Source organism: Oncorhynchus gorbuscha, linkage group LG20, assembly GCF_021184085.1.
Source record: "Oncorhynchus gorbuscha isolate QuinsamMale2020 ecotype Even-year linkage group LG20, OgorEven_v1.0, whole genome shotgun sequence".
In the NCBI taxonomy this organism is placed as follows: domain Eukaryota; kingdom Metazoa; phylum Chordata; class Actinopteri; order Salmoniformes; family Salmonidae; genus Oncorhynchus; species Oncorhynchus gorbuscha.
Genome location: NC_060192.1, coordinates 44,571,192 through 44,643,280, shown reverse-complemented (window position 1 = coordinate 44,643,280; position 72,089 = coordinate 44,571,192). Strand labels below are relative to the sequence as shown.

Below are 72,089 nucleotides of genomic sequence, written 5' to 3'. Positions count from 1 at the left end.
AATAGTTTAATAGTTTAAACAGGCGGGAGACTCCAACAGCGCAGGAGAGGAGAAAAGCGCTGGCTGCGCTAAACAGGCGAGGCGCACTGGAGGCCTGGTGCGTGGTGCTGGAACTGGTGGTACTGGCGCGAGGACACGCACAGGAAGCCTGGTGCGGGGAGCTGCTACCGGAGGACTGGTGTGTAGAAGTGGCTCTGGATAGACCGGACCGTGCAGGCGCACTGGAGCTCTTGAGCACCGAGCCTGCCCGAGCATACCTGGCTCGATGCCCACTCTAGCCCGGCCAATAGGAAGGGCTGGTATGTGCCGCAGCTGGCTCTGCACCCGCACTGGAAACACCGTGCGCTCCATAGCATAACACGGTGCCTGCCCGGTCTCTCTAGCCCAACGGTGAGCACAGGGAGTATGCGCAGGTCTCCTACCTGGCATAACTATTCTCCCTTCTAGCCCCCCCCAATAATTTTTTTGGGGTGACTTTCCGGTTTCCAACCGTGTCGCCGTGCTGCCTCCTCATACCTGCGCCTCTCCGCTTTGGCTGCTTCTATTTCCTCCTTGGGACGGCCATATTCTCCCGGCTGCGCCCAGGGTCCTTTTCCGTCTAATTCCTCCTCCCATGTCCAAATCTCCAAATGATGCAGCCTCTCCCACTGCAACTGCTCTTCATGATTAACAGGGAGAGTAGGCTCAGGTCTGACTCCTGACTCAGCCACTCTCTCTCTGCGCTTTTACAGCCTATCTGGTGACTACAACACTAAGACAGGAACAAACACCCACAAAATACAACGCGAAAGTCAGGCTGTCTAAATACGGTTCTCAATCAGAGACAACGATAAGCAGCTGACTCCAATTGAGAATCGCCTCAGGCAGCCAAGCCTAACTAGACACACCCCTAATCATACACAATCCCAATTACTACAAACCCCAATACGAAACACAACATATAAACCCATGTCACACCCTGGCTTACCCAAACATATACCAAAAACACAAAATATAATGACCAAGGCGTGACAGACAGTACATCTAGCTGGTCTGCCATATTATAATAGAGACAGTAGATCTAGCTGGTCTGTCATAATTTAATAGAGACATAGAGACAGTAGATCTAGCTGGTCTGTAATAATATAATAGAGACAGTAAATCTAGCTGGTCTCTCATAATTTAATAGAGACAGTAGATCGTGCTGGTCTCATAATATAATAGAGAAAGTAGATCTAGCTGGTCTGTCATAATACAATAGAGACAGTAGTTCTAGCTGGTCTGTCATAATATAATAGAGACAGTAGATCGTGCTGGTCTCATAATATAATAGAGAAAGTAGATCTCGCTGGTCGGTCATAACATAATAGAGACAGTAGTTTGAACTGGTCTGACATAATATAGTAGAGACGGTAGATATAACTGTTCTGTCATAATATAATAGAGACAGTAGATCTAGCTGGTCTGTCATAACATAATAGAGACAGTAGTTTGAACTGGTCTGACATAATATAGTAGAGACGGTAGATATAACTGTTCTGTCATAATATAATAGAGACAGTAGATCTAGCTGGTCTGTCATAACATAATAGAGACAGTAGTTTGAACTGGTCTGACATAATATAGTAGAGACGGTAGATATAACTGTTCTGTCATAATATAATAGAGACAGTAGATCTAGCTGGTCTGTCATAACATAATAGAGACAGTAGTTTGAACTGGTCTGACATAATATAGTAGAGACGGTAGATATAACTGTTCTGTCATAATATAATAAAGACAGTAGATCAAGCTGGTCTCATCATATAATAGAGACAGCAGATCTAACTGGTCTGTCATAATATAATAGAGACAGTAGATCTAGCTGGTCTGATATAATACAATAGAGACAGTAGATCTAGCTGTTCTGTCATAATATACTAAAGGCAGTAGATCTAGCTGGTCTGTCATAATATAATAGAGACAGTAGAACTAGCTGGTCTGTCATAATATAATAGAGACAGTAGATCGAGCTGGTCTGTCATAATATAATAGAGACAGTACATCTAGCTGGTCTGCCATATTATAATAGAGACAGTAGATCTAGCTGGTCTGTCAGAATTTAATAGAGACATAGAGACAGTAGATCTAGCTGGTCTGTAATAATATAATAGAGACAGTAAATCTAGCTGGTCTCTCATAATTTAATAGAGACAGTAGATGGTGCTGGTTTCATAATATAATAGAGATAGTAGATTTAGCTAGTCTGTCATAATATAATAGAGACAGTAGGTCTAGCTGGTCTGACATAATATAATAGAGACAGTAGATTTAGCTGGTCTGTCATAATATAATAGAGACAGCAGGTCTCGCTGGTCTGTCATAATATAATAGAGACAGTAGATCTAGTTGGTCTGTCATAATTTAATAGAGATAGTAGATATAGCTGGTCTGCCATAATACCATAGAGAAAGTAGATCTAGCTGGTCTGTCATAACATAATAGAGACAGTAAATCTTGCTGGTCTGTCATAATATAATAGAGACAGTAGATCTAGCTGGTCTGTCATAATATAATAGAGACAGCAGATCTAGCTGGTCTGTCATAATATAATAGAGACAGTATATCTAGCTGGTCTGTCATATTATAATAGAGACAGTATATCTAGGTGGTCTGTCATGATACAATAGAGACAGTAGTTCTAGCTGGGCTGTCATAATATAATAGAGTCAGCAGATCTACCTGGTCTGTCATAATACAGTCTAGACAGTATATCTAGCTGGTCTGTCATAATATAATAGAGCCAGTAGATCTAGCTGGTCTGTCATAATACAGTATAGACAGTATATCTAGCTGGTCTGTCATAATATAATAGAGACATATCTAGCAGGTTTGTCATAATATAATAGACATATCAGATCTAGCTGGTCTGTCATAATATAATAGAGACATATCTAGCAGGTCTGTCATAATATAATAGAGACAGTATATCTAGCTGGTCTGTCATAATATAATAGAGAGAGAGCAGATCTATCTGGTCTGTCATAATATAATAGAGAGAGCAGATCTAGCTGGTCTGTCATAGTATAATAGAGACATTATATCTAGCTGGTCTGTCATAATATAATAGAGACATAGAGACAGTAGATCTAGCTGGTCTGTTATAATATAATAGAGAGAGCAGATCTAGCTGCTCTGTCATAATATAATAGAGACAGTGATCTAGCTGGTCTGTCATAATATAATAGAGACAGTAGATATAGCTGGTCTATCATAATATAATAGAGACAGTTGATATAGCTGGTCTGTCATAGTATAATAGAGACAGTAGATCTAGCTGGTCTGTCATAATATAATAGAGACAGTAGATCTAGCTGGTCTGTCATAATATAATAGAGACAGCAGATCAAGCTGGTCTGTTATAATATAATAGAGACAGTAGATCTAGCTGGTCTGTCATAATATAATAGAGACATAGAGACAGTAGATCTAGCTGTTCTGTCGTAATATAATAGACAGTAGATCTAGCTGGTCTTTCATAACATAATAGAGACAGCAGGTCTAGCTTGTCTGTCATAATATAATAGAGACAGTAGATCTAGCTGGTCTGTCATAATATAATAGAGACAGTAGACCTAGCTCGTCTGTCACAATATAATAGAGACATAGAGACAGTAGATCTAGCTGTTCTGTCGTAATATAATAGAGACAGTAGATCTAGCTGGTCTGTCATAATATAATAGAGACAGCAGATCAAGCTGGTCTGTTATAATATAATAGAGACAGTCGATCTAGCTGGTCTGTCAAATTATAAGAGACAACAGATCTAGCTGGTCTGTCATAATATAATAGAGACAGTAGATCTAGCTGGTCTGTCATAATATAATAGAGACAGTAGATATAGCTGGTCTATCATAATATAATAGAGACAGTTGATATAGCTGGTCTGTCATAGTATAATAGAGACAGCAGGTCTAGCTTGTCTGTCATAATATAATAGAGAGAGCAGATCTAGCTGGTCTGTCATAATATAATAGAGACAGCAGATCAAGCTGGTCTGTTATAATATAATAGAGACAGTAGATCTAGCTGGTCTGTCAAATTATAAGAGACAACAGATCTAACTGGTCTGTCATAATATAATAGAGACAGCAGATCAACCTGGTCTGTCATAATATAATAGAGACAGCAGATCAAGCTGGTCTGTTATAATATAATAGAGACAACAGATCTAGCTGGTCTGTCATAATATAATAGAGACAGTAGATCTAGTTGGTCTGTCACAATATAATAGAGACATAGAGACAATAGATCTAGCTGTTCTGTCGTAATATAATAGAGGCAGTAGATCTTGCTGGTCTGTCATAACATAATAGAGACAGCAGGTCTAGCTTGTCTGTCATAATATAATAGACAGAGTAGATCTAGCTGGTCTGTCATAATATAATAGAGACAGTAGATCTAGCTGGTCTGTCATAATATAATAGAGACATAGAGACAGTAGATCTAGCTGTTCTGTCGTAATATAATAGAGACAGTAGACCTAGCTCGTCTGTCACAATATAATAGAGACATAGAGACAGTAATATAATAGAGACATAGATCTAGCTGTTCTGTCGTAATATAATAGAGACAGTAGATCTAGCTGGTCTGTCATAATATAATAGAGACAGCAGATCAAGCTGGTCTGTTATAATATAATAGAGACAGTAGATCTAGCTGGTCTGTCAAATTATAAGAGACAACAGATCTAGCTGGTCTGTCATAATATAATAGAGACAGTAGATCTAGCTGGTCTGTCATAATATAATAGAGACAGTAGATCTAGCTCGTCTGTCACAATATAATAGAGACATAGAGACAGTAGATCTAGCTGTTCTGTCGTAATATAATAGAGACAGTAGATCTAGCTGGTCTGTCATAATATAATAGAGACAGCAGATCAAGCTGGTCTGTTATAATATAATAGAGACAGTAGATCTAGCTGGTCTGTCAAATTATAAGAGACAGATCAGATCTAGCTGGTCTGTCATAATATAATAGAGACAGATCTAGATCTAGCTGGTCTGTCATAATATAATAGAGACAGTAGATCTAGCTGGTCTGTCACAATATAATAGAGACATAGAGACAGTAGATCTAGCTGGTCTGTCATAATATAATAGAGACAGCAGGTCTAGCTTGTCTGTCATAATATAATAGACAGAGTAGATCTAGCTGGTCTGTCATAATATAATAGAGACATTAGATCTAGCTGGTCTGTCATAATATAATAGAGACAGATCTAGCTGGTCTGTCATAATATAATAGAGAGTAGATCTAGCTGGTCTGTCATAATATAATAGAGACAGTAGATCTAGCTGGTCTGTCATAATATAATAGAGAATAGAGACAGTAGATCTAGCTGGTCTGTCTGTAATATAATAGAGACAGTAGATCTAGCTGTCTGTCTGTCATAATATAATAGAGACAGCAGATCAAGCTGGTCTGTTATAATATAATAGAGACAGTCGATCTAGCTGGTCTGTCAAATTATAAGAGACAACAGATCTAGCTGGTCTGTCATAATATAATAGAGACAGTAGATCTAGCTGGTCTGTCATAATATAATAGAGACAGTAGATCTAGCTCGTCTGTCACAATATAATAGAGACATAGAGACAGTAGATCTAGCTGGTCTGTCATAATATAATAGAGACAGTAGATCTAGCTGGTCTGTCATAATATAATAGAGACAGCAGTAGATCTAGCTGGTCTGTCATAATATAATAGAGACAGCAGATAATAGACTGGTCTAGCTGGTCTGTCATAATATAATAGAGACAGCAGATCAAGCTGGATAATAGCTGGTAGCTGTCAAAGCTGGTCTGTCATAATATAATAGAGACAACAGATCTAGCTGGTCTGTCATAATATAATAGAGACAGTAGATCTAGCTGGTCTGTCATAATATAATAGAGACAGTAGATCTAGCTGGTCTGTCATAATATAATAGAGACAGCAGCTGGTCTGTCATAATATAATAGAGACAGATCAAGCTGGTCTGTTATAATATAATAGAGACAGTAGATCTAGCTGGTCTGTCAAATTATAAGAGACAACAGATCTAGCTGGTCTGTCATAATATAATAGAGACAGTAGAGCTGGTCTGTCTAGCAGATCTAGCTGGTCTGTCATAATATAATAGAGACAGTAGATCTAGCTGGTCTGTCACAATATAATAGAGAGCTGGTCATAGAGACAGTAGATCTAGCTGGTCTGTCATAATATAATAGAGACAGCAGATCTAGCTGTCTGTCATAATATAATAGAGACAGTAGATCTAGCTGGTCTGTCATAATATAATAGATCTAGCTGGTCTGTCATAATATAATAGAGACAGTAGATCTAGCTGGTCTGTCATAATATAATAGATAGCTGGTCTGTTATAATATAATAGAGACAGTAGATCTAGCTGGTCTGTCAAATTATAATAGAGACAGCAGATCTAGCTGGTCTGTCATAATATAATAGAGACAGTAGATCTAGCTGGTCTGTCATAATATAATAGAGACAGTAGATCTAGCTGGTCTGTCTGTCATAATATAATAGAGACAGTAGATCTAGCTGGTCTGTCTAATATAATAGAGACAGTAGATCTAGCTGGTCTGTCATAATATAATAGAGACAGCAGATCTAGCTGGTCTGTCATAATATAATAGAGACAGCAGATCTAGCTGGTCTGTCATAATATAATAGAGACAGTAGATCTAGCTGGTCTGTCATAATATAATAGAGACAGACAGATCTAGCTGGTCTGTCATAATATAATAGAGATCAGCTGGTCTGTTATAATATAATAGAGACAGTAGATCTAGCTGGTCTGTCATAATACAGATCTAGCTGGTCTGTCATAATATAATAGAGACAGTAGATCTAGCTGGTCTGTCATAATATAATAGAGACAGTAGATCTAGCTGGTCTGTCATAATATAATAGAGACAGTAGATAGCTGGTCTAGGTCTAGCTTGTCTGTCATAATATAATAGAGAGAGCAGATCTAGCTGGTCTGTCATAATATAATAGAGACAGCAGATCAAGCTGGTCTGTTATAATATAATAGAGACAGTAGATCTAGCTGGTCTGTCAAATATAATAGTAGAGACAAATTATAAGAGACATAATATAATAGGAACAGATCTAGCTGGTCTGTCATAATATAATAGAGACAGCAGATCAAGCTGGTCTGTTATAATATAATAGAGACAGTAGATCTAGCTGGTCTGTCAAATTATAAGAGACAGATCTAGCTGGTCTGTCATAATATAATAGAGACACAGATCTAGCTGGTCTGTCATAATATAATAGAGACAGTAGATCTAGCTGGTCTGTCATAATATAATAGAGACAGTAGATCTAGCTGGTCTGTCACAGATATAATAGAGATATAATAGAGACAGTAGATCTAGCTGGTCTGTCATAATATAATAGAGACAGCAGATCTGTCTGTCATAATATAATAGAGACAGTAGATCTAGCTGGTCTGTCATAATATAATAGAGACAGCAGATCTAGCTGGTCTGTCATAATATAATAGAGACAGTAGATCTAGCTGGTCTGTCATAATATAATAGAGACAGTAGATCTAGCTGGTCTGTCATAATATAATAGAGACAGTAGATCTAGCTGGTCTGTCATAATATAACAGTAGATCTAGCTGGTCTGTCTGTCATAATATAATAGAGACAGTAGATCTAGCTGGTCTGTCATAATATAATAGAGACAGCAGATAGAGACAGCAGATACAAGCTGGTCTGTCATAATATAATAGAGACAGTAGATCTAGCTGGTCTGTCAAATAATAATAGAGACAGTAGATCTAGCTGGTCTGTCATAATATAATAGAGACAGTAGATCTAGCTGGTCTGTCATAATATAATAGAGACAGTAGAGACAGATCTAGCTGGTCTGTCATAATATAATAGACATAGAGACAGTAGATCTAGCTGTTCTGTCGTAATATAATAGAGACAGTAGATCTAGCTGGTCTGTCATAATATAATAGAGACAGCAGATCAAGCTGGTCTGTCATAATATAATAGACAGAGTAGATCTAGCTGGTCTGTCATAATATAATAGAGACAGCAGATCAAGCTGGTCTGTTATAATATAATAGAGACAGTAGATCTAGCTGGTATGTCAAATTATAATAGAGACAACAGATCTAGCTGGTCTGTCATAATATAATAGAGACAGTAGATCTAGCTGGTCTGTCATAATATAATAGAGACAGTAGATCTAGCTCGTCTGTCACAATATAATAGAGACATAGAGACAGTAGATCTAGCTGGTCTGTCATAATATAATAGAGACAGTAGATCTAGCTCGTCTGTCACAATATAATAGAGACATAGAGACAGTAGATCTAGCTGTTCTGTCGTAATATAATAGAGACAGTAGATCTAGCTGGTCTGTCATAATATAATAGAGACAGCAGATCAAGCTGGTCTGTTATAATATAATAGAGACAGTCGATCTAGCTGGTCTGTCAAATTATAAGAGACAACAGATCTAGCTGTTCTGTCGTAATATAATAGAGACAGTAGATCTTGCTGGTCTGTCATAACATAATAGAGACAGCAGGTCTAGCTTGTCTGTCATAATATAATAGACAGAGTAGATCTAGCTGGTCTGTCATAATATAATAGAGACAGCAGATCAAGCTGGTCTGTTATAATATAATAGAGACAGTAGATCTAGCTGGTATGTCAAATTATAATAGAGACAACAGATCTAGCTGGTCTGTCATAATATAATAGAGACAGTAGATCTAGCTGGTCTGTCATAATATAATAGAGACAGTAGATCTAGCTCGTCTGTCACAATATAATAGAGACATAGAGACAGTAGATCTAGCTGGTCTGTCATAATATAATAGAGACAGTAGACCTAGCTCGTCTGTCACAATATAATAGAGACATAGAGACAGTAGATCTAGCTGTTCTGTCGTAATATAATAGAGACAGTAGATCTAGCTGGTCTGTCATAATATAATAGAGACAGCAGATCTAGCTGGTCTGTCATAATATAATAGAGACAGTAGATCTAGCTGGTCTGTCATAATATAATAGAGACAGCAGATCTAGCTGGTCTGTCATAATATAATAGAGACAGTAGATCTAGCTGGTCTGTCATAATATAATAGAGACAGTAGATCTAGCTGGTCTGTCATAATATAATAGAGACAGCAGATCTAGCTGGTCTGTCATAATATAATAGAGACAGCAGATCTAGCTGGTCTGTCATAATATAATAGAGACAGTAGATCTAGCTGGTCTGTCATAATATAATAGAGACAGTAGATCTAGCTGGTCTGTCATAATATAATAGAGACAGTAGATCTAGCTGGTCTGTCATAATATAATAGAGACAGCAGATCAACCTGGTCTGTCATAATATAATAGAGACAGTATATCTAGCTGGTCTGTCATATTATAATAGAATATCTAGGTGGTCTGTCATGATCTAGACAGTAGTTCTAGCTGGGCTGGTCAGCAGATCAGCTGGTCTGTCATATATAATAGAGACAGTAGTTCTAGCTGGGCTGTCATAATATAATAGAGTCAGCAGATCTACCTAATATAATAGAGACAGTCTAGACATATATATCTAGCTGGTCTGTCATAATATAATAGAGCCAGTAGATCTAGCTGGTCTGTCATAATATAATAGAGACAGTATATCTAGCTGGTCTGTCATAATATAATAGAGACAGTATAGAGCAGATCTAGCTGGTCTGTCATAATATAATAGAGACATATCTAGCTGGTTTGTCATAATATAATAGAGAGAGCAGATCTAGCTGGTCTGTCATAATATAATAGAGACATAGATCTAGCTGGTCTGTCATAATATAATAGAGACAGTATATCTAGCTGGTCTGTGATAATATAATAGAGAGAGAGCAGATCTATCTGGTCTGTCATAATATAATAGAGAGAGCAGATCTAGCTGGTCTGTCATAGTATAATAGAGACATTATATCTAGCTGGTCTGTCATAATATAATAGAGACATAGAGACAGTAGATCTAGCTGTCATAATATAATCTGTCATAATATAATAGAGACAGCTGGTCTGTCATAATATAATAGAGACAGATCTAGCTGGTCTGTCATAATATAATAGAGACAGTAGATATAGCTGGTCTATCATAATATAATAGAGACAGTTGATATAGCTGGTCTGTCATAGTATAATAGAGACAGTAGATCTAGCTGGTCTGTCATAATATAATAGAGACAGTAGATCTAGCTGGTCTGTCATAATATAATAGAGACATATCTAGCTTGGTCTGTCTAGATCTAGCTGGTCTGTCATAATATAATAGAGAGAGCAGATCTAGCTGGTCTGTCATAGAGACATATAGCTGGTCTGTCATAATATAGAGACAGTAGATCTAGCTGGTCTGTCATAATATAATAGATCAGCAGATCTACCTGGTCTGTCATAATACAGTCAAATTATAAGAGACAGTATATCTAGCTGGTCTGTCATAATATAATAGAGACAGTAGATCTAGCTGGTCTGTCATAATATAATAGAGACAGTAGATCTAGCTGGTCTGTCATAATATAATAGAGACAGTAGATCTAGCTGGTCTGTCATAATATAATAGAGACATAGATCTAGCTGGTCTGTCATAATATAATAGAGAGAGCAGATCTAGCTGGTCTGTCATAATCATCTAGCTGGTCTGTCATAATATAATAGAGACAGTAGATCTAGCTGGTCTGTCATAATATAATAGAGAGAGACAGTAGATCTAGCTGGTCTGTCATAATATAATAGAGACAGTAGATCTAGCTGGTCTGTCATAATATAATAGAGACAGCAGATCTAGCTGGTCTGTCATAATATAATAGAGAGTAGATCTAGCTGGTCTGTCATAATATAATAGAGACAGTAGAGATATAGCTGGTCTGTCATAATATAATAGAGACAGTGATCTAGCTGGTCTGTCATAATATAATAGAGACAGTAGATCTAGCTGGTCTGTCATAATATATAATAGAGACAGTAGATCTAGCTGGTCTGTCATAATATAATAGAGACAGTAGATCTAGCTGGTCTGTCTAGAGACAGCAGGTCTAGCTTGTCTGTCATAATATAATAGAGAGAGCAGATCTAGCTGGTCTGTCATAATATAATAGAGACAGCAGATCAAGCTGGTCTGTTATAATATAATAGAGACAGTAGATCTAGCTGGTCTGTCAAATTATAAGAGACAACAGATCTAGCTGGTCTGTCATAATATAATAGCTGGTCTGTTATAATATAATAGAGACAGTAGATCTAGCTGGTCTGTCATAATATAATAGAGACAGTAGATCTAGCTGGTCTGTCATAATATAATAGAGACAGTAGATCTAGCTGGTCTGTCATAATATAATAGATCTAGCTGGTCTGTCATAATATAATAGAGACAGTAGACATAGAGACAGTAGATCTATAATAGACATAGAGACAGTAGATCTAGCTGTTCTGTCGTAATATAATAGAGACATCAGATCTAGCTGGTCTGTCATAATATAATAGAGACAGTAGATCTAGCTGGTCTGTCATAATATAATAGAGACATCAGGTCTAGCTTGTCTGTCATAATATAATAGACAGAGTAGATCTAGCTGGTCTGTCATAATATAATAGAGACAGCAGATCAAGCTGGTCTGTTATAATATAATAGAGACAGTAGATCTAGCTGGTCTGTCATAATATAATAGAGACAGTAGATAGCTGTTCTGAGACAGTAGATCTAGCTGGTCTTTCATAATATAATGAGACAGTAGATCAGGTCTCTTGTCTGGTCATAATATAATAGAGACAGTAGATCTAGCTGGTCTGTCATAATATAATAGAGACAGTAGATCTAGCTGGTCTGTCATAATATAATAGATCTAGCTGGTCTGTCATAATATAATAGAGACAGTAGATCTAGCTGGTCTGTCACAATATAATAGAGACATAGAGACAGTAGATCTAGCTGATCTGCTGGTCTGTCATAATATAATAGAGACAGTAGATCTAGCTGGTCTGTCATAATATAATAGAGACAGCAGATCTAGCTGGTCTGTTATAATATAATAGAGACAGTCGATCTAGCTGGTCTGTCAAATTATAAGAGACAACAGATCTAGCTGTTCTGTCGTAATATAATAGAGACAGTAGATCTAGCTGGTCTGTCATAACATAATAGAGACAGCAGGTCTAGCTTGTCTGTCATAATATAATAGACAGAGTAGATCTAGCTGGTCTGTCATAATATAATAGAGACAGCAGATCAAGCTGGTCTGTTATAATATAATAGAGACAGTAGATCTAGCTGGTATGTCAAATTATAATAGAGACAACAGATCTAGCTGGTCTGTCATAATATAATAGAGACAGTAGATCTAGCTGGTCTGTCATAATATAATAGAGACAGTAGATCTAGCTGGTCTGTCATAATATAATAGAGACAGTAGATCTAGCTGTCACAATATAATAGAGACATAGAGACTGTAGATCTAGCTGGTCTGTCATAATATAATAATAGAGACAGTAGATCTAGCTGGTCTGTCATAATATAATAGAGACATAGAGACAGTAGATCTAGTAATATAATAGAGACAGATCTAGCTGGTCTGTCATAATATAATAGAGCTAGATCTAGGTCTGTCATAATATAATAGAGACAGATCTAGCTGGTCTGATCAAGCTGGTCTGTTATAATATAATAGAGACAGTAGATCTAGCTGGTCTGTCAAATTATAAGAGACAACAGAGAGACAACAGATCTAGCTGTTCTAATATAATAGAGACAGTAGATCTCTGTCTGTAATATAATAGAGACAGTAGATCTAGCTGGTCTGTCATAATATAATAGAGACAGCAGATCTAGCTGGTCTGTCATAATATAATAGAGACAGTAGATCTAGCTGGTCTGTCATAATATAATAGAGACAGCAGATCAAGCTGGTCTGTTATAATATAATAGAGACAGTAGATCTAGCTGGTCTGTCAAATTATAATAGAGACAGTAGATCTAGCTGGTCTGTCATAATATAATAGAGACAGTAGATCTAGCTGGTCTGTCATAATATAATAGAGACAGTAGATCTAGCTGGTCTGTCAATATAATATAATAGAGACAGTAGATCTAGCTGGTCTGTCATAATATAATAGAGACAGTAGATCTAGCTGGTCTGTCTAGACATAGAGACAGTAGATCTAGCTGGTCTGTCATAATATAATAGAGACAGTAGATCTAGCTGGTCTGTCATAATATAATAGAGACAGTAGATCTAGCTGGTCTGTCATAATATAATAGAGACAGTAGATCTAGCTGGTCTGTCATAATATAATAGAGCTGGTCTGTCATAATATAATATAATAGAGACAGACAGAGATCTATCATAATATAGCTGCTGGTCTGTCATAATATAATAGAGACAGACAGATCTAGCTGGTCTGTCATAATATAATAGAGACAGCAGATCTAGCTGGTCTGTATAATAGAGACAGTATATCTAGCTGGTCTGTCATAATATAATAGAGACAGTAGATCTAGCTGGTCTGTCATAATATAATAGAGACAGTAGTTCTACAGATCTACCTGGTCTGTCATATAATAGAGACAGTAGATCTAGCTGGTCTGTCATAATATAATAGACAGTAGATCTAGCTGGTCTGTCATAATATAATAGAGACAGTAGATCTAGCTGGTCTGTCATAATATAATAGAGACAGTAGATCTAGCTGGTCTGTCATAATATAATAGAGACAGATCTAGCTGGTCTGTCATAATATAATAGAGACAGATCTAGCTGGTCTGTAGATCTAGCTGGTCTGTCATAATATAATAGAGACAGCAGATCTAGCTGGTCTGTCATAATATAATAGAGACAGATCTAGCTGGTCTGTCATAATATAATAGAGACAGATCTAGCTGCACTGTCATAATATAATAGAGACAGATCTAGCTGGTCTGTCATAATATAATAGAGACAGTAGATCTAGCTGGTCTGTCATATTATAATAGAGACAGCAGATCTAGCTGGTCTGTCATAATATAATAGAGAGATCTAGCAGATCAGTAGATAGCTGGTCTGTCATAATATAATAGAGACAGTAGATCTAGCTGGTCTGTCATAATATAATAATAGAGACAGTAGATCTAGCTGGTCTGTCATAATATAATAGAGACAGCAGATCTAGCTGGTCTGTCATAATATAAGAGACAGCAGATCTAGCTGGTCTGTCATAATATAATAGAGACAGTAGATCTAGCTGGTCTGTCAAATATAATAGAGACAGATCTAGCTGGTCTGTCATAATATAATAGAGACAGTAGATCTAGCTGGTCTGTCATAATATAAAGAGACAACAGATCTAGCTGGTCTGTCATAATATAATAGAGACAGTAGATCTAGCTGGTCTGTCATAATATAATAGAGACATAGAGACAGTAGATCTAGCTGGTCTGTCATAATATAATAGAGACATAGAGACAGTAGATCTAGCTGGTCTGTCATAATATAATAGAGAGAGTAGATCTAGCTGGTCTGTCATAATATAATAGAGACAGCAGATCTAGCTGGTCTGTCATAATATAATAGAGACAGTAGATCTAGCTGGTCTGTCATAATATAATAGAGACAGCAGATCTAGCTGGTCTGTCATAATATAATAGAGACAGTAGATCTAGCTGGTCTGTCATAATATAATAGAGACAGAGATCTAGCTGGTCTGTCATAATATAATAGAGATCTAGCTGGTCTGTCATAATATAACAGTAGATCTAGCTGTTCTGTCGTAATATAATAGACAGTAGATCTAGCTGGTCTTTCATAACATAATAGAGACAGCAGGTCTAGCTTGTCTGTCATAATATAATAGAGACAGTAGATCTAGCTGGTCTGTCATAATATAATAGAGACAGTAGACCTAGCTCGTCTGTCACAATATAATAGAGACATAGAGACAGTAGATCTAGCTGACAGACAGATCTAGCTGTCTGTCATAATATAATAGAGACAGTAGATCTAGCTGGTCTGTCATAATATAATAGAGACAGCAGATCAAGCTGGTCTGTTATAATATAATAGAGACAGTCGATCTAGCTGGTCTGTCAAATTATAAGAGACAACAGATCTAGCTGTTCTGTCATAATATAATAGAGACAGTAGATCTAGCTGGTCTGTCATAATATAATAGAGACAGTAGATCTAGCTTGTCTGTCTAGACAGAGTAGATCTAGCTGGTCTGTCATAATATAATAGAGACAGCAGATCTAGCTGGTCTGTTATAATATAATAGAGACAGTAGATCTAGCTGGTCTGTCATAATATAATAGAGACAACAGATCTAGCTGGTCTGTCATAATATAATAGAGACAGTAGATCTAGCTGGTCTGTCATAATATAATAGCAGATCTGGTCTGTCATATATATAATAGAGACAGTAGATCTAGCTGGTCTGTCACAATAATATAATAGAGACATAGAGACAGTAGATCTAGCTGGTCTGTCATAATATAATAGAGACAGTAGATCTAGCTCTGTCTGTCTGGTCTGTCATAATATAATAGAGACATAGAGACAGTAGATCTAGCTGTTCTGTCAATATAATAATATAATAGAGACAGTAGATCTAGCTGGTCTGTCATAATATAATAGAGACAGCAGATCAAGCTGGTCTGTTATAATATAATAGAGACAGTAGATCTAGCTGGTCTGTCAAATATATAGAGACAACAGATCTAGCTGGTCTGTCATAATATAATAGAGACAGATCTAGATCTTGCTGGTCTGTCATAATATAATAGAGACAGCAGATCTAGCTGGTCTGTCATAATATAATAGAGACAGTAGATCTAGCTGGTCTGTCATAATATAATAGAGACAGCAGATCAAGCTGGTCTGTTATAATATAATAGAGACAGTAGATCTAGCTGGTCTGTCAAATTATAATAGAGACAACAGATCTAGCTGGTCTGTCATAATATAATAGAGACAGTAGATCTAGCTGGTCTGTCATAATATAATAGAGACAGTAGATCTAGCTCGTCTGTCACAATATAATAGAGACAGTAGATCTAGCTGGTCTGAGACAGTAGATCTAGCTGGTCTGTCATAATATAATAGAGACAGTAGATCTAGCTGGTCTGTCATAATATAATAGAGACAGTAGATAGAGACAGTAGATCTAGCTGGTCTGTCATAATATAATAGAGACAGTAGATCTAGCTGGTCTGTCATAATATAATAGAGACAGTAGATCTAGCTGGTCTGTCATAATATAATAAAGACAGAAGATCTAGCTGGTCTGTCATAATATAATAGAGGCTGCAGATCTAGCTGGTCTGTCATAATACAAGAGAGAGTAGATCTAGCTGGTCTGTCATAATACAAGAGACAGTAGATCTAGCTGGTCTGTCATAATATAATAGAGACAGTAGATCTAGCTGGTCTGTCATAATATAATAGAGACAGCAGATCTAGCTGGTCTGTCATAATATAATAGAGACAGTAGATCTAGCTGGTCTGTCATAATATAATAGAGACAGTATATCTAGCTGGTCTGTCAGATATAATAGAGACAGTAGTTCTAGCTGGTCTGTCATAATATAATAGAGTCAGCAGATCTACCTGGTCTGTCATAATACAATAGAGACAGTATATCTAGCTGGTCTGTCATAATATAATAGAGACAGTAGATCTAGCTGGTCTGTCATAATATAATAGAGACAGTATATCTAGCTGGTCTGTCATAATATAATAGAGAGAGCAGATCTAGCTGGTCTGTCATAAATAATAGAGACACATATCTAGCTGGTCTGTCATAATATAATAGAGACAGCAGATCTAGCTGGTCTGTCATAATATAATAGAGACAGATCTAGCTGGTCTGTCAGATCTAGCTGGTCTGTCATAATATAATAGAGATCTAGCTGGTCTGTCATAATATAATAGAGACAGCAGATCTAGCTGGTCTGTCATATATATAATAGAGACAGTAGATCTAGCTGGTCTGTCTGATCTACAATAATATAATAGAGACACAGATCTAGTCATAATATAATAGAGACAGATCTAGCTGGTCTGTCATAATATAATAGAGACTAGATCTAGCTGGTCTGTCATAATATAATAGAGACATAGAGACAGTAGATCTAGCTGGTCTGTCATAATATAATAGAGACAGTAGATCTAGCTGGTCTGTCATAATATAATAGAGACAGCAGATCTAGATCTAGCTGGTCTGTCATAATATAATAGAGACAGTAGATCTAGCTGGTCTGTCATAATATAATAGAGACAGAGATCAGCTGGTCTGTCACAGATCTAGCTGGTCTGTCATAATATAATAGAGACAGTAGATCTAGCTGGTCTGTCATAATATAATAGAGACAGCAGGTCTAGCTGGTCTGTCATAATATAATAGAGACAGTAGATCTAGCTGGTCTGTCATAATATAATAGAGACAGACAGATCTAGCTGGTCTGTTATAATATAATAGATCTAGCTGGTCTGTCATAATATAATAGAGACAGTAGATCTAGCTGGTCTGTCATAATATAATAGAGACAACAGATCTCGCTGGTCTGTCATAATATAATAGAGACAGTAGATCTAGCTGGTCTGTCATAATATAATAGAGACAGTAGATCTAGCTGGTCTGTCATAATATAATAGAGACATAGAGACAGTAGATCTAGCTGGTCTGTCATAATATAATAGAGACAGTAGATCTAGCTGGTCTGTCATAATATAATAGAGACAGCAGATCTAGCTGGTCTGTCATAATATAATAGAGACAGTAGATCTAGCTGGTCTGTCAAATATAATAAGAGACAACAGATCTAGCTGTTCTGTCATAATATAATAGAGACAGTAGATCTAGCTGTCTGTCATAATATAATAGAGACAGATCTAGCTGGTCAGATCTAGCTGGTCTGTCATAATATAATAGAGACAGTAGATCTAGCTGGTCTGTCATAATATAATAGAGACAGCAGATCTAGCTGGTCTGTTATAATATAATAGAGACAGTAGATCTAGCTGGTCTGTTATAATATAATAGAGACAGTAGATCTAGCTGGTAGCTGTCAAATAATATAATAGAGACAGTAGATCTAGCTGGTCTGTCATAATATAATAGAGACAGTAGATCTAGCTGGTCTGTCATAATATAATAGAGACAGTAGATCTAGCTGGTCTGTCATAATATAATAGAGACATAGAGACAGTAGATCTAGCTGGTCTGTCATAATATAATAGAGACAGTAGATCTAGCTGGTCTGTCATAATATAATAGAGAGCTGGTCTGTCATAATATAATAGAGACAGTAGATCTAGCTGGTCTGTCATAATATAATAGAGACAGTAGATCTAGCTGGTCTGTCATAATATAATAGAGACAGCAGATCAAGCTGGTCTGTCATAATATAATAGAGACAGTAGATCTAGCTGGTCTGTCATATTATAATAGAGACAGTATATCTAGCTGGTCTGTCATGATATAATAGAGACAGTAGTTCTAGCTGGGCTGTCATAATATAATAGAGACAGCAGATCTACCTGGTCTGTCATAATACAGTCTAGACAGTATATCTAGCTGGTCTGTCATAATATAATAGAGACAGTAGATCTAGCTGGTCTGTCATAATATAATAGACAGTATATCTAGCTGGTCTGTCATAATATAATAGAGAGAGCAGATCTAGCTGGTCTGTCATAATATAATAGAGACATATCTAGCTGGTTTGTCATAATATAATAGAGACAGCAGATCTAGCTGGTCTGTCATAATATAATAGAGACATATCTAGCTGGTCTGTCATAATATAATAGAGACAGTATATCTAGCTGGTCTGTGATAATATAATAGAGAGAGAGCAGATCTATCTGGTCTGTCATAATATAATAGAGAGAGCAGATCTAGCTGGTCTGTCATAGTATAATAGAGACATTATATCTAGCTGGTCTGTCATAATATAATAGAGACATAGAGACAGTAGATCTAGCTGGTCTGTCATAATATAATAGAGACAGTGATCTAGCTGGTCTGTCATAATATAATAGAGACAGTAGATATAGCTGGTCTATCATAATATAATAGAGACAGTTGATATAGCTGGTCTGTCATAATATAATAGAGACAGTAGATCTAGCTGGTCTGTCATAATATAATAGAGACAGTAGATCTAGCTGGTCTGTCATAACATAATAGAGACAGTAGGTCTAGCTTGTCTGTCATAATATAATAGAGAGAGCAGATCTAGCTGGTCTGTCATAATATAATAGAGACAGCAGATCAAGCTGGTCTGTTATAATATAATAGAGACAGTAGATCTAGCTGGTCTGTCAAATTATAAGAGACAACAGATCTAGCTGGTCTGTCATAATATAATAGAGACAGCAGATCAACCTGGTCTGTTATAATATAATAGAGACAGTAGATCTAGCTGGTCTGTCAAATTATAAGAGACAACAGATCTAGCTGGTCTGTCATAATATAATAGAGACAGTAGATCTAGCTGGTCTGTCATAATATAATAGAGACAGTAGATCTAGCTGGTCTGTCATAATATAATAGAGACAGTAGTCTGTGTCATAATATAATAGAGACAGTAGATCTAGCTGGTCTGTATAATATAATACATAGAGACAGTAGATCTAGCTGGTCTGTCATAATATAATAGAGACAGTAGATCTAGCTGGTCTGTCATAATATAATAGAGACATAGAGACAGTAGATCTAGCTGTCTGTAATATAATATAATAGAGACAGTAGATCTAGCTGGTCTGTCATAATATAATAGAGACAGCAGATCAAGCTGGTCTGTTATAATATAATAGAGACAGTAGATCTAGCTGGTCTGTCATAATATATAGAGACAACAGATCTAGCTGGTCTGTCATAATATAATAGAGACAGTAGATCTAGCTGGTCTGTCATAATATAATAGAGACAGCAGATCTAGCTTGTCTGTCATAATATAATAGAGAGAGTAGATCTAGCTGGTCTGTCATAATATAATAGAGACAGCAGATCAAGCTGGTCTGTTATAATATAATAGAGACAGTAGATCTAGCTGGTATGTCAAATTATAATAGAGACAACAGATCTAGCTGGTCTGTCATAATATAATAGAGACAGTAGATCTAGCTGGTCTGTCATAATATAATAGAGACAGTAGATCTAGCTCGTCTGTCACAATATAATAGAGACATAGAGACAGTAGATCTAGCTGGTCTGTCATAATATAATAGAGACAGTCTAGCTGGTCTGTCACAATATAATAGAGACAGTAGATCTAGTTCTGTCGTAATATAATAGAGACTAGATCTAGCTGGTCTGTCATAATATAATAGAGACTGTCATAATATAATAGAGACAGTAGATCTAGTAGCTGGTCTGTTATAATATAATAGAGACAGTAGATCTAGCTGGTCTGTCATAATATAATAGAGACAGCAGATCTAGCTGGTCTGTCAGATCTAGCTGGTCTGTCATAATATAATAGAGACAGTAGATCTAGCTGGTCTGTCATAATATAATAGAGACAGTATATCTAGCTGTCTGTCATAATATAATCATCTAGCTGGTCTGTCATGATATAATAGAGACAGTAGATCTAGCTGGTCTGTCATAATATAATAGAGAGACAGCAGATCTACCTGGTCTGTCATAATATAGTCTAGACAGTATATCTAGCTGGTCTGTCATAATAATATAATAGAGCCAGTAGATCTAGCTGGTCTGTCATAATATAATATAGACAGTATATCTAGCTGGTCTGTCATAATATAATAGAGAGAGCAGATCTAGCTGGTCTGTCATAATATAATAGAGACATATCTAGCTGGTCTGTCATAATATAATAGAGAGAGCAGATCTAGCTGGTCTGTCATAATATAATAGAGACATATCTAGCTGGTCTGTCATAATATAATAGAGACAGTATATCTAGCTGGTCTGTGATAATATAATAGAGAGAGAGCAGATCTATCTGGTCTGTCATAATATAATAGAGAGAGCAGATCTAGCTGGTCTGTTATAATATAATAGAGACATTATATCTAGCTGGTCTGTCATAATATAATAGAGACTGTTATAATATAAGAGACAGATCAGATCTAGCTGGTCTGTCATAATATAATAGAGACAGTGATCTAGCTGGTCTGTCATAATATAATAGAGACAGTAGATCTAGCTGGTCTGTCATAATATAATAGAGACAGTAGATCTAGCTGGTCTGTCATAATATAATAGAGACAGTAGATCTAGCTGGTCTGTCATAATATAATAGAGACAGTAGATCTAGCTGGTCTGTCATAATATAATAGAGACAGCAGGTCTAGCTGGTCTGTCATAATATAATAGAGACAGCAGATCTAGCTGGTCTGTCATAATATAATAGAGACAGCAGATCTAGCTGGTCTGTCATAATATAATAGAGACAGACAGATCTAGCTGGTCTGTCAAATTATAAGAGACAACAGATCTAGCTGGTCTGTCATAATATAATAGAGACAGCAGATCAACCTGGTCTGTTATAATATAATAGAGACAGTAGATCTAGCTGGTCTGTCAAATTATAAGAGACAACAGATCTAGCTGGTCTGTCATAATATAATAGAGACAGTAGATCTAGCTGGTCTGTCACAATATAATAGAGACATAGAGACAGTAGATCTAGCTGTTCTGTCGTAATATAATAGAGACAGTAGATCTAGCTGGTCTGTCATAATATAATAGCTTGTCTGTCATAATATAATAGACAGAGTAGATCTAGCTGGTCTGTCATAACATAATAGAGACATCAGGTCTAGCTTGTCTGTCATAATATAATAGACAGAGTAGATCTAGCTGGTCTGTCATAATATAATAGAGACAGCAGATCAAGCTGGTCTGTTATAATATAATAGAGACAGTAGATCTAGCTGGTCTGTCATAATATAATAGCTGGAGTCATAATATAATAGAGACAGTAGATCTAGCTGGTCTGTCATAATATAATAGAGACAGTAGATCTAGCTGGTCTGTCATAATATAATAGAGACAGCAGATCTAGCTGGTCTGTCATAATATAATAGAGACAGTAGATCTAGCTGGTCTGTCATAATATAATAGAGATCTAGCTGGTCTGTCATAATATAATAGAGACAGTAGATCTAGCTGGTCTGTCTGTCTAGCTGGTCTGTCATAATATAATAGAGACATAGAGACAGTAGATCTAGCTGTTCTGTCGTAATATAATAGAGACAGTAGATCTAGCTGGTCTGTCATAATATAATAGAGACAGCAGATCAAGCTGGTCTGTTATAATATAATAGAGACAGTCGATCTAGCTGGTCTGTCAAATTATAAGAGACAACAGATCTAGCTGGTCTGTCATAATATAATAGAGACAGTAGATCTAGCTGGTCTGTCATAATATAATAGAGACAGTAGATCTAGCTCGTCTGTCATAATATAATAGAGACAGCAGAGTAGATCTAGCTGGTCTGTCATAATATAATAGAGACAGCAGATCTAGCTGGTCTGTTATAATATAATAGAGACAGTAGATCTAGCTGGTCTGTCAAATTATAATAGAGACAGTAGATCTAGCTGGTCTGTCATAATATAATAGAGACAGTAGATCTAGCTGGTCTGTCATAATATAATAGAGACAGTAGATCTAGCTCGTCTGTCACAATATAATAGAGACATAGAGACAGTAGATCTAGCTGGTCTGTCATAATATAATAGAGACAGTAGATCTAGCTGGTCTGTCATAATATAATAGAGACATAATAGAGACAGTCTAGCTAGAGACAGAGATCTAGTCTAGCTGGTCTGTCTGTAATATAATAGAGACAGTAATAGATCTAGCTGGTCTGTCATAATATAATAGAGACAGCAGATCTAGCTGGTCTGTTATAATATAATAGAGACAGTAGATCTAGCTGGTCTGTCATAATATAATAGAGACAGCAGATCTAGCTGGTCTGTCATAATATAATAGAGACAGTAGATCTAGCTGGTCTGTCATAACATAATAGAGACAGCAGGTCTAGCTTGTCTGTCATAATATAATAGACAGAGTAGATCTAGCTGGTCTGTCATAATATAATAGAGACAGCAGATCAAGCTGGTCTGTTATAATATAATAGAGACAGTAGATCTAGCTGGTCTGTCAAATTATAATAGAGACAACAGATCTAGCTGGTCTGTCATAATATAATAGAGACAGTAGATCTAGCTGGTCTGTCATAATATAATAGAGACAGTAGATCTAGTCATAATATAATAGATCTAGCTCGTCTGTCACAATATAATAGAGACATAGAGACAGTAGATCTAGCTGGTCTGTCATAATATAATAGAGACAGTAGATCTAGCTGGTCTGTCACAATATAATAGAGACATAGAGACAGTAGATCTAGCTGTTCTGTCGTAATATAATAGAGACAGTAGATCTAGCTGGTCTGTCATAATATAATAGAGACAGCAGATCAAGTAGATCTGGTCTGTTATAATATAATAGAGACAGTAGATCTAGCTGGTCTGTCATAATATAATAGACAACAGATCTAGCTGGTCTGTCATAATATAATAGAGACAGTAGATCTAGCTGGTCTGTCATAATATAATAGAGACAGCAGATCTAGCTGGTCTGTTATAATATAATAGAGACAGTAGATCTAGCTGGTCTGTCAAATTATAAGAGACAACAGATCTAGCTGGTCTGTCATAATATAATAGAGACAGTAGATCTAGCTGGTCTGTCATATTATAATAGAGACAGTATATCTAGGTGGTCTGTCATGATACAATAGAGACAGTAGTTCTAGCTGGTCTGTCATAATATAATAGAGACAGTAGATCTAGCTGGTCTGTCATAATATAATAGAGACAGTAGATCTAGCTCGTCTGTCACAATATAATAGAGACATAGAGACAGTAGATCTAGCTGTTCTGTCGTAATATAATAGAGACAGTATCTAGCTGGTCTGTCATCTAGCTGGTCTGTCATAATATAATAGAGACAGATCTAGATCAAGCTGGTCTGTTATAATATAATAGAGACAGTCAGATCTAGCTGGTCTGTCAAATATAATAGAGACAACAGATCTAGCTGGTCTGTCATAATATAATAGAGACAGTAGATCTAGCTGGTCTGTCATAATATAATAGAGACAGCAGATCTAGCTGGTCTGTCATAATATAATAGAGACAGTAGATCTAGCTGGTCTGTCATAATATAATAGAGACAGTAGATCTAGCTGGTCTGTCATAATATAATAGAGACAGTAGATCTAGCTGGTCTGTCATAATATAATAGAGACAGCAGACAGTAGATCTAGCTGGTCTGTCATAATATAATAGACAGAGTAGATCTAGCTGGTCTGTCATAATATATAGAGACAGCAGATCAAGCTGGTCTGTTATAATATAATAGAGACAGTAGATCTAGCTGGTATGTCAAATTATAATAGAGACAGAGACAGACAGATCTAGCTGGTCTGTCATAATATAATAGAGACAGTAGATCTAGCTGGTCTGTCATAATATAATAGAGACAGTAGATCTAGCTGGTCTGTCATAATATAATAGAGACAGTAGATCTAGCTGGTCTGTCATAATATAATAGAGACACAGATCTAGCTGGTCTGTCATAATATAATAGAGACAGTAGATCTAGCTGGTCTGTCATAATATAATAGAGACATAGAGACAGTAGATCTAGCTGCTGGTCTGTCATAATATAATAGAGACAGTAGATCTAGCTGGTCTGTCATAATATAATAGAGACAGCAGATCTAGCTGGTCTGTCATAATATAATAGAGACAGTAGATCTAGCTGGTCTGTCAAATTATAAGAGACAACAGATCTAGCTGTTCTGTCTGTAATATAATAGAGACAGTAGATCTTGCTGGTCTGTCATAACATAATAGAGACAGCAGGTCTAGCTTGTCTGTCATAATATAATAGAGAGAGATCTAGCTGGTCTGTCATAATATAATAGAGACAGCAGATCTAGCTGGTCTGTCATAATATAATAGAGACAGTAGATCTAGCTGGTCTGTATAATATAATAGAGACAGTAGATCTAGCTGGTCTGTCATAATATATAATAGAGACATAGAGACAGATCTAGCTGGTCTGTCATAATATAATAGAGACAGTAGATCTAGCTGGTCTGATAATAGAGACAGTAGATCTAGCTGGTCTGTCATAATATAATAGAGACATAGAGACAGTAGATCTAGCTGGTCTGTCATAATATAATAGAGACAGTAGATCTAGCTGGTCTGTCACAATATAATAGAGACATAGAGACAGTAGATCTAGTCTGATTAGCTGTCTGTCATAATATAATAGAGACAGTAGATAGCTGGTCTGTCATAATATAATAGAGACAGTAGATCTAGACAGACTGTCATAATATAATCCAGATCTAGTCAGTAGCTGGTCTGTTATAATATAATAGAGACAGTAGATCTAGCTGGTCTGTCAAATTATCTAGCTGGTCTGTCATAATATAATGGTCTGGTCTGTCATAATATAATAGAGACAGTAGACAGTAGATCTAGCTGGTCTCATAATATAATAGAGACAGTAGATCTAGCTGGTCTGTCATAATATAATCTAGCTGGTCTGTCATAATATAATAGAGACAAGAGACTAGCTGGTCTGTCATAATATAATAGAGACAGTAGATCTAGCTGGTCTGTCATAATATAATAGAGACAGCTCGTCTGTCACAGATCTAGCTGGTCTGTCATAATATAATAGAGACAGTAGATCTAGCTGGTCTGTCATAATATAATAGAGACAGCAGATCAAGCTGGTCTGTTATAATATAATAGAGACAGTAGATCTAGCTGGTCTGTCAAATTATAAGAGACAACAGATCTAGCTGGTCTGTCATAATATAATAGAGACAGTAGATCTAGCTGGTCTGTCATAATATAATAGAGACAGCAGATCAAGCTGGTCTGTCATAATATAATAGAGACAGTAGATCTAGCTGGTCTGTCATAATATAATAGAGACAGCAGATCTAGCTGGTCTGTCATAATATAATAGAGACAGTAGATCTAGCTGGTCTGTCATAGATACAATATCTAGCTTGTGGTCTGTCATAATATAATAGACAGTAGATCTAGCTGGTCTGTCATAATATAATAGAGACAGCAGATCTAGCTGGTCTGTCATAATATAATAGAGACAGTAGATCTAGCTGGTCTGTCATAATATAATAGAGACAACAGATCTAGCTGGTCTGTCATAATATAATAGAGACAGTAGATCTAGCTGGTCTGTCATAATATAATAGAGACAGTAGATCTAGCTGGTCTGTCATAATATAATAGAGACAGATCTAGCTGGTCTGTCATAATATAATAGAGACAGTAGATCTAGCTGGTCTGTCATAATATAATAGAGACAGTAGATCTAGCTGGTCTGTCATAATATAATAGAGAGAGATCTAGCAGGTCTGTCATAATATAATAGAGACTATATCTAGCTGTCTGTCATAATATAATAGAGACAGTAGATCTAGCTGGTCTGTCATAATATAATAGAGACAGCAGATCTAGCTGGTCTGTCATAATATAATAGAGAGAGTAGATCTAGCTGGTCTGTCATAATATAATAGAGACAGAGACAGCTGGTCTGTAGAGACAGTAGATCTGGCTGTTCTGTCATAATATAATAGAGACAATAGATTCAGCTGGTCTGTCATAATATAATTGAGACAGTAGATCAAGCTGATCTGACATAATATAACAGAGACCTAGACACAGTAGATCTAGCCGGTCTGTAATAATATATTAGAGACAGGGGGTCTAGCTGTGTCACGCCCTGACCTTAGTATTCTTTGTTTTCTTTATTATTTTTTGTAGGTCAGGGTGTGATATGAGTGATGTATGTGTTTTACCCTGTCAATGGGTTTTGTATGTCTATGGGTGTACACTAGTCTAGGTGTTATATATGTCTATGGTTGCCTAGATTGGTTTTCAATTAGAGGCAGCTGTTTATCGTTGTCTCTGATTGGGAACCATATTTAAGCAGCCATATTCCTTGGGTATTTGGTGGGTCATTGTCTATGGTTAGTTGGCTCTGTCTGCACTTGTATCATATTTTGCTTCACGGTCGTTAATTTTTTTTTTGTGTGTGTTTTTTAAGTGTTCTTCGTTTCATTAAATAAGAAGATGTATTCATCTCATGCTGCGCCTTGGTCTCATCCATACAACGAACATGACAAGCTGGTCTGTCATAAGCTGGTCTGGACAAGCTGTCCCTGAACAGGCAGTTAACCCACTGTTCCTAGGCCGTCATTGTAAATAAGAATTGGTTCTTAACTTACTTGCCTAGTTAAATAAAGGTAACATTTTTAAAGAAAGAATCATTTATTATTTACAATGACGGGGAACAGTGGGTTAACTGGCTTGTTCAAGGGCAGAACTACATACTTTTACCTTGTCATCTCGGGGATTCGATCCAGCAACCCAACTCTCTAACCACTAGGCTTCCTGCCGCCCCAGGGCCAAATATATTTAAATAGTGGAGTCGTGTGGTGGGTTTTTAGTGGTAGGGTGTTTGTTTATTGATTAATACATTTATTATTATTATTATTATTATTATTTCAAGCAAAGAATAAGGGAGTTATACGCCAGTCTAGTAGCTGGCGGTAATGCAATATTTATTGGACGCTAAAAGCCTTTAAACCTTATCGAAGAAGAAGATTTGACGCATGCGCAGTTCGGCGTGTTCCTACGCATGAGCTCAGCTCGCTAACTTTGCCATGACATCGCCTACAAGTGTTTTGGGGACTTCTGTTGGAGAAGCAGTTTTAGCTTCATACTGTACTGTCTTTGGAGGTGTCTATCGATGGTACAAACTCTGTGATTGTTACCTCTGCCTTTTCTCTTCTACTTCCGTAAACATACCGTTTACAGGAAGTGACACTATAGTAAATACCACCGGAACGGAAGTCCATGTTGCGCGCCAAATTTGTTGTCGTGTTGCGTTTGACTTCGCTTTCAAGATTTTTAGATAATATATATATTTTTATATAAGTGCTGATAAGGAACCAGGACTGCTAAAAGACTCAAGGTAAACAACACACGGTCATGTGGCCAACACAGACTAGTTTGCGCTTGCTTGACAGGAATTGGGGATTAAAGCCAACGTCAGTAAGGTTTAGACAAAGTGTGGTTTTGTTAATTAACAAAGTAACGTTAACTTGACTAGTTAACGTGTTTGGCAACGCGTATTTTAGCTACCTGGCGCGAATTACAATTATTGTCGATATTGTATCGTTTAATACTTGGGTTAGATTTAATGACTCGGTGCTAGGAAACGCATTTCCTTCTCGCTAATTGGTTGATTCTGGTTCGCGGTATAACGTCACATGTTACGTTCAGAATCTATTGTAGTCAGTCATGTTAACGTTTTGTTTTGGGGACTAGTTGGCTATCTGTCTCTTTAGTTCATTAAAAGCACGGGCTTGGATGGTATACTTATTGGTCATAGTGTGGATAGTCAGTATACTTATTGGTCATAGTGTGGATAGTCAGTATACTTATTGGTCATAGTGTGGATAGTCAGTATACTTATTGGTCATAGTGTGGGTATAGTATGCCAAACGTTCCTGGATGTCTTACTAAATTTGACAAAATACGAAGTATACAAACAGTGGATGCTATTTCTGCACTTTTAGGGCCCATTTTATTGGTCACATACACATGGTTAGCAGATGTTATTGGTCACATACACATGGTTAGCAGATGTTATTGGTCACATACACAAGGTTAGCAGATGTTATTGGTCACATGGTTAGCAGATGTTATTGGTCACATGGTTAGCAGATGTTATTGGTCACATACACATGGTTAGCAGATGTTATTGGTCACATGGTTAGCAGATGTTATTAGTCACATACACATGGTTAGCAGATGTTATTGGTCACATGGTTAGCAGATGTTATTAGTCACATACACATGGTTAGCAGATGTTATTGGTCACATGGTTAGCAGATGTTATTAGTCACATACACATTTACATTTAAGTCATTTAGCAGACGCTCTTATCCAGAGCGACTTACAAATTGGTGCATTCACCTTATGACATCCAGTGGAACAGCCACTTTACAATAGTGCATCTAAATCTTTTAAGGGGGGGAGGAGGGGGTGAGAAGGATTACTTTATCCTATCCTAGGTATTCCTTAAAGAGGTGGGGTTTCAGGTGTCTCCGGAAGGTGGTGATTGACTCCGCTGTCCTGGCGTCGTGAGGGAGTTTGTTCCACCATTGGGGAGCCAGATGTTATTGGTCACATACACATGGTTAGCAGATGTTATTGGTCACATACACATGGTTAGCAGATGTTATTGGTCACATACACATGGTTAGCAGATGTTATTGGTCACATACACATGGTTAGCAGATGTTATTGGTCACATACATATGGTTAGCAGATGTTATTGGTCACATACACATGATTAGAAGATGTTATTGGTCACATACACATTGTTATCAGATGTTATTGGTCACATGGTTAGCAGATGTTATTGGTCACATGGTTAGCAGATGTTATTGGTCACATGGTTAGCAGATGTTATTGGTCACATACACATGGTTAGCAGATGTTATTGGTCACATACACATGGTTAGCAGATGTTATTAGTCACATACACATGATTGCAGATGTTATTGGTCACATGGTTAGCAGATGTTATTGGTCACATACACATGGTTAGCAGATGTTAATGGTCACATACACATGGTTAGCAGATGTTATTGGTCACATACACATGATTAGCAGATGTTATTGGTCACATACACACGGTTAGCAGATGTTATTGGTCATACACATGGTTAGCAGATGTTATTGGTCACATACACATGATTAGCAGATGTTATTGGTCACATACACATGATTAGCAGATGTTATTGGTCACATACACATGGTTAGCAGATGTTAATGGTCACATACACATGGTTAGCAGATGTTAATGGTCACATACACATGGTTAACAGATGTTAATGGTCACATACACATGGTTAGCAGATGTTATTGGTCACATGGTTATCAGATGTTATTGGTCACATGGTTAGCAGATGTTATTGGTCACATACACATGGTTAGCAGATGATATTGGTCACATACACATGGTTAGCAGATGTTATTGGTCGCATACACATGATTAGCAGATGTTATTGGTCACATACACATGGTTAGCAGATGTTAATGGTCACATAAACATGGTTAGCAGATGTTATTGGTCACATGGTTAGCAGATGTTATTGGTCACATACACATGGTTAGCAGATGTTATTGGTTACATACACATGGTTAGCAGATGTTATTGGTTACATACACATGGTTAGCAGATGTTATTGGTCACATACACATGGTTAGCAGATGTTAATGGTCACATACACATGGTTAGCAGATGTTATTGGTCACATACACATGATTAGCAGATGTTATTGGTCACATACACACGGTTAGCAGATGTTATTGGTCATACACATGGTTAGCAGATGTTATTGGTCACATACACATGATTAGCAGATGTTATTGGTCACATACACATGATTAGCAGATGTTATTGGTCACATACACATGGTTAGCAGATGTTAATGGTCACATACACATGGTTAGCAGATGTTAATGGTCACATACACATGGTTAACAGATGTTAATGGTCACATACACATGGTTAGCAGATGTTATTGGTCACATGGTTATCAGATGTTATTGGTCACATGGTTAGCAGATGTTATTGGTCACATACACATGGTTAGCAGATGTTATTGGTCACATACACATGGTTAGCAGATGTTATTGGTCACATACACATGATTAGCAGATGTTATTGGTCACATACACATGGTTAGCAGATGTTAATGGTCACATAAACATGGTTAGCAGATGTTATTGGTCACATGGTTAGCAGATGTTATTGGTCACATACACATGGTTAGCAGATGTTATTGGTTACATACACATGGTTAGCAGATGTTATTGGTTACATACACATGGTTAGTAGATGTTATTGGTCACATACACATGGTTAGCAGATGTTAATGGTCACATACACATGGTTAGCAGATGTTATTGGTCACATGGTTAGCAGATGTTATTGGTCACATACACATGGTTAGCAGATGTTAATGGTCACATACACATGGTTAGCAGATGTTATTGGTCACATACACATGGTTAGCAGATGTTAATGGTCACATACACATGGTTAGCAGATGTTATTGGTCACATGGTTAGCAGATGTTATTGGTCACATACACATGGTTAGCAGATGTTAATGGTCACATACACATGGTTAGCAGATGTTATTGGTCACATGGTTAGCAGATGTTATTGGTCACATACACATGGTTGGCAGATGTTAATGGTCACATACACATGGTTAGCAGATGTTATTGGTCACATACACATGGTTAGCAGATGTTAATGGTCACATACACATGGTTAGCAGATGTTATTGGTCACATGGTTAGCAGATGTTATTGGTCACATACACATGGTTAGCAGATGTTAATGGTCACATACACATGGTTAGCAGATGTTATTGGTCACATGGTTAGCAGATGTTATTGGTCACATACACATGGTTAGCAGATGTTAATGGTCACATACACATGGTTAGCAGATGTTATTGGTCACATACACATGGTTAGCAGATGTTAATGGTCACATACACATGGTTAGCAGATGTTATTGGTCACATGGTTAGCAGATGTTATTGGTCACATACACATGGTTAGCAGATGTTAATGGTCACATACACATGGTTAGCAGATGTTAATGGTCACATACACATGGTTAGCAGATGTTAATGGTCACATACACATGGTTAGCAGATGTTAATGGTCACATACACATGGTTAGCAGATGTTAATGGTCACATACACATGGTTAGCAGATGTTAATGGTCACATACACATGGTTAGCAGATGTTAATGGTCACATACACATGGTTAGCAGATGTTAATGGTCACATACACATGGTTAGCAGATGTTAATGGTCACATACACATGGTTAGCAGATGTTATTGGTCACATACACATGGTTAGCAGATGTTAATGGTCACATACACATGGTTAGCAGATGTTATTGGTCACATACACATGGTTAGCAGATGTTAATGGTCACATACACATGGTTAGCAGATGTTATTGGTCACATGGTTAGCAGATGTTATTGGTCACATACACATGGTTAGCAGATGTTAATGGTCACATACACATGGTTAGCAGATGTTATTGGTCACATGGTTAGCAGATGTTATTGGTCACATACACATGGTTAGCAGATGTTAATGGTCACATACACATGGTTAGCAGATGTTATTGGTCACATACACATGGTTAGCAGATGTTAATGGTCACATACACATGGTTAGCAGATGTTATTGGTCACATGGTTAGCAGATGTTATTGGTCACATACACATGGTTAGCAGATGTTAATGGTCACATACACATGGTTAGCAGATGTTAATGGTCACATACACATGGTTAGCAGATGTTAATGGTCACATACACATGGTTAGCAGATGTTAATGGTCATATACACATGGTTAGCAGATGTTAATGGTCACATACACATGGTTAGCAGATGTTAATGGTCACATACACATGGTTAGCAGATGTTAATGGTCACATACACATGGTTAGCAGATGTTAATGGTCACATACACATGGTTAGCAGATGTTAATGGTCACATACACATGGTTAGCAGATGTTAATGGTCACATACACATGGTTAGCAGATGTTAATGGTCACATACACATGGTTAGCAGATGTTAATGGTCACATACACATGGTTAGCAGATGTTAATGGTCACATACACATGGTTAGCAGATGTTAATGGTCACATACACATGGTTAGCAGATGTTAATGGTCACATACACATGGTTAGCAGATGTTAATGGTCACATACACATGGTTAGCAGATGTTATTGGTCACATACACATGGTTAGCAGATGTTAATGGTCACATACACATGGTTAGCAGATGTTATTGGTCACACACATGGTTAGCAGATGTTAATGGTCACATACACATGGTTAGCAGATGTTATTGGTCACATACACATGGTTAGCAGATGTTAATGGTCACATACACATGGTTAGCAGATGTTATTGGTCACATACACATGGTTAGCAGATGTTATTGGTCAGATGTTATTGGTCACATGGTTAGCAGATGTTATTGGTCACATACACATGGTTAGCAGATGTTAATGGTCACATACACATGGTTAGCAGATGTTAATGGTCACATACACATGGTTAGCAGATGTTAATGGTCACATACACATGGTTAGCAGATGTTAATGGTCACATACACATGGTTAGCAGATGTTATTGGTCACATACACATGGTTAGCAGATGTTAATGGTCACATACACATGGTTAGCAGATGTTATTGGTCACATACACATGGTTAGCAGATGTTAATGGTCACATACACATGGTTAGCAGATGTTATTGGTCACATGGTTAGCAGATGTTATTGGTCACATACACATGGTTAGCAGATGTTAATGGTCACATACACATGGTTAGCAGATGTTATTGGTCACATGGTTAGCAGATGTTATTGGTCACATACACATGGTTAGCAGATGTTAATGGTCACATACACATGGTTAGCAGATGTTATTGGTCACATACACATGGTTAGCAGATGTTATTGGTCACATGGTTAGCAGATGTTATTGGTCACATACACATGGTTAGCAGATGTTAATGGTCACATACACATGGTTAGCAGATGTTATTGGTCACATGGTTAGCAGATGTTATTGGTCACATACACATGGTTAGCAGATGTTAATGGTCACATACACATGGTTAGCAGATGTTATTGGTCACATGGTTAGCAGATGTTATTGGTCACATACACATGGTTAGCAGATGTTAATGGTCACATACACATGGTTAGCAGATGTTATTGGTCACATACACATGGTTAGCAGATGTTAATGGTCACATACACATGGTTAGCAGATGTTATTGGTCACATGGTTAGCAGATGTTATTGGTCACATACACATGGTTAGCAGATGTTAATGGTCACATACACATGGTTAGCAGATGTTAATGGTCACATACACATGGTTAGCAGATGTTAATGGTCACATACACATGGTTAGCAGATGTTAATGGTCACATACACATGGTTAGCAGATGTTAATGGTCACATACACATGGTTAGCAGATGTTAATGGTCACATACACATGGTTAGCAGATGTTAATGGTCACATACACATGGTTAGCAGATGTTAATGGTCACATACACATGGTTAGCAGATGTTAATGGTCACATACACATGGTTAGCAGATGTTATTGGTCACATACACATGGTTAGCAGATGTTAATGGTCACATACACATGGTTAGCAGATGTTATTGGTCACATACACATGGTTAGCAGATGTTAATGGTCACATACACATGGTTAGCAGATGTTATTGGTCACATGGTTAGCAGATGTTATTGGTCACATACACATGGTTAGCAGATGTTAATGGTCACATACACATGGTTAGCAGATGTTATTGGTCACATGGTTAGCAGATGTTATTGGTCACATACACATGGTTAGCAGATGTTAATGGTCACATACACATGGTTAGCAGATGTTATTGGTCACATACACATGGTTAGCAGATGTTAATGGTCACATACACATGGTTAGCAGATGTTATTGGTCACATGGTTAGCAGATGTTATTGGTCACATACACATGGGTAGCAGATGTTAATGGTCACATACACATGGTTAGCAGATGTTAATGGTCACATACACATGGTTAGCAGATGTTAATGGTCACATACACATGGTTAGCAGATGTTAATGGTCACATACACATGGTTAGCAGATGTTAATGGTCACATACACATGGTTAGCAGATGTTAATGGTCACATACACATGGTTAGCAGATGTTAATGGTCACATACACATGGTTAGCAGATGTTAATGGTCACATACACATGGTTAGCAGATGTTAATGGTCACATACACATGGTTAGCAGATGTTAATGGTCACATACACATGGTTAGCAGATGTTAATGGTCACATACACATGGTTAGCAGATGTTAATGGTCACATACACATGGTTAGCAGATGTTAATGGTCACATACACATGGTTAGCAGATGTTAATGGTCACATACACATGGTTAGCAGATGTTAATGGTCACATACACATGGTTAGCAGATGTTAATGGTCACATACACATGGTTAGCAGATGTTAATGGTCACATACACATGGTTAGCAGATGTTATTGGTCACATACACATGGTTAGCAGATGTTAATGGTCACATACACATGGTTAGCAGATGTTATTGGTCACACACATGGTTAGCAGATGTTAATGGTCACATACACATGGTTAGCAGATGTTATTGGTCACATACACATGGTTAGCAGATGTTAATGGTCACATACACATGGTTAGCAGATGTTATTGGTCACATACACATGGTTAGCAGATGTTATTGGTCACATGGTTAGCAGATGTTATTGGTCACATGGTTAGCAGATGTTATTGGTCACATACACATGGTTAGCAGATGTTAATGGTCACATACACATGGTTAGCAGATGTTAATGGTCACATACACATGGTTAGCAGATGTTAATGGTCACATACACATGGTTAGCAGATGTTAATGGTCACATACACATGGTTAGCAGATGTTATTGGTCACATACACATGGTTAGCAGATGTTAATGGTCACATACACATGGTTAGCAGATGTTATTGGTCACATACACATGGTTAGCAGATGTTAATGGTCACATACACATGGTTAGCAGATGTTATTGGTCACATGGTTAGCAGATGTTATTGGTCACATACACATGGTTAGCAGATGTTAATGGTCACATACACATGGTTAGCAGATGTTATTGGTCACATGGTTAGCAGATGTTATTGGTCACATACACATGGTTAGCAGATGTTAATGGTCACATACACATGGTTAGCAGATGTTATTGGTCACATACACATGGTTAGCAGATGTTATTGGTCACATGGTTAGCAGATGTTATTGGTCACATACACATGGTTAGCAGATGTTAATGGTCACATACACATGGTTAGCAGATGTTAATGGTCACATACACATGGTTAGCAGATGTTAATGGTCACATACACATGGTTAGCAGATGTTAATGGTCACATACACATGGTTAGCAGATGTTAATGGTCACATACACATGGTTAGCAGATGTTAATGGTCACATACACATGGTTAGCAGATGTTAATGGTCACATACACATGGTTAGCAGATGTTAATGGTCACATACACATGGTTAGCAGATGTTAATGGTCACATACACATGGTTAGCAGATGTTAATGGTCACATACACATGGTTAGCAGATGTTAATGGTCACATACACATGGTTAGCAGATGTTAATGGTCACATACACATGGTTAGCAGATGTTAATGGTCACATACACATGGTTAGCAGATGTTAATGGTCACATACACATGGTTAGCAGATGTTAATGGTCACATACACATGGTTAGCAGATGTTATTGGTCACATACACATGGTTAGCAGATGTTAATGGTCACATACACATGGTTAGCAGATGTTATTGGTCACACACATGGTTAGCAGATGTTAATGGTCACATACACATGGTTAGCAGATGTTATTGGTCACATACACATGGTTAGCAGATGTTAATGGTCACATACACATGGTTAGCAGATGTTATTGGTCACATACACATGGTTAGCAGATGTTATTGGTCACATGGTTAGCAGATGTTATTGGTCACATGGTTAGCAGATGTTATTGGTCACATACACATGGTTAGCAGATGTTAATGGTCACATACACATGGTTAGCAGATGTTAATGGTCACATACACATGGTTAGCAGATGTTAATGGTCACATACACATGGTTAGCAGATGTTAATGGTCACATACACATGGTTAGCAGATGTTAATGGTCACATACACATGGTTAGCAGATGTTATTGGTCACATACACATGGTTAGCAGATGTTAATGGTCACATACACATGGTTAGCAGATGTTATTGGTCACATACACATGGTTAGCAGATGTTAATGGTCACATACACATGGTTAGCAGATGTTATTGGTCACATGGTTAGCAGATGTTATTGGTCACATACACATGGTTAGCAGATGTTAATGGTCACATACACATGGTTAGCAGATGTTATTGGTCACATGGTTAGCAGATGTTATTGGTCACATACACATGGTTAGCAGATGTTAATGGTCACATACACATGGTTAGCAGATGTTATTGGTCACATACACATGGTTAGCAGATGTTATTGGTCACATGGTTAGCAGATGTTATTGGTCACATACACATGGTTAGCAGATGTTAATGGTCACATACACATGGTTAGCAGATGTTAATGGTCACATACACATGGTTAGCAGATGTTAATGGTCACATACACATGGTTAGCAGATGTTAATGGTCACATACACATGGTTAGCAGATGTTAATGGTCACATACACATGGTTAGCAGATGTTAATGGTCACATACACATGGTTAGCAGATGTTAATGGTCACATACACATGGTTAGCAGATGTTAATGGTCACATACACATGGTTAGCAGATGTTAATGGTCACATACACATGGTTAGCAGATGTTAATGGTCACATACACATGGTTAGCAGATGTTAATGGTCACATACACATGGTTAGCAGATGTTAATGGTCACATACACATGGTTAGCAGATGTTAATGGTCACATACACATGGTTAGCAGATGTTAATGGTCACATACACATGGTTAGCAGATGTTAATGGTCACATACACATGGTTAGCAGATGTTAATGGTCACATACACATGGTTAGCAGATGTTAATGGTCACATACACATGGTTAGCAGATGTTAATGGTCACATACACATGGTTAGCAGATGTTAATGGTCACATACACATGGTTAGCAGATGTTATTGGTCACATACACATGGTTAGCAGATGTTAATGGTCACATACACATGGTTAGCAGATGTTATTGGTCACATACACATGGTTAGCAGATGTTAATGGTCACATACACATGGTTAGCAGATGTTATTGGTCACATACACATGGTTAGCAGATGTTATTGTGAGAGTAGCGAACATGTTATGTTGGCTGACAATTTGTTAGTTATGGTATCCTTTTGAACCGCATATCATTACTGCAGTAAAAAAATCAAATCAAATTTTATTTGTCACATACACATGGTTAGCAGATATTAATGCGAGTGTAGCGAAATGCTTGTGCTTCTAGTTCCGACAATGCAGTGATAACCAACAAGTAATCTAACTAACAATTCCAAAACTACTGTCTTATACACAGTGTAAGGGGGGGGGGGGTATGTACCGGTAACCTAACTACATTTTATCGGTTTTATTATTCACATCATTCTTAGGTAACAGAGGTTGCATAGCAACAAGAGTGTTTGTTATGCTATGGTTTGGGTTAGCAAGAGGTTGCATAGCAACAGCATCATCTTCCGGTAGACAGGTGAAGCGCTGGTACACTCAACTGAAAGGATACCGTTCAGATACAGTATACTAAAATGAACTAATAGTATGTAGTATACAGTATGTTAGAATGGGTATTAAAACACAGCTCATGACTTGCTACCAAACATACTTTCTAACGTGTGTGCCACACATGCAGCATGGCGGTACCTTTTGTGCAGGACTGGGACCTGATCCAGACGCTGGGAGAAGGAGCGTATGGAGAGTGAGTACACACACATTGTATGGTTGAGAGGGACGAGGCAAATAAGTCTGGCTGCACAACCGATTGGCAAACGTACTTCAAATTTAGAAATCATGTGACTAAACTGAATAAAAAGTAAACTACACTATGAAACAGATAAAGAATGATAGTAAAAAGCTTTGGAGCACCTTAAATGAAATTTTGGGCAAAAAGGCTAACTCTGCTCCATCATTAATTTAATCAGATGGCTCATTCATCACAAAACCCTCTGATATTGGCAATTACTTCAATTATGTTTTTCATTGGCAAGATTAGCAAATTTAGGCATGGGATGCCAGCAACAACAGCTGACAGACAGTACACTACTGGTCAAAGGTTTTAGAACACCTACTCATTCAAAGGTTTTTCTTTTAGTTTTTACTATTTTCTATATTGTAGAATAATAGTGAAGACAGCAAAACTGAAATAACACACATGGAATGATGTAGTAACCAAACAGTGCTAAACAAATCAAAAATATATTTCATATTTGAGATTCTTCCAATAGCCACCCTTTGCCTTGATGACAGTTTGTACACTCTTGGCATTCTCTGAATCAGCTTCATGAGGTAGTCACCTGGAATGCATTTCAATTAACAGGTCTGCATTAAGTTAATTAGTGGAATTTCTTTCCTTCTTAACCTCTTGCTCCTACCTGGCACGCAGGCGTCCCATCTAGAGCTCTGGAAATGCAAATGCGCTACGCTAAATGCTAATAGTATTAGTTAAAACTCAAACGTTCATTAAAATACACATGCAGGGTATTGAATTAAAGCTACACTCGTTGTGAATCCAGGCAACAAGTCAGATTTTTTAAATGCTTTTCGGCGAAAGCATTAGAAGCTATTATCTGATAGCATGTAACACCCCAAAAGACCCGCAGGGGACGTAAACAAAATAATTAGCATAGTCGGCGCTACACAAACCGCACAAATAAAATATAAAACATTCATTACCTTTGACCATCTTCTTTGTTGGCACTCCTAGATGTCCCATAATCACTATTGGGTCTTTTTTTTCTCGATTAAATCGGTCCATATATAGCCTAGATATCGATCTATGAAGACTGTGTGATAAACGGAAAAAATAGCGTTTCATAACGTAACGTCATTTTTTAAAATTCAAAAAGTCGACGATAAACTTTCACAAAACACTTCGAAGTACTTTTGTAATGCAACTTTAGGTATTAGTAAACGTTAATAAGCGATCAAATTAATCACGAGACGAAGTGTTTTCTATAGGGGTCCGTCTTGAAATACTGTCCGTGTATTTCTCAACCAAAATATCCGGTCGGAGACCTGAAGAAAAAGCCTGTCTCTTGTTCGTTTGACCAAGAAACAAGGAATTGGCAAATGACAAGACTGTTGACATCGTGTGGAAGCTGTAGGTACTGCAACCTCAGCCCTATTTAATGTCTTTCGCCCATAACAATGGGTTGAAGCGGCGGATGGATATATTTTTCCACTTTCAGTGATCAGATTTTCCTGCACTTTTCAATGAAACGCACGTTCTGTTAAAGTCACAGCCGTGATTTAACCAGTTTTATAAACGTCTGAGTGTTTTCTATCCACACATACTAAACATATGCATATACTATATTCCTGGCATGAGTAGCAGGGCGCTGAAATGTTGCGCGATTTTTGACAGAATGTTCGAAAAAGTAGAGGGTCGACTGAAGAGGTTAATTTGTTTGAGCCAATCAGTTGTTGTGACAAGATAGGGGGGTATACAGAAGATAGGGTGTGGTCTTTTTACCAGAGAGTTATTTGGTAAAAGACCAAGCCCATATTATGGCAAGAACAGCTCAAATAAGCAAAGAGAAATGACAGTCCATCATTACTTTAAGACATGAAGTTCAGTCAATATGTAAAAATTCAAGAACTTTGAACTATTCTTCAAGTGCAATTACAACAACCTACAAGCTCTATGATGAAACTGGCTCTCATGAGGACTGCCACAGGGAAGGAAGACCCAGAGTTACCTCTGCTGCAGAGGGCAAGTTCATTAGTTACCAGCCTCAGAAATTGAAGCCCAAATAAATACTTCAGAGTTCAAGTAACAGACACATCTCAACATCAACTGTTCAGAGGACACTGTGTGAATCAGGCCTTCATGGTCAAATTGCTGCAAATACACAACCAATAAGAAGAGACTTGCTTGGGCCATGAACATTTTTACTTTGGTCTGGAGTCCAAATTTGAGATCTGTGGTTCCAACCACCATGTCTTTGTCAGGTGAGGTGTGGGTGAATGGACGATCTCCACAGGTGTATTTTCCACCGTAAAGACTGGAGGAAGAGGTGTGATGGTGTGGGGGGGCTTTGCTGGTGTCACTGCCAGTGATTTATTTAGAATTCAAGGCACACTTAACCAGAATGGCTACCACAGCATGCCACGTTACGCCATCCCATCTGGTTTGGACTTAGTGACCACAGAGTGACTTTGGACTCGGCGACCACAGAGTGGAGGAAAAGCAGCCAACAAGTGCTCAGCATATGTAGGAACTCCTTCAAGATTGTTGGAAAAGCATTCCAGGTGAAGCTGGTTGAGAGAATGCCAAGAGTGTGCAAAACTGTCATCAAGGCAAGGGGTGGCTATTTGAAGAATCTCAAATAATATTTTGATTTCACACTTTTTTTTGTTACTACATGATTCCATATGTGTTATTTCATAGTTTTGATGTCTTTACTATTATTCTACAATGTAGAAAATAGTAAAAAATAAAGAAAAACCCTTGAATGAGTAGGTGTGTCCAAACTCTCTTGAGACACACACACAGGTATTTGGCCAAGGTGTATGTAAACCTCTGACTTTTATATATATATATATATATATATATATATATATATATATATATATATATATATATATTATATTTCAAACACAGGGTGTGTCTATGGAAAAAACTTTGTCCAATTGTTGTGGTTGAATGAAGAATGCTTTTTGTTTTTCTTGCCCTAGCCAACTTGAATGCTAGGTGTCTTTCTGCACACTATCAACAGTAGCCAGCATGTTGCTAGTATGTTCACCATTGAAGTTCTCAGCCAGTAGATTGATTATTTTTGCTTCGGACCGCTTACATGTGCTTTTAATTAAGTCATCGCCTCATGTACTGCTCGAAGTTGAGTTTCGGGAGTGTGGTTGTGCTTGAATGGCCCATCATATTGCTCAAATGCTAATCGCATGACATTTCTGTGTGTAGTCTTCAATGGTAGACTTTGTTGAACTGGAATGCAAAAATGTGTTTACGTTACTGGCCACTGTTTTTACTGGCCCCGGGCTAGCGGGCAATTAATGTCGGACACTGGATGCTAAGCTAGCAGCAGGCAGGCTTCAAGCTAATTCACCGGAGAGCGATATGTAGAGATGTTTATTTCTTCCATCCATCTCCCTGTCTATCAGTCTGTCTGCCCCAGGTTCCTAGTGTGTCTGTGTCTGCCCCAGGTTCCTAGTGTGTCTGTGTCTGCCCCAGGTTCCTAGTGTGTCTGTGTCTGCCCCAGGTTCCTAGTGTGTCTGTGTCTGCCCCAGGTTCCTAGTGTGTCTGTGTCTGCCCCCCAGGTTCCTAGTGTGTCTGTGTCTGCCCCCCAGGTTCCTAGTGTGTCTGTGTCTGCCCCCCAGGTTCCTAGTGTGTCTGTGTCTGCCCCCCGTGTTTCCCAGTGCGGTCTGCCCCCCGTGTTTCCCAGTGCGGTCTGCCCCCCGTGTTTCCCAGTGCGGTCTGCCCCCGTGTTTCCCAGTGAGGTCTGCCCCCTGTGTTTCCCAGTGCGGTCTGCCCCCGTGTTTCCCAGTGCCTCCTCCCCCCGTGTTTCCCAGTGCGGTCTGCCCCCGTGTTTCCCAGTGCGGTCTGCACCCCGTGTTTCCCAGTGCGGTCTGCCCCCGTGTTTCCCAGTGCGGTCTGCCCCCCGTGTTTCCCAGTGCGGTCTGCCCCCGTGTTTCCCAGTGCGGCCTGCCCCCGTGTTTCCCAGTGTCCCCCGTTCCCCCAGTGTGTGTTGTCGTCCCCCCCCCCCCCCCCCCCCCCCCGTGTTTCCAACTGTGTTCGTCCGCTGCCTGGTGTTTCCCAGGTAGACAATGCTCGCCAATGGTAAGATAATTGGTAAGATGCCACCTCTTCAAGGACCAAGTGTTCAGTTTGAGATTTAGCCTATGACTGTGGTGGATAGACCTTAATCGCCCTCTAGTGGTCATACTTAATAGGACCATGTTCTGCATTGTGAATTTCTGAGAAAAAAAAAGATCTCGTTCTATTGTTTTTTTCTTGTTCTGTTTTTTAATTTTATTTGTCTCTTTCCTAGTGTGTGTGATACTCATGGTGTGTGTGTCTCAGGGTGAGGCTGCTGGTGAACAGACAGACAGGAGAGGCTGTAGCGGTGAAGGTTATTGATACGTCTCAGGGGAAGGAGTGTTCTGAGAACGTCAAGAAAGAGATCTGCATAAACAAGGTACTTATCTGACTGTCTGGTATGTCTGGTCAAAGTAGCCAACCTTTGCCTTGATGACAGCTTTGCACACTCATGACCTTCCATGAGCGTGGTATTTATTTTTGAACTCAAATCAATGAGCACAATCACTCCTCCATGACAACACAATCATAAACAGAGTAAGGGTGAATCCAAGTCCTATTCCTTAAGGTTTTAATTTATTTAACTAGGCAAGTCAGTTAAGAACAAATTCTTATTTACAATGACGGCCTACCAGGGAACAGTGAGTTAACTGCCTGTTCAGGGACAGAACGCAGATTTTTACCTTGTCAGCTCGGGGATTTGATGTAGCAACCTTTCTGTTACTGGCCCACTAGGCTACCTGCCGGGTTTTAGGGGTATAACATTTATTGGAATGACTGTAATTCTGATAGACTTAGCTTTTTAATGAAAAGAGAATTTAATCATATTACTATCTGTAGTAGAAAGCAATGGGTTAGAAGAAGCCTACATAACCAACCCATAAAGTAACATTTAACATCCATATGGCCAGCTATGTAAGCTTTAACATTGCAGGATAAATCAATAGATGTTGTTCAATTGGTAACATACATTTGTCTTCTTCTAATGCCTCTTAAAGGGGAAAGTAATCTAAAAGTAACTGAATTTGATCAGATTATGTTACTGAGTTTGGGTAATCTAAAAGTTACATTACTGATTACAATTTTGGACAGGTAATTGTAACTGATTACATTTAGAAAGTAACCTACCCAACCCTGGTCAGGCATACCTGTCTGTCCGTCTGTCAATCTGGACGGCTTTGACTTAGAATACGTGGACAACTCCAAATACTTAGGTCTCTGGTTAGACTGTAAACTCTCCTTCCAGACCCATATCAAACATCTCCAATCCAAAGTTAAATCTAGAATTGGCTTCCTATTTCGCAACAAAGCATCCTTCACTCATGCTGCCAAACATACCCTTGTAAAACTGACCATCCTACCAATCCTCGACTTTGGCGATGTCATTTTCAAAATAGCCTCCAATACTGTACTCAACAAATTGGATGCAGTCTATCACAGTGCAATCCGTTTTGTCACCAAAGCCCCATATACTACCCACCATTGCGACCTGTACGCTCTCGTTGGCTGGCCCTCGCTTCATACTTGTCGCCAAACCCACTGGCTCCATGTCATCTACAAGACCCTGCTAGGTAAAGTCCCCCCTTATCTCAGCTCGCTGGTCACCATAGCATCTCCCACCTGTAGCACACGCTCCAGCAGGTATATCTCTCTAGTCACCCCCAAAACCAATTCTTTCTTTGGCCGCCTCTCCTTCCAGTTCTCTGCTGCCAATGACTGGAACGAACTACAAAAATCTCTGAAACTGGAAACACTTATCTCCCTCACTAGCTTTAAGCACCAACTGTCAGAGCATCTTACAGATTACTGCACCTGTACATAGCCCACCTATAATTTAGCCCAAACAACTACCTATTTCCCAACTGTATTTAATTTATTTATTTATTTTGCTCCTTTGCACCCCATTATTTTTATTTCTACTTTGCACATTCTTCCATTGCACATCTACCATTCCAGTGTTTTACTTGCTATATTGTATTTACTTTGCCACCATGGCCTTTTTTGCCTTTACCTCCCTTCTTACCTCATTTGCTCACATTGTATATAGACTTGTTTATACTGTATTATTGACCGTATGTTTGTTTTACTCCATGTGTAACTCTGTGTCGTTGTATCTTTCGAACTGCCCTGCTTTATCTTGGCCAGGTCGCAATTGTAAACGAGAACTTGTTCTCAACTTGCCTACCTGGTTAAATAAAGGTGAAATAAGAAATAAAAAAATAAAAAATAAAATGTATTTATATAGCCCTTCGTACATCAGCTGATATCTCAAAGTGCTGCACAGAAACCCAGCCTAAAACCCCAAACAGTAAGCAATGCAGGTGTTGAAGCACGTTGGCTAGGAAAAACTCCCTAGAAAGGCCAAAACCTAGGAAGAAACCTAGAGAAGAACCAGGCTTTGAGGGGTGGCCAGTCCTCTTCTGGCTGTGCCGGGTGGAGATTATAACAGAACATGGCCAAGATGTTCAAACTTTCATAGATAACCAGCAGGGCCAAATAATAATCACAGTGGTTGTAGAGTGTGCAAGAGGTCAGCACCTCATGAGTAAATGTCAGTTGGGTTTTCATAGCCGAGCATTCAGAGGTTGAGACAGCAGGTACAAAAGAGAGAGGGTAGAAAACAGCAGGTCTAGTATGCCTACCTATCTCTGTCTGCCTACCTGTCCTGTCTGACTGTCTTTGTCGTTTATTTATCATCTGAAAAATATATATATTGGTCATTGATTAAAATGTATTTTTTTAAATCGATGACCAGCATGTCATTTTTTTTGCTTTCTCGTGGATTTCTTGGTTGTGTGTTTTGTTACAGGTTCTGTCCCACTCTAACGTAGTGCGTTTCTTCGGCCACCGGAGGGAGGGGCCGACTGTCTATCTGTTCCTGGAGTACTGCAGCGGTGGAGAGCTATTCGACAGGATTGGTGAGACTGACAGAGCCAGCAGCCAATCACAACAATGAGATTGGTAGATTGAATCCTATCACAGGCTGGGGGTCATCTAAAACTTTAAAAAACTACTTCTCTCTCTCTCAGAGCCTGATTTGGGGATGCCAGAGAGAGAAGCTCACAGGTTTTTCCAGCAGTTGATGGCAGCTGTGGTGAGTGACAGTTATCTAGGAGGATTAGAGGTCGGGGTTAAAGGGTCTACACACGTTAGGGAGTTGTTGCAATGTCCTTTTTGTCAATACGCTCCGGCATTCGATGTTATTCTGTGCTACCTGAAAAGTGAAACGTGCCATATCATTCTTTGCGTAGCTGTGAGGGTAGTGTTGTCGCTTGGTTCCTTGATCTATATGCTATTCATTATAGTAGCAGATACAATCTCAGGAGGACGGTCACGTGCGCTAGCAAGGCAGAGGTCCCGAGTTCACACCAGGTATTCTCTGAATCGGGAGGAAGTGGTACTCCCGAAGCAATCAGCATAATGTCCTTTACATAGGCCTAGCTATTCTTTAAGTATGCAGGGGCACTAGAGGTCGGGTTCACTAGAGTAGACTTGCAGTCTTGATCATCCATGGTCTTCTGCAGCTCAGTTGGTAGAGCGCTTGGGGTTTGATTCCCGGGACCACCCATATGTAAAATGTAATTTTAGATAAAAGCATCTGTTAAATGGCATATAATAGATTTAATATCTCTCTCTTCCCCCACGTGCGCTCTCTCTCTCGCTCTCTCTCGCTCGCTCTCTTTCCCATGCTCCCTCTCCCCCGCTCTCTCTCTAGGAATATCTCCACAGTGTAGGTATCACCCACAGAGACATCAAGCCCGAGAACATTCTCCTGGATGACAAAGGTGTGTGTTTTGACTGAGTGTGTGCTAGTTATGCTCATTTTACTTTGACATAATGGTGTATACTTCTTCTTGTTCTGCTACTTGTTTGTGTAGACAACCTGAAGTTGTCAGACTTCGGTCTAGCTACGATGTTCCGTCACCGTGGGCGAGAGCGGCGTCTGAACAGGCTGTGTGGAACGCTTCCGTACGTCGCGCCTGAGCTGCTCAGCAAATTAGAGTTCAACGCTCAACCAGCTGACGTCTGGGCCTGTGGCATCGTCCTCACCGCCATGTTGGCTGGAGGTAAGGCTGTTGTGTGTAAACTTAAATACCACAAGGTTCCAGTTTAACAAAGTTTACTCAATCGTATTCGTACAATACATGGTTGCCATTGCACTCAGGCCAGATTCATGGACAACGAGACTCCTGCGCAGGCACACTAACGGAGTCATGGCACCCTAATAACAGAAATATAGGGACACTTAAAATATGAGCTTAACAGTTTGTGTGACATTGGAAAGTTGCTCTGGAACCTTTGTGTGTGACAGTGTTGCTATGGTTACAGAGTTGCCGTGGGACCAGCCCAGCGAGAGCTGCCAGGAATATTCTGATTGGCTGCAGAAGAAGACCTACCTCTCCCCCTGGAAGAAGATTAAACACACACCCCTCAGTAAGACCCTCCCCCTCCCAGTAAGACACTGAAACTACTATAGGTCAGTCTAGAACAGTGTCTGTGTTGTCTAAACTACTACAGGTCAGTCTAGAAGTTTGTCTGTGTGTAGTTATAACTAGCGATTATGATTGATTTAAGTTTAATGCTAGCTGGCTTCTTACTGAATTACTGTTAACCGTAAGGTTGCAAGATTGAATCCCTGAGCTGACAAGGTAAAAATCTGTCGTTCGGCCACTGAACAAGGCAGTTAACCCACCGTTCCTAGGCCGTCATTGAAAATAAGAATGTGGTCTTAACTGACTTGCCTAGTTAAATAATGGTGTAAAAAAAAAAAAAATCGGACAAATCGGTGTCCAAAAATACAGATTTCCGATTGTTATAGAAAATTGAAATCGGCCCCAATTAATCGGGCCAAATTAATCGGCCATTCCGATTAATCGGTCGACCTCTAGTGTAGGCATTTGTTAATGTTGTAAATTACTATTGTAGCTGGAAAAGTTTTTTAAAATGGAATATCTGCATAGGCGTACAGAGGCCGATTATTAGCAACTATCACTCCTGTGTTCCAGTGGCATGTTGTTAGCTAATCCAAGTTTATCATTTTAAAAGGCAGGAGTCCTTTTGGTAGGCCGTCATTGTAAATAAGTATTTGTTCTTAACTGACTTGCCAACTTAAAGAATAACACCCCCGCTAAACACCAGTCTCAACGTCAACAGTGAAGAGGTGACTCCGGGATGCTGACCTTCTAGGCAGAGTTGCAAAGAAAAAGTCATATCTCAGACTGGCCAATAAAAATATTAAGATGTGCAAGAGAACACATTGGAACAGAGGAATTCTGTCTCGAAGGCCAGCATCCCGGAGTCGCCTCTTCACTGTTGGAGTTGAGACTGTTGTTTTGCGGGTACTAATTAATGAAGCTGCCTGTTGAGGACTTGTGAGGTGTCTCTTTCTCAACCAAGACACTTGTCCTCTTGCTCAGTTGTGCTCCGTGGCCTCACTCTTTCTATTCTGGTTAGAGCCAGTTTGTGCTGTTCTGTACACAGCGTTGTATGAGATCTTCAGTGTCTACACTGTATTTCTGATCAATTTGATGTTATTTTAATGGAAAAAAATAGCTTTTCTTTCAAACACAAGGACATTTCTAATTGACCCAAAATTTGAGTGCGTGACACACACACCAATAGATAGAACCGATACATGTACGTCTAAACTCCACGGTTTTATATATATACTTTTATTTATTGATGTGGGTTTAGGCCTCCTATCTAAACTACTCCAGGCCTTGCCAGAAGAGAGGCTGTCTATCTCTGATCTCAAGACCGACCCATGGTTCAGTCAGACCTTCACACCCTTAGCCTCTCACAACAAACTACTACTCTCTGACAGACTACTACTACACAGGAACAACAGGTGGGTTCTTTTATAACTGTTATTATTTGTGTGTGTGTGTCTAGTGGTGTTTGTGTCTAAAGTTGCTACGGGCGGCAGGAAACCTAGTGCATTGGGCCAGTCACTGAACAGTTGCTAGTTCGAATCCCAGAGCAAACAATGTAGAATTTGCCGATGTGCTCTTGAGCAAGACACTTAACCCTAATTTATCGCCGTTGATAGTGGCAGACCCTGGCTGTGACCCCACTCTCCGAGGGTGTCTCGGGAGTTGGGAGCAGCGGATTAAGTGTGTGTGTGTGTGTGTGTGTGTGTGTGTGTGTGTGTGTGTGTGTGTGTGTGTGTGTGTGTGTGTGTGTGTGTGTGTGTGTGTGTGTGTGTGTGTGTGTGTGTGTGTGTGTGTGTGTGTGTGTGTGTGTGTGTGTGTGTGTGTGTAGTGATAGGGTGCAGTTCTCCAGCTCCCAGCCAGACCCAGCGCTCGGTGTGTGGGAGGGAAGTGTGTGTGTCGGAGTGCAAGACCAGGTCAGCTTCTCTCAGCCGGCCAGACCAGACAACATGCTGCTGGGGAGTCAACTACTGGGCACGCCTGGAGCCAGCCAGGTACCACACTGTATACGTACACACTAGTGTTGCACGGTATACTGAACTTTGGTCCTTTTTATATTCGAGAACATTGAATTTAGATACTTCTGTCAAAATGTCTTACGACGTATACTGATTGAGAGGATCAAATCAAATTTTGTTTGTCACCGACAAGTGTAGGTAGACCTTGAAATACTTACAAGCCCTTAACCAACAATGCAGTTCTAGAAATAGTTAAGAAAATATTTACCAAATAAACTAAAGTATTTTAAAAAAAATCAAATAATGAGGCTATATAGAGTTTTTTTGTTTAGGTAGGGGTAAAGTGACTGCATAGATAATAAACAGCGAGTAGCAGCAGTGTAAAAACAAAGGGGGGGTTTCAATGTAAATAGTCCGGTTGATCGTTTTATTTAATTTAATTAGTTTCGTTGTTCAGTAGTCTTATCACTTGGGGGTAGAAGCTGTTAACCTCTCTGGGATATGTGGGATGGTAGCGTCCCACCTGGCCAACATCCAGTGAAAATGCAGAACGCCAAATTCAAAATGTAACTTTGATGAAATCACACATTCAATACACCAAATTAAAGCTACACTTGTTGTGAATCCAGCCAATGTGTCAGATTTCAAAAATGCTTTACGGCGAAAGCAAACGATGCTATTATCTCAGGATAGCACCCAAGCAAACGATGCTATTATCTGAGGATAGCACCCAAGCAAACGATGCTATTATCTGAGGATAGCACCAGTAAACAAAGAGAAGCATATTTCAACCCTGCAGATGCGACACAAAACGCAGAAATAAAATATAAAACATGCCGTACCTTTGACGAGCTTCTTCTGTTGGCACTCCAATATGTCCCATAAACATCACAAATGGTCCTTTTGTTAGATTAATTCTGTCGATATATCCAAAATGTCCATTTATTTGGCGCGTTTGATGCAGAAAAACACCAGTTCCAACTTGACTACAAAATATCTCAAAAGTTACCTGTAAGCATTGTTCAAACATTTCAAATTACTTTTGTAATACATCTTTAGGTATTTTTTTACGTTAATAACACATGACTGTAAGTCGCTTTGGATAAAAGCGTCTGCTAAATGGCATATATTATTATATTATATTATAAATGATCAATAAAATTGAAGACGGGATGTACTGCCTTCAATACCGGAGGAAAACATAGTGGAGCTTTCAGGTCATACAGGTCATTTCAGGTCATCAGGTCATACTCTAACAAAGAGTACACTTCCCTCGAGCCTCATTCTGAACAGTGTTACTTCATTTCTCAAAGGAAAAGCCTTTTCTCCAATTTCTAAAGACTGTTGACATCCAGTGGAAGCGATAGGAACTGCAGGAAAGTCGATTAGAAATCTGGATTCCCAATGAAGACCTATTGAAAAGAGTGACCTCAAAACAAAAACAAAATTCTGAACGCTTTGTCCTCAGGGGTTTCGCCTGCCAAATAAGTTTTAGAAACTTCAGTGTTTTCTATCCAAATTCATATTATTTGTAGATATCTTATCTTCTGTGTCTGAGTAGCAGGCTGTTTACTTTGGACATGCTTTTAATCCGGACGTGAAAATACTGCCCCTGTCCCAAAGAAGTTAAGGAGCCTTTTGGAACCGGACTTGGTGCTCTTTGATAGCAGAGAGAACAGGCTGTGACTTGGGTGACTGGAGTCTTTTGACAATTTTTGGGGCCTTCCTCTGACACCGCCTAGTATATAGGTCCTAGATGTCAGGAAGCTTGGCCACAGTGATCTACTGGGCTGTATGCGCTACCCTCTGTATGCAGAGCAGTTGCCATACCAGGCGGTGATGCAAATGGTTGGGATGCTCTCGATGGTGCAGCTGTAGAACGTTTTGAGGATCTGGGGACCCATGCCAAATCTTTGCAGTCTCCCGAGGAGGGAAAAGGTTTTGTCGTGGCCTCTTCATGACTGTCTTGGTTTGTTTGGAACATGATAGTTTGTTGGTGATGTGGACACCGAGGAACTTGAAACTCTCGACCCGCTCCACTTCAGTCCCATCGATGTGAATGGGGGCGTGTTCGGCCCTTTTCCTGTAGTCCAAGATCAAATCAAATCATCAAATCAAATCAAATTTTATTTGTCACATACACATGGTTAGCAGATGTTAATGCGAGTGTAGCGAAATGCTTGTGCTTCTAGTTCCGACAATGCAGTGATAACCAACAAGTAATCTAACTAACAATTCCAAAACTACTGTCTTATACACAGTGTAAGGGGATAAGGAACATGTACATAAGGATATATGAATGAGTGATGGTACAGAGCAGCATACAGTAGATGGTATCGAGTACAGTATATACATATGAGATGAGTGTGTAGACAAAGTAAACAAAGTGGCATAGTTAAAGTGGCTAGTGATACATGTGTTACATAAGGATGCAGTCGATGATGTAGAGTACAGTATATACATATGCATATGAGATGAATAATGTAGGGTAAGTAACATTATATAAGGTAGCATTGTTTAAAGTGGCTAGTGATATATTTACATCATTTCCCATCAATTCCCATTATTAAAATGGCTGGAGTTGGGTCAGTGTCAATGACAGTGTGTTGGCAGCAGCCACTCAGTGTTAGTGGTGGCTGTTTAACAGTCTGATGGCCTTGAGATAGCTGTTTTTCAGTCTCTCGGTCCCAGCTTTGATGCACCTGTACTGACCTCGCCTTCTGGATGATAGCGGGGTGAACAGGCAGTGGTTCGGGTGGTTGATGTCCTTGATGATCTTTATGGCCTTCCTGTAACAACGGGTGGTGTAGGTGTCCTGGAGGGCAGGTAGTTTGCCCCCGGTGATGCGTTGTGCAGTCCTCACTACCCTCTGGAGAGCCTTACGGTTGAGGGCGGAGCAGTTGCCGTACCAGGCGGTGATACAGCCCGCCAGGATGCTCTCGATTGTGCATCTGTAGAAGTTTGTGAGTGCTTTTGGTGACAAGCCGAATTTCTTCAGCCTCCTGAGGTTGAATAGGCGCTGCTGCGCCTTCTTCATGACGCTGTCAGTGTGAGTGGACCAATTCAGTTTGTCTGTGATGTGTATGCCGAGGAACTTAAAACTAGCTACCCTCTCCACTACTGTTCCATCGATGTGGATAGGGGGTGTTCCCTCTGCTGTTTCCTGAAGTCCACAATCATCTCCTTAGTTTTGTTGACGTTGAGTGTGAGGTTATTTTCCTGACACCACACTCCGAGGGCCCTCACCTCCTCCCTGTAGGCCGTGTCGTCGTTGTTGGTAATCAAGCCTACCACTGTTGTGTCGTCCGCAAACTTGATGATTGAGTTGGAGGCGTGCGTGGCCATGCAGTCGTGGGTGTACAGGGAGTACAGGAGAGGGCTCAGAACGCACCCTTGTGGGGCCCCAGTGTTGAGAATCAGCGGGGTGGCGATGTTGTTGCCTACCCTCACCACCTGGGGGCGGCCCGTCAGGAAGTCCAGTACCCAATTGCACAGGGCGAGGTCGAGACCCAGGGTTGACACGTTTAAATGTTTTCCTCACGTCGGCTGCAGTGAAGGAGAGACCGCATGTTTTAGTTGCGGGCCGTGTCAGTGGCACTGTATTGTCCTCAAAGCGGGCAAAAAAGTTATTTAGTCTGCCTGGGAGCAAGACATCCTGGTCCGTGACTGGGCTGGTTTTCTTTTTGTAATCCGTGATTGACTGTAGACCCTGCCACATACCTCTTGTGTCTGAGCCGTTGAATTGAGATTCTACTTTGTCTCTATACTGACGCTTAGCTTGTTTGATTGCCTTGCGGAGGGAATAGTTACACTGTTTGTATTCGGTCATGTTTCCGGTCACCTTGCCCTTATCAAAAGCAGTGGTTCGCGCTTTCAGATTCACGCGAATGCTGCCATCAATCCACGGTTTCTGGTTTGGGAATGTTTTAGTCGTTGCTATGGGAACGACATATTCAACGCACGTTCTAATGAACTCGCTCACCGAATCAGCGTATTCGTCAATGTTGTTGTCTGACGCAATACGAAACATATCCCAGTCCACGTGATGGAAGCAGTCTTTGAGTGTGGAATCAGATTGGTCGGACCAGCGTTGAACAGACCTCAGCGTGTGAGCTTCTTGTTTTAGTTTCTGTCTGTAGGCAGGGATCAACAAAATGGAGTTGTGGTCAGCTTTTCTGAAAGGAGGGTGGGGCAGGGCCTTATATGCGTCGCGGAAGTTAGAATAGCAGTGATCCAAGGTTTTTCCAGCCCTGGATGCGCAATCGATATGCTGATAAAATTTAGGGAGTCTTGTTTTCAGATCAGCCTTGTTAAAATCCCCAGCTACAATGAATGCAGCCTCCGGATAAATGGATTCCAGTTTGCAAAGAGTCAAATAAGGTTTGTTCAGAGCCATCGATGTGTCTGCTTGGGGGGGAATATATACGGCTGTGATTATAATCGAAGAGAATTCCCTTGGTAGATAATGCGGTCGACATTTGAATGTGAGGAATTCTAAATCAGGTGAACAGAAGGACTTGAGTACCTGTATGTTGTTATGATCACCCCACGTCACGTTAACCATGAAGCATACGCCCCTGCACCTCTTCTTACCAGAAAGATGTTTGTTTCTGTCTGCGCGATGCGTGGAGAAACCAGTTGGCTGCACCGACTCCGATAGCGTCTCTCCAGTGAGCCATGTTTTCGTGAAGCAAAGAACGTCTCTGATGTCCCTCTGGAATGCTACCCTTGCTCGGATTTCATCAACCTTGTTGTCAAGAGACTGGACATTGGCGAGAAGAATGCTAGGGAGTGGTGCACGATTTATTTAATATATTTTTTCACCTTTATTTAACCAGGTAGGCTAGTTGAGAACAAGTTCTCATTTGCAACTGCGACCTGGCCAAGATAAAGCATAGCAGTGTGAGCAGACAACACAGAGTTACACATGGAGTAAACAATTAACAAGTCAATAACACAGTAGGAAAAAAGGGGGAGTCTATATACATTGTGTGCAAAAGGCATGAGGTAGGCGAATAATTAAAATTTTCCAGATTAACACTGGAGTGATAAATGATCAGATGGTCATGTACAGGTAGAGATATTGGTGTGCAAAAGAGCAGAAAAGTAAATAAATAAAAACAGTATGGGGATGAGGTAGGTAGGGTAAAAATGGGTGGGCTATTTACCGATAGACTATGTACAGCTGCAGTGATCGGTTAGCTGCTCAGATAGCAGATGTTTGAAGTTGGTGAGGGAGATAAAAGTCTCCAACTTCAGCAATTTTTGCAATTCGTTCCAGTCACAGGCAGCAGAGAACTGGAACGAAAGGCGGCCAAATGAGATGTTGGCTTTAGGGATGATCAGTGAGATACACCTGCTGGAGCGCGTGCTACGGATGGGTGTTGGCATCGTGACCAGTGAACTGAGATAAGGCGGAGCTTTACCTAGCATGGACTTGTAGATGACCTGGAGCCAGTGGGTCTGGCGATGAATATGCGAGGGCCAGCCGACTAGAGCGTACAAGTTGCAGTGGTGGGTGGTATAAGGTGCTTTAGTGACAACTGATGGCACTGTGATAAACTGCATCCAGTTTGCTGAGTAGAGTGTTGGAAGCTATTTTGTAGATGACATCGCCGTAGTCGAGGATCGGTAGGATAGTCAGTTTTACTAGGGTAAGTTTGGCGGCGTGAGTGAAGGAGGCTTTGTTGCGGAATAGAAATATAATATAGTATGTAGCCAAGTGATCAGTGTCCAGCGGGGCAGCGGTGGATGGGGCAGAGAAGCTGCACTGGCGAGTGTTATCCAGGTTAAAAATCAGTTAGCAGTTAGCAATAGCTTGTAGCTAGTTAGCTGGTTAGCTTCTGGAGGTTCTTGAGTGTGTTCTAAAAATTAAAAATAATGGCGATTCCGTATCACATTGGGTGAGGCAGGTTACCGGAAGGTATAAACAAATTAAAAATCAAAAAGAGATAGAAAGTAAATATGGGTCCAGTGAGTGTTTGGGACGCGGCGATTCAGACGGTTAGCAGGCCTGTGCTAACAAGCTAACAGTTAGTAGGCCGGGGCTAAACAAGGTAGCAGTTAGTGGACCGGGGCTAAACAAGCTAGCAGTTAGCAGGCCGAATTAGCTTCAAGCTAAGTGGTAGCACAGGAGCTCTGGAGTAATCATCCGGTTAGCTAGATAGCTAGTTGTGATCCAGCTGAAAATGTTCCGTTTCCTGTGGGAATCTGGTGGGAATCCGGGGATAAAAAATAATAGGTCCGTTATGCACTGGTTAGAGTCGCGTTGTTCGAACTGGCGAGAGCTTTCCGAGCTAAAGGTTAGCTGATGACCAAACGGTTAGCTGAAGACCGCTAGCAATGGTTTGCTGACTGATAGCTGGTAGCTAGCTAATAGCTAGCTGGCTAGCTTCAGTTGAGGGGTTCCGGATCCAAAGTAGATATAAATACTTTAGAAGAAAATAGCTCCATTGGGTGAGGCGGGTTGCAGGAGAGTATTTAGAAGTTGAGGTTTAACAAAATGTTTTAAAAGATATGCGAAGAAAAATATGTAAAAAATTATATACAAGGGACACGACAAGACGTTCGACTGCTATGCCATCTTGGATCACGTAGTGTGCCCGTCTCCGGAGTCTGACCAGAAGACCGCTCCGTTTCCCCCTTTTACAAAGTCGTTTTTTTGGGTCGCCGGCTGGGATCCATTCCGTTGTCCTGGGTGAAAGGCAGAACACCGGATCCGCTTCGCGAAAGTCATATTCTTGGTCGTACTGATGGTGAGTTGACGCTGTTCAGTAGTTCTTCTCGACTGTATGTAATGAAACCTAAGATGACCTGGGGTACCAATGTAAGAAATAACAAAACCAAAAAACTGCATAGTTTCCTAGGAACGCGAAGTGAGGCGGCCATCTCTGTCGGCGCCGGAAGTTCCGGCCCCACATCCTTGTGAATGTTAACCTGTTTAAAGGTCTTGCACACATCGGCTGCCGATAGCGTTATCACAGTCATCCGGAACAGCTGGTGCTCCCGTGCATGCTTCACTGTTGCTTGCCTCAAAGCGAGCATGAAACTAACTTCGCTCGTCTGGTAGGCTCTCGTCACTGGGCAGCTCGCGGTTGGGTTTCCCTTTGTTGTCCCTAATAGTTGGCAAGCCCTGCCACATCCGATGAGCGTCGGAGCCGGTGAAGTACAATTCAATCTTAGTCCTGTATTTGATGCTTTGCCTGTTTGATGGTTCGTCTGATGGCATAGCGGGAATTCTTATTAGCTTCTGGATTTGTGTCCCGCTCCTTGAAAGCTGCATTTCAAGTCTTTAGCTCGGTGCAAATGTTGCCTGTAATCAATGGATTCTGAGTTAAATGAGTTAAATGCCTTTTTATGCTTGCTTTTAAGCAAGAAACACTGAAGCATGCATGAGCGCACCAGCTGTCCCGGATGACTATGTGATCACGGTCTCTGTAGCCGATGTGAGCAAGACCTTTTTAAACAGGCCAACATTCAGAAAGCCGCAGGGTCAGACAGATTACCAGCACTCAAAGCGGACCACCTGGAAAGTGTTCTCACTGACATTTTCAACCTGTCTGTAATACCTAATATGGGACTTGACATGAAATAATTTGTGTGTTTTTATGTTCAGGTATTATTGCTGGTTTTAAACATATCTCCTTGTCTCTTGCTCGTGTGTGTGTGTAGACCCCGTGGCAGCGGATGGTTCGGAGGATGACGAGGTTCTTTACGACTCTGGACTCTTCAGCTTCCTGCTCCGCTCTGAGGGACACCTGTATCGACCTGGGCCACACCTTCAAACACACCTGCACCAACCAGGTACACACACACACCCCTTCAGACATACCTGCAACCACCATTTTTACATTACACATCAGGTACACCCACACACCTTTTTAAAGACACCTGCACCAACCAGGTACTCACCCACTTTCAAATACACCTGCACCAAATACTAGTTATTTCTGACTCAGCACAGCTATAAATTAAAACATTTTGTTGGTAGCTCATTGGTGCTCCCAGTTCACAGAAGTTATGAGAACAATAAGAGTTCAAAGCACCAGAAAATATTTTAGGGATGCAGCCTATATTGATTCTAGCTACTTTTGAAACATCTGTATCTAACCCTGTGAAGACATTCTTTATAAACTGCTAAAATGTTGGTTTAATGAATGTAAAATGCGGCCCGCCAATGGAGATGCATCCAACTGCAGTGCCAATTTGCAATAGAAAGAAAAATAAATGTAGAGCCGGTAATATGGGTTACAACTGCAGTTCTGACTGTCCAGCAATATCTGACATGAAAGCTAACAATTCCACATCAACTACCTAATACACACAAACAAGTAAATGAATAAGAATATAATGGATGAGCAATGACAGAGCAGCATAGGCATGATGCAATAGATGGTATAAAGTATATACATGTGAGATGAGTAATGCAAGATATGTAAACATTTATTAAAGTGACTAGTGATCCATTTATTAAAGTGGCCAATGATTCGAGTCAGTATGTAGGCAGAAGCCACGGTGTTGGTGATGGCTGTTTAACAGTCTGATAGCCTTGAGATAGAAGCTGTTGACCAGTCCGATGGCCTTGAGACAGAAGCTGTTGACCAGTCCGATGGCCTTGAGATAGAAGCTGTTGACCAGTCCGATGGCCTTGAGATAGAAGCTGTTGACCAGTCTGATGGCCTTGAGATAGAAGCTGTTGACCAGTCTGATGGCCTTGAGATGGAAGCTGTTTAACAGTCTGATGGCCTTGAGATAGAAGCTGTTGACCAGTCTGATGGCCTTGAGATGGAAGCTGTTTAACAGTCTGATGGCCTTGAGATAGAAGCTGTTGACCAGTCCGATGGCCTTGAGATAGAAGCTGTTGACCAGTCCGATGGCCTTGAGACAGAAGCTGTTGACCAGTCCGATGGCCTTGTGACAGAAGCTGTTGACCAGTCCGATGGCCTTGAGACAGAAGCTGTTGACCAGTCCGATGGCCTTGAGACAGCTGTGACCAGTGATGGCCTGGCCTTGACCAGTCCGATGGCCTGGAGACAGAAGCTGTTGACCAGTCCGATGGCCTGGAGACGGAAGCTGTTGACCAGCCCGATGGCCTTGAGATAGAAGCTGTTGACCAGTCTGATGGCCTTGAGATAGAAGCTGTTTAACAGTCTGATGGCCTTGAGATAGAAGCTGTTGACCAGTCTGATGGCCTTGAGATAGAAGCTGTTGACCAGTCTGATGGCCTTGAGATAGAAGCTGTTTAACAGTCTGATGGCCTTGAGATAGAAGCTGTTTAACAGTCTGATGGCCTTGAGATAGAAGCTGTTTAACAGTCTGATGGCCTTGAGATAGAAGCTGTTTAACAGTCTGATGGCCTTGAGATAGAAGCTGTTTAACAGTCTGATGGCCTTGAGATGGAAGCTGTTTAACAGTCTGATGGCCTTGAGATGGAAGCTGTTTAACAGTCTGATGGCCTTGAGACGGAAGCTGTTTAACAGTCTGATGGCCTTGAGATGGAAGCTGTTTAACAGTCTGATGGCCTTGAGATAGAAGCTGTTTAACAGTCTGATGGCCTTGAGATAGAAGCTGTTTAACAGTCTGATGGCCTTGAGATAGAAGCTGTTTAACAGTCTGATGGCCTTGAGATGGAAGCTGTTTAACAGTCTGATGGCCTTGAGATAGAAGCTGTTTAACAGTCTGATGGCCTTGAGATGGAAGCTGTTTAACAGTCTGATGGCCTTGAGATAGAAGCTGTTTGCCGCCTTCACCACACTGACCATTTCAGTTTGTCCGTGATGTGAACGCAGAGGAACTTTAACTTTCCACCCTCTCCACTTCTGTCCCATCGATGTGGATAGGGGGGTGCTCCTTCAGCTGTTTCCTGAAGACCACGATCATCTCCTTTGTTTTGTTGACGTTGAGTGAGATTTGTTAATGATAATGACATGGTGGTTATACAGGGCTACTATACAGAACCTACTAATGATAACGACATTATAAATTATTTTAATGATCATCATAATTGTAATAACAATTAGGAGATTACATTACATTACATTTAAGTCATTTAGCAGACGCTCTTATCCAGAGCGACTTACAAATTGGAGATCAAGAAAAAGGAAGTTACATGAGCAAGCGCAGCGTATGTGCAAACAGGTGGTGGTAGATTACGACATGTTTTTTTCCCCCGTTTGGAACAGTGTAAACACTAAGTAATACCAGGCTGTTTTAATGAAGAAAAACATGTGACGCCTTTTACAGCATAGCAAATATTAAAAACATCTGCATCTGTGAAATTGCTATGTCTGACATTTTGCCGTTGCATGAGGCTTGATGTTCACTGAATCAGTGGCACCCCACAGTGGATTAGTCCACTGAAACAGATAAGTGTTTTGTGCCCCATGAATTATTTTGTATTTTCTTTACGCGACTGCTCGACTGAAGATATCTCGGTCGACCAACAGCCTAAACAATTGACCAGTCGACTGAATGGGGTCCTCCCTATGTTCAACATAGGAAGGCCAAGCACAGGAAGTAGCTCTTTCAGTAGTTTAGTTGGAATAGGGTCCAGTAGGCAGCTGCAAGATTTAGAGGCCGTGACTATTTTTGTGAATGTGTCAAAATACTGGATAAAAAATCTTGAGTGTCACCATTGATTCTAGGTCCTGGCAGTTCTGTGCTGAATCAGGACAACTGAGTTTTGGAGAAATACGCAGATTCAAAGCGGAGTCTGTAATTTGCTTTCTAATGATCATGATCTTTTTGTCAAAGAAGTTCATGAATTCATCACTGCTGAAGTGAAGGACATCCTCACTTGGGTAATGCTACTTTTAAGTTAGCGTTGAGACTGTCAAAAATACATTTTTTGGTTTGTTTTTTTTATTCTCAATCAGGTCTGAAAAGTAGGCTGATCGAGCAGCAGTGAGGGCAATTCAACATTGTACGCAAAGCTTGTTTTTTAAATTTGATTTCATCTTTATTTAACTAGGCAAGTCGGTTAAGAACAAATTCTTATTTACAATGACGGCCTACCAAATGGCTTCTTGCTGGAGCTGGGATTAAAAATATAGGACAAAACACATTTACATTACATTTACATTTAAGTCATTTAGCAGACGCTCTTATCCAGAGCGACTTACAAATTGGTGCATTCACCTTATGACATCCAGTGGAACACAACCACAAACACAACCAGCTAGACACCACAACAAAGTAAGGCATCACCACATGACAACACGGCATGGTAGCAACACAACATGACAACAACATGGTAGCAGCACAACATGACAACAACATGGTAACAACACCACATGACAACAACATGGTAGCAACACAACATGACAACAACATGGTAACAACACAACATGACAACAACATGGTAACAACACCACATGACAACAACATGGTAACAACACCACATGACAACAACATGGTAGTAACACCACATGACATTTACATTTACATTTAAGTCATTTAGCAGACGCTCTTATCCAGAGCGACTTACAAATTGGTGCATTCACCTTATGACATCCAGTGGAACAGTCACTTTACAATAGTGCATCTAAAACTTAAGGGGGGGGAGGGGTGAGAGGGATTACTTATCCTATCCTAGGTATTCCTTAAAGAGGTGGGGTTTCAGGTGTCTCCGGAAGGTGGTGATTGACTCCGCTGTCCTGGCGTCGTGAGGGAGTTTGTTCCACCATTGGGGGGCCAGAGCAGCGAACAGTTTTGACTGGGCTGAGCGGGAGCTGTACTTCCTCAGTGGTAGGGAGGCGAGCAGGCCAGAGGTGGATGAACGCAGTGCCCTTGTTTGGGTGTAGGGCCTGATCAGAGCCTGGAGGTACTGAGGTGCCGTTCCCCTCACAGCTCCGTAGGCAAGCACCATGGTCTTGTAGCGGATGCGAGCTTCAACTGGAAGCCAGTGGAGAGAACGGAGGAGCAGGGTGACGTGAGAGAACTTGGGAAGGTTGAACACCAGACGGGCTGCGGCGTTCTGGATGAGTTGAAGGGGTTTAATGGCACAGGCATGGTAGCAACAACATGGTAGCAACACCATATGACAACAACATGGTAACAACACAACATGACAACAACATGGTAACAACACCACATGACAACAACATGGTAGCACCACATGACAACAACATGGTAGCAACACAATATGACAACATGACAACAAAATGGTAGCAACACAACATGACAACAACATGGTAGCAACACCACATGACAACAACATGGTAACAACACCACATGACAACAACATGGTAACAACACCACATGACAACAACATGGTAACAACACCACATGACAACAACATGGTAACAAACAACATGACAACAACATGTAACAACCACATGACAACAACATGGTAACAACACCACATGACAACAACATGGTAACAACACCACATGACAACCACATGGTAACAACACCACATGACAACAACATGGTAACAACACCACATGACAACAACATGGTAACAACACCACATGACAACAACATGGTAACAACACCACATGACAACAACATGGTAACAACACCACATGACAACAACATGGTAACAACACCACATGACAACAACATGGTAACAACACCACATGGTACAAGCATTATTGGGCACAGACAACAGAATGAAGGGCAAGAAGGTAGAGACAACAAAACATCACACGAAGCAGCCGCAACCGTCAGTAAGAGTCTTTGAAGGAAGAGATTGTCCCTTAACTGACCTGACTTAGTTTTCCCGAGTGTCTACCATAAATGAAAACATATTTCCTAATGTGCTTTCGCATGATTCCATTAAATAGGCAGAATAACTAGCTAAATTATTCTAAATGTTGTGACAGTGATTTAAAGATGCATTATGCAGAAATCATTCCACCATTTTCTGGTTGCATGTTAAATGACATGTCGGCCAAGTGGCCCCGCCCGAGTTCATATCCCACTAGGTATATGACATGTGGCCCTGCCCGAGTTCATATCCCACCAGGTATATGACATGTGGCCCCGCCCTAGTTCATATCCCACTAGGTATATGACATGTGGCCCCGCCCGAGTTCATATCCCACCAGGTATATGACATGTGGCCCCGCCCTAGTTCATATCCCACCAGGTATATGACATGTGGCCCCGCCCTAGTTCATATCCCACCAGGTATATGACATGTGGCCCCGCCCGAGTTCATATCCCACTAGGTATATGACATGTCGGCCAAGTGGCCCCGCCCAAGTTCATATCCCACCAGGTATATGACATGTGGCCCCGCCCGAGTTCATATCCCACCAGGTATATGACATGTGGCCCCGCCCTAGTTCATATCCCACCAGGTATATGACATGTGGCCCCGCCCTAGTTCATATCCCACTAGGTATATGACATGTGGCCCCGCCCTAGTTCATATCCCACCAGGTATATGACATGTGGCCCCGCCCTAGTTCATATCCCACTAGGTATATGACATGTGGCCCCGCCCGAGTTCATATCCCACCAGGTATATGACATGTGGCCCCGCCCTAGTTCATATCCCACTAGGTATATGACATGTGGCTCCGCCCTAGTTCATATCCCACCAGGTATATGACATGTGGCCCCGCCCTAGTTCATATCCCACTAGGTGTATGACATGTGGCTCCGCCCTAGTTCATATCCCACCAGGTATATGACATGTGGCCCCGCCCTAGTTCATATCCCACTAGGTATATGACATGTGGCCCCGCCCGAGTTCATATCCCACCAGGTATATGACATGTGGCCCCGCCCGAGTTCATATCCCACCAGGTATATGACATGTGGCCCCGCCCTAGTTCATATCCCACCAGGTATATGACATGTGGCCCCGCCCTAGTTCATATCCCACCAGGTATATGACATGTGGCCCCGCCCTAGTTCATATCCCACTAGGTATATGACATGTGGCCCCGCCCGAGTTCATATCCCACCAGGTATATGACATGTGGCCCCGCCCTAGTTCATATCCCACCAGGTATATGACATGTGGCCCCGCCCTAGTTCATATCCCACCATGTATATGACATGTGGCCCCGCCCTAGTTCATATCCCACCAGGTATATGACATGTGGCCCCGCCCTAGTTCATATCCCACCAGGTATATGACATGTGGCCCTGCCCTAGTTCATATCCCACCAGGTATATGACATGTGGCCCCGCCCTAGTTCATATCCCACCAGGTATATGACATGTGGCCCCGCCCTAGTTCATATCCCACCAGGTATATGACATGTGGCCCCGCCCTAGTTCATATCCCACCAGGTATATGACATGTGGCCCCGCCCTAGTTCATATCCCACCAGGTATATGACATGTGGCCCCGCCCGAGTTCATATCCCACCAGGTATATGACATGTGGCCCCGCCCTAGTTCATATCCCACCAGTCACACACATCTTTAACCCTTGTTGCGTGTCTTGTTTCCCAGGTAACAGTCAGTACTCTGGATAGACGGAACAATAAGTTGATATTTAAGGTTCATCTGATGGAGCTGGACGAGAGAGTTTTACTGGACTTCAGACTATCCAAGGTAGGGGATACGGACGTGTGTGTGATACAACTGTGAATGTACTATATCTGCCGATCTTTGCAGTATCCTGCATCACTTCATGGATACTTATTGTGTGTGTGTGTGTGTGTGTGTGTGTGTGTGTGTGTGTGTGTGTGTGTGTGTGTGTGTGTGTGTGTGTGTGTGTGTGTGTGTGTGTGTGTGTGTGTGTGTGTGTGTGTGTTACAGGGCGATGGTCTGGAGTTTAAGCGTCTCTTCCTGAAGATCAAACAGAAGCTAAGTGATATCATCAGTACCCAGAGAATACCACTTCCTGTCACATGATCAGTTGCCATCTACGTCATGGAACACACACACCAGAAGAGATCAGGCGTGTGTTTTACTATCCTCATGCGTACCGGAAATCCCCAAAAATTCCCCACCAGGATAATTCTTATTCGCGGGGACATTTCCCAGGTTCCTGTGAGGATAGCTTAAAATGGTCTAGGGGAAAAGGATTTTGAATGAAATGCAGGTCCCCACAAGGATAGTAACACATATGGTGTGAGTAGTTGCAGTAGATGCTACAGCTGGGACCATAAACAAATGATCCTCACTGACCATACTGATCACTAATCACAGGCATTTAGTTGAATTGATTCATTATGAGAAGTAGCCTTTCACTAGAGAAATGTCAAGTTTGAAATGAAAGTAGTGTGCTAATATGGGTGGTTGTCAATGGGACAATTTGATATCTACAACCATCAAACTAGTAGTTTTAAATGAGAACTAAAAAAGATGGTGGTGCACAATGTTATGAACGTTTCTGTACTTTTATTAATTATCACATCAATTCAGGAAATTTCTCGGTAAATGTCTGTCTCTCTCGTGTTGGTGTGTAACCCTTATTGTGTATCAAATAAAATAAGTTGTGATAAGAACTGTACTTTATTTCAGCCTGGAATGCAGAACAGACAGGTGCTTAGGCTGCATTCACACCATCTCCTATATTTGTAAATACCAGCATATGACTTGGAAAAATACACTTGCATGCCCTTACAACTGTTAATTACTATTGGGAAACTCGTCTATCATCTCTGAGCTTCGACTTCTCCCACATGCTGAATTCTGACATCACATACTAAGGAAATTACCTTGATAACAGCATTTTTGGAAGTTAAATGCAACAGCAAAAGATTATTCATGAAAAATGATCTATTAGTATAGTATAATTATTTTTTTGTTAAGTTTGTTAAGTATAATAGTTTTTGAGCATGATAGCTGTACTTTTAATACAAATTGTATTTGCCGACTTTCCCACTTGTTATGTGCGCAGCATTATCCAGTATGTATGGATGTGTGATCTTCAGCCCGTTGCCATGACGGTGATGGTGACGTTGACAGGTTCGTTGTCCTCAGCGGGTGGAGGAGGGGAGACTGGGGAGGCAGCCCTAGGAGAGGACATGGATGGACCTAGAGAACAGAAGATTAATTTATCATAGAACTGATTGGATTTATTAACGTGTTAAAGATATGTGCCCAATATATATAGCCTATCATAATCACATCAATAAATTGGTTATAATGAACTCCAAACCCAGTATGTAACTTCCAGAATATAACTTTTTGGTGACCAAAATTCACATAGAAATGTTAGTTATAGATGTGTCATTCTCATTGTAAGCAATTTGAAGAAGAGGTAGATCTTTGTGTTTGATACATCAGCTTCAAACACAATATTTTAGGTTATTGAAAAGATATTTCACAGCGGTTTGGGTATACAATGATACGCTCTGGATTAGAGCATCTGCTAAATGACTACAATGTAAATATTCTACACTTGTTTTGTTCTGAAATTAGACAAACAGAATTGTGGCAACCGATCACGGAGCGATTACTACTTTGGGGCTGCAGGGTAGCCTAGTCCTTAGAGCGTTGCGAGTTCAAACCCCCGAGCTGACAAGGTACAAATCTGTCGTTCTTCCCCTGAACAGGCAGTTAACCCACTGTTCCTAGGCTGTCATTGAAAATAAGAATTTGTTCTTAACTGACTTGCCTAGTAAAATAAAAATGACATAGGCCTGGTGGGACATTGTCTCATTATGTTAATGAGACAATGAGACGCCAGGACAGCGGAGTCAATCACCACCTTCCGGAGACACCTGAAACCCCACCTCTTTAAGGAATACCTAGGATAGGATAAGTAATCCCTCTCACCCCCCCCCCTTTAAGATTTAGATGCACTATTGTAAAGTGACTGTTCCACTGGATGTCATAAGGTGAATGCACCAATTTGTAAGTCGCTCTGGATAAGAGTGTCTGCTAAATGACTTAAATGTAAATATAAATTAGGTTACCTGGGCTAGGGGAGGGGCAATGTTCTGTAGCTCCTCCCTCTCCGTCAACTCCTCCCATCACCTCATCATCAGGGAGGTTGATGTTCTCCCTGGACCGGCTGTGCTGCCTACACACGCACACATTATATATATACACATATTATATACACATTATAGATACATTATATATATAAACTCAGCAAAAAAACACAACCCAGTCTTTCAAAGATAATTCATAAAAATCCAAATAACTTATACATATCATATATCTTCATTGTAAAGGGTTTAAACACTATTTCCCATGATTGATCAATGAACCATAAACAATTAATGAACATGCACCTGTGGAACAGTCGTTGAGACACTAACAGCTTACAGACGGTAGGCAATTAAGGTCACAGTTATGAAAACTTAGGACACTAAAGAGGCCTTTCTACTGACTGAAAAATACCAGAAGAAAGATGCCCAGGGTTCCTGCTCATCTGCGTGAATGTGCCTTAGGCATGCTGCAAGGAGGCATGAGGACTGCAGATGTGGTCAGGGCTATAAATTGCAATGTCTGTACTGTGAGACGCGTAAGACAGCGCTACAGGGAGACAGGATGGACAGCTGATCGTCCTCGCAGTGGCAGACCACGTTTTACAACACCTGCACAGGATTGGTACAGGTACAGGATGGCAACAACAACTGCCCAGGTTACACCCGGAACGCACAATTCCTCCATCAGTGCTCAGACTGTCCGCAATAGGCTGAGAGAGGCTGGACTGAGGGCTTGTAGGCCTGTTGTGAGACAGGTCCTCACCAGACATCACCGGCAACAACGTTACCTATGGGCATAAACCCACCGTCGCTGGACCAGACAGGACTGGCAAAACGTGCTCTTCACTGACAAGTCGCTGTTTTGTTTCACCGGGGGTGATGGTCGAATTCTTTTTAATCGTCGAAGTACTATTGTTAAGTGACTGTCTCACTGGATGTCATAAGGTGAATGCACCAATTTGTAAGTCGCTCTGGATAAGAGCGTATGCTAAATGACTTAAATGTAAATGTAATGTAATGTAAATGTAAGTAATGATCGTTACACCGAGGCCTGTACTCTGGAGCGGGATCGATTTGGAGGTGGAGGGTCCGTCATGGTCTGGATCGGTGTGTTACAGAATCATCGGACTGAACTTGTCATTGCAGGCAATCTCAAAGCTGTGTGTTACAGGGAAGACATCCTCCTCCTCATGTGGTACACTCCCTGCAGGCTCATCCTGACATGACCCTCCAGCGTGACAATGCCACCAGCCATACTGCTCGTTCTGTGTGTGATTTCCTACAAGACAGGAATGTCAGTGTTCTGCTATGGCCAGCGAAGAGCCCGGATCTCAATCCCATTGCGCACGTCTGGGACCTGTTGGATCGGAGGGTGAGGGCTAGGGCCATTCCCCCCCAGATATTTCCGGGAACTTGCAGATGCCTTGGTGGAAGAGTGGGGTAGCATCTCACAGCAAGAACTGGCAATTCTGGTGCAGTCCACGAGGAGGAGATGCACTACAGTACTTAATGCAGCTAGTGGCCACACCAGATACTCACTGTTACTTTTGATTTTGACCCCCCTTTGTTCAGGGACATATTATTCCATGTCTGTGGAACTTGTTCAGTTTATGTCTCAGTTGTTGAATCTTATGTTCATACAAATATTTACACATGTTAAATTTGCTGAAAATAAGCGCAATTGACAGTGAGAGGACGTTTCTTTTTTTGTTGGGTTTATATACACACAGACACAGTGCATTTTATATACACACAGACACAGTGCATTTTATATACACACAGACACAGTGCATTTTATATACACACAGACACAGTGCATTTTATATACACACAGACACAGTGCATTTTATATACACACAGACACAGTGCATTTTATATACACACAGACACAGTGCATTTTATATACACACAGACACAGTGCATTTTATATACACACAGACACAGTGCATTTTATATACACACAGACACAGTGCATTTTATATACACACAGACACAGTGCATTTTATATACACACAGACACAGTGCATTTTATATACACACAGACACAGTGCATTTTATATACACACAGACACAGTGCATTTTATATACACACAGACACAGTGCATTTTATATACACACAGACACAGTGCATTTTATATACACACAGACACAGTGCATTTGGAAGGTATCCAGACCTTTTTCTAAATTGTTACGTTAAAGCCGTATTCTAAAATGTATTAAATGTTTTTCCTCATCAATCTACACACAATATTCTACTAATGACAAAGCAAAAACAGATTTTTAGACATTTTTGCAAATGTACTAAAAATTAGAAACTGATATCACATTTAGTATTCTGATCATTTTCTCAGAACGTTGTTGAAGCACCTTTGGTAGCGATTACAGCCTTGAATCATCTTGGGTGTGACGTTACAAGCTTGTTACACCTGTATTCGAGGAGTTTCTCCCATTGTCTGCAGATCCTCTCAAGATCTGTCAGGGTGGATGGGGAGCGTCGTTGCACAGCTATTCTCAGGTCTCCCCAGAGATGTTCGTTTGGGTTCAAGTCCGGGCTCTGGCTGTGTCAGTCAAGGACATTGCGACTTGTCCCAAAGCCACTCCTGCGTTGTCTTTGCTGTGTGCTTAGGGTCTTTATCCTGTTGGAAGGTGAACCTTCGCTCCGCTCTGGAACAGGTTTTCATCAAAGATCTCTGTACTTTGCTCCGTCATCTTTCCCTCGATCCTGACTAGTCTCCTAGTCCATGCTGCTGAAAAACATCACCATAGCATGATGCTGCCACGATCATGCTTCACAGTAGGGATGGTGCCAGGTTATCTCCAGCCAAAGAGCTAAAAATTGGTTTCATCAGACCACATGTTTCTCATGGTCTGAGAGTCCTTTAGGTGCCTTTTGGCAAACTCAAAGCAGACTGTCAGGCGACTTTAACTGAGAAGTGGCTTCCGTCTAGCCACTCTACTATAAAGGCCTGATTGGTGGAGTGCTGCAGAGATGGCTGTCCTTCTGGAAGGTTCTCCCATCTCAACAGAGGAACTCTGGAACTCTGTCAGAGAGACTATCAGGTTCTTAGTCACCTCCCTGACCAAGGCCCTTCTCCCCAAATTGCTCAGTTTGGTCGGGCAGCCAGCTCAAAGAAGAGGGTTGGTGGTTCCAAACTTCTTCTTCTTCTTATACACACACACATATTATATACACTGTATATATATATATATATATATATATATATATATATATATATATATATATATACAGTGCCTTGCGAAAGTATTCGGCCCCCTTGAACTTTGCGAACCTTTTGCCACATTTCAGGCTTCAAACATAAAGATAGAAAACTGTATTTTTTTGTGAAGAATCAACAACAAGTGGGACACAATCATGAAGTGGAACGACATTTATTGGATATTTCAAACTTTTTTAATAAATCAAAAACGGAAAAATTGGGCATGCAAAATTATTCAGCCCCCTTAAGTTAATACTTTGTAGCGCCACCTTTTGCTGCGATTACAGCTGTAAGTCGCTTGGGGTATGTCTCTATCAGTTTTGCACATCGAGTAGTCATCTCTAGGAGACAGAACGCATCTCCTTCCTGAGCAGTATGAAGGCTGCGCGGTCCCATGGTGTTTATACTTGCGTACTATTGTTTGTACAGATGAACGTGGTACCTTCAGGCATTTGGAAATTGCTCCCAAGGATGAAACAAACTTGTGGAAGTATACAAAAAACAATTCTGAGGTCTTGGCTGATTTCTTTTGATTTTCCCATGATGTCAAGCAAAGAGCCACTGAGTTTTAAGGGAGTCCTTGAATTACATCCACAGGTACACCTCTGATTGACTCAAATTATGTCAATTAGCCTATCAGAAGCTTCTAAAGCCATGACATCATTTTCTGGAATTTTCCAATCAGTTTAAAGGCACAGTCAACTTGGGGGCTGCAGGGTTGCTTAGTGGTTAGAGCGTTGGACTAGTAACCGAAAGGTTGCAAGTTTGAATCCCTGAGCTGACAAGGTACAAATCTGTCGTTCTACCACTAAACAGGCAGTTAACCCACTGTTCCTCGGCCATCATTGAAAATAAGAATTTGTTCTTAACTCACTTGCCTAGTTAAATAAAGGTAAAAAAATAAAATTAAAATGACTTGTGTCACACACAAATGAGATGTCCTAACCAAAACTATAGTTTGTTAACAAGAAATTGGTGGAGTGGTTGAAATACAAGTTTTAATGACTCAAACCTAAGTGTAAGTAAACTTCCGACTTCAACTGTACATACACACACGCACAAAATACACATGATACCCACATTATATATACACACACACCTGTGTTACATACAGAAATAATGTATACTCATGTTTTACACATGGCCTGTATGACTCCATACTCACATTCCAAACAGCATGTCATGGAGTCCTGTTTAGAGACAAGAGAGTTAAGGTCAGATAATAAACTGATGTTGTGTCCTGATAACTCCTGGTCAGGGTCAGAATAAACTGATGTTGTGTCCTGATAACTCCTGGTCAGGGTCAGAATAAACTGATGTTGTGTCCTGATAACTCCTGGTCAGGGTCAGAATAAACTGATGTTGTGTCCTGATAACTCCTGGTCAGGGTCAGATAATAAACTGATGTTGTGTCCTGATAACTCCTAGTCAGGGTCAGAATAAACTGATGTTGTGTCCTGATAACTCCTGGTCAGGGTCAGAATAAAATAAACTGATGTTGTGTCCTGATAACTCCTGGTCAGGGTCAGAATAAACTGATGTTGTGTCCTGATAACTCCTGGTCAGGGTCAGATAATAAACTGATGTTGTGTCCTGATAACTCCTGGTCAGGGTCAGAATAAACTGATGTTGTGTCCTGATAACTCCTGGTCAGGGTCAGAATAAACTGATGTTGTGTCCTGATAACTCCTGGTCAGGGTCAGATAATAAACTGATGTTGTGTCCTGATAACTCCTGGTCAGGGTCAGATAATAAACTGATGTTGTGTCCTGATAACTCCTGGTCAGGGTCAGAATAAACTGATGTTGTGTGATAACTCCTGGTCAGGGTCAGAATAAACTGATGTTGTGTCCTGATAACTCCTGGTCAGGGTCAGATAATAAACTGATGTTGTGTCCTGATAACTCCTGGTCAGGGTCAGAATAAACTGATGTTGTGTCCTGATAACTCCTAGTCAGGGTCAGAATAAACTGATGTTGTGTCCTGATAACTCCTGGTGAGGGTCAGATAATAAACTGATGTTGTGTCCTGATAACTCCTGGTCAGGGTCAGATAATAAACTGATGTTGTGTCCTGATAACTCCTGGTCAGGGTCAGAATAAACTGATGTTGTGTCCTGATAACTCCTGGTCAGGGTCAGAATAAACTGATGTTGTGTCCTGATAACTCCTGGTCAGGGTCAGAATAAACTGATGTTGTGTCCTGATAACTCCTGGTCAGGGTCAGAATAAACTGATGTTGTGTCCTGATAACTCCTGGTCAGGGTCAGAATAAACTGATGTTGTGTCCTGATAACTCCTGGTCAGGGTCAGAATAAACTGATGTTGTGTCCTGATAACTCCTGGTCAGGGTCAGAATAAACTGATGTTGTGTCCTGATAACTCCTGGTCAGGGTCAGAATAAACTGATGTTGTGTCCTGATAACTCCTGGTCAGGGTCAGAATAAACTGATGTTGTGTCCTGATAACTCCTGGTCAGGGTCAAACTGGACAGTTTTACTCTAATCTCTTCATTCAAAGACTCAATAATGGAAACTCCTGAACTGTGTCAGCATGCTAGTCAGGGTCATAATGTATTTGTATTTACTATGGATCCCCATTTGCTTCTGGGTCCAGCAAAACATTACAATACATTCACACATTTTACTACACAATGTGTGCCCCTGGGGTCAGGGTCATCATACTAGTTAAAGTCAGGTTCTTCGTCGTAGTTAGGATCAGGGTCATCATATTAGTCAGGGTCAGGGTCAGCATGCCAGTCAGGGTCATCATTT

General features: G+C 40.2%; 1 protein-coding gene across 1 annotated transcript; it reads left to right on the top strand.

Moving 5' to 3' along the window:
• The first annotated feature begins 27,825 nt into the window (after positions 1 to 27,825).
• Positions 27,826 to 64,262, top strand: chek1 (checkpoint kinase 1). Its single transcript, XM_046318171.1, has 13 exons — positions 27,826 to 28,095; positions 38,724 to 38,789; positions 43,128 to 43,242; positions 45,673 to 45,781; positions 45,893 to 45,957; positions 46,579 to 46,648; positions 46,742 to 46,930; positions 47,193 to 47,297; positions 48,558 to 48,711; positions 49,125 to 49,287; positions 56,923 to 57,054; positions 63,664 to 63,765; positions 63,973 to 64,262. Exons 2-13 carry the CDS (start codon positions 38,725 to 38,727, stop codon positions 64,066 to 64,068), a joined length of 1,365 nt encoding a protein of 454 aa, XP_046174127.1. The 5' UTR covers positions 27,826 to 28,095; position 38,724; the 3' UTR covers positions 64,069 to 64,262.
• The last annotated feature ends 7,827 nt before the right edge of the window (positions 64,263 to 72,089 follow it).

What these genes read in the sequence shown, in the direction of transcription:
- chek1 (XM_046318171.1), top strand. Translation starts at nt 38,725, where the DNA reads ATGGCGGTACCTTTTGTGCAGGACTGGGACCTGATCCAGACGCTGGGA. An exon ending in GGAGAAGGAGCGTATGGAGA is followed by an intron (nt 38,790 to 43,127) that starts GTGAGTACACAC and finishes TGTGTGTCTCAG; the next exon opens with GGTGAGGCTGCTGGTGAACA. An exon ending in AACACACCTGCACCAACCAG is followed by an intron (nt 57,055 to 63,663) that starts GTACACACACAC and finishes CTTGTTTCCCAG; the next exon opens with GTAACAGTCAGTACTCTGGA.